The 70,246-nt window shown below is 45.3% G+C and overlaps 3 protein-coding genes and 1 long non-coding RNA gene across 7 annotated transcripts; 3 read left to right on the plus strand and 1 right to left on the minus strand.

Moving 5' to 3' along the window:
* Positions 1-13,996: 13,996 nt before the first annotated feature.
* Positions 13,997-33,843, plus strand: LOC101155076 (neuronal acetylcholine receptor subunit alpha-2). Of its 2 annotated transcripts, XM_011491375.3 has the most exons (7): positions 13,997-14,015; positions 25,512-25,677; positions 28,115-28,266; positions 29,306-29,350; positions 29,431-29,540; positions 31,357-32,494; positions 32,590-33,843. In XM_011491375.3, the coding sequence occupies exons 2-7, from the start codon at positions 25,581-25,583 to the stop codon at positions 32,713-32,715; spliced, it is 1,668 nt and encodes a 555-aa protein (XP_011489677.1). In that variant the 5' UTR covers positions 13,997-14,015; positions 25,512-25,580; the 3' UTR covers positions 32,716-33,843. The 2 variants fall into 2 exon arrangements, with proteins under 2 accessions (XP_011489677.1, XP_004083362.1); XM_004083314.3 differs by lacking the exon at positions 13,997-14,015 and having other exon boundaries at positions 25,037-25,677.
* Positions 15,056-18,929, plus strand: LOC110017691. Its single transcript, XM_020714543.2, has 3 exons — positions 15,056-16,968; positions 17,481-18,660; positions 18,742-18,929. The coding sequence occupies exons 1-2, from the start codon at positions 16,457-16,459 to the stop codon at positions 17,608-17,610; spliced, it is 642 nt and encodes a 213-aa protein (XP_020570202.1). The 5' UTR covers positions 15,056-16,456; the 3' UTR covers positions 17,611-18,660; positions 18,742-18,929.
* Positions 33,844-36,384: 2,541 nt separating the features above from the next.
* On the minus strand, positions 36,385-55,524 carry ptk2b (protein tyrosine kinase 2 beta). 3 transcript variants are annotated; one of them, XM_011491379.2, is made up of 31 exons: positions 55,420-55,524; positions 49,107-49,339; positions 48,838-49,016; positions 48,683-48,770; positions 48,522-48,601; positions 48,384-48,446; positions 48,224-48,278; positions 47,517-47,657; positions 47,360-47,434; positions 47,042-47,143; positions 46,845-46,962; positions 46,727-46,769; positions 46,612-46,643; positions 46,098-46,142; positions 45,930-46,027; positions 44,687-44,768; positions 44,512-44,612; positions 44,314-44,429; positions 44,046-44,146; positions 43,882-43,971; positions 43,578-43,782; positions 40,538-40,646; positions 40,393-40,452; positions 40,203-40,325; positions 39,979-40,131; positions 39,851-39,886; positions 38,471-38,495; positions 38,370-38,404; positions 38,160-38,294; positions 38,005-38,085; positions 36,385-37,345 (listed from the first exon to the last, which is right to left on the minus strand). In XM_011491379.2, the coding sequence occupies exons 2-31, from the start codon at positions 49,302-49,304 to the stop codon at positions 37,127-37,129; spliced, it is 2,988 nt and encodes a 995-aa protein (XP_011489681.1). In that variant the 5' UTR covers positions 49,305-49,339; positions 55,420-55,524; the 3' UTR covers positions 36,385-37,126. The 3 variants fall into 3 exon arrangements, with proteins under 3 accessions (XP_011489681.1, XP_011489678.1, XP_011489680.1); XM_011491376.2 differs by having other exon boundaries at positions 38,370-38,495; XM_011491378.3 differs by lacking the exon at positions 55,420-55,524 and adding an exon at positions 49,670-49,968 and having other exon boundaries at positions 38,370-38,495.
* Positions 54,623-57,207, plus strand: LOC105357127. Its single transcript, XR_911154.3, has 3 exons — positions 54,623-55,364; positions 55,514-55,566; positions 56,598-57,207. It is a non-coding gene; the product is annotated as an uncharacterized LOC105357127 (long non-coding RNA).
* Positions 57,208-70,246: the final 13,039 nt, after the last annotated feature.

The raw sequence follows: 70,246 nt of genomic DNA on the forward strand, positions 1-70,246 counted from the left end.
TACTTCTGACTGGGTTCTGGTTCTGGTTCTGGTTCATTTTTGGCCCAAATCCAAGAACTAAGTGTAATAAAACAGACAAAAAAAGGCAGACTCACATTTTTATCAAACCCTGTTTTCTGTCTCATTAAAGTCCTTTAAAAGTTAAAAATCGGACCTCATTTGGAACATTGTCAGCGGTTTGACCCCCCCTCGGCATTCTTCGGTGACCATGGATGGCTTTATGACCTCTGCAACCAACCCAGCTGGACAGAGTCTGACCCTGACTGAAGCTGTGTGCTCAGCTCTTTGGCGGCGGTAAGGTGAGAGGGCCGAGGCAGCACTGTTCTAAACGGAGGCCCCGCCCCCAGAGGAGGACCGCCGCTGCCGCCTTTACGATGGTTTTCCGATGTCATAAAAATGATGAGTCTGCTTTTTATTTGAAAATATTTAAAGAATTGAAACGTGAGTCTTGGAAAGCTGTTAGGTTGCAGAAACTGTATTTTTGAAACTCTGCTGATTGCATTTGATCAAAGATGAACGCCACTTTTGGAGTTTAGCACAACCTGGAGGAAGGAGCTCATCATTCACTCCTAAGAAACGGCAACCGTTCCTGACAGAGACTCCCCCTCCTCCCCCCTCCTCGCAGAACCGCCACGGTCTGAGGCGGGACAGTGGTCCTCCATCAGGGCCTCTAGAGAGACAGTCTGGATGAGCTGGACAAACAATTCTGAATGTCAGCTCAGTGGCCTCTTGGTAGAGTGTCCCCTCTGAGGCTGGAAGGTCATCGGTTCAAATCCATGGATGGGTCGTACCTGAAAACATGGCCTAAAGCCTCCATCCTTGACACTCAGTATGAAGGGGCTGGATTTAGGGGTTAAACCACCAAACACCAAAGTGAGCGACAGCTGACGGGACTTCAACCTTCTCCCAGACCGGGGGGGCCGACTTTTTTACCCTCGGGCCACAAAGGGTTCTAAAATTTGTCACGGGAGCGGAACCAGAGGTGTGGTGTGTTTGGTTGTCCACCTCATAAGAGACAGACATGACTTAGGATCTGGATGAAAACATGCTTTAACTTGGACTGAAAAATGATATTTATTAACGGATAAATACTAAATCAGAACAGTTTGGAGTTTTTATTTCAAAGCCGTGGCTTTTGTTCTCATTTTATTGCCAATTGCTTCAACAGGTCTTCACTCTACAAAGAGTATTGGTCTGTAGTTGGAAAGATAAACTTTTTACTTTGATCTAACTTTATTTAGTTTGGTGAAAATAAATCTTTTTTTTAGTTCATTCAACTTAAAAATAACACATAGTTGTCTGACATAGTTATTTTACTTTCAATCAACTTAATGGAATTAAATTGGTGTAACTTTGGTGTCAAGCTGTCAATGCGTAATGACGTCATAACGTAAGGCAGCACAAGGAATTGTGGGATACCATTTATTGTGCCTATCTGAGCAGATTGGGGTCTAAGTGTGAGTTTTTGTCCATGTGTTTTGTTGTTTAACGGTTTTACTCTGTTTTAACTAGTAATTTAAAATGTTGTGTTTATTTCTTTCCATGAGTTAGAGTTTGGGAGAGGATGATAAGAAACCCCCTTGTGTGGTAAAACACCTTATGTCCCAATATCAAAGACAGAGTTCACGACACGTGAGACAAAACCTGCCTTGTGTTTAAAGAGAGCAAAGCTTCAAGTACCTTGGTGTGCACATTGATGAAGACCTCCAATGGAGCTCAAACACCAGAGCAGCGTCTTCACTCCCTGAGGATCCTCGGGAGGGTCAACCTGCAGAGAGAGCTGCTGGTTGCCTTCTACCGTTGCTCCATTGAGAGTGTACTAACATACTGCGTCTCCGTGTGGTTTTCAAGCTGCCCCATGGCACACAAGAAGGTTCTACAGAGGGTCATAAACACTGCCCAAAAGATCCTTGGCTACCCTCTTCCCTCACTGAAGGACCTCTACAGCACCCGCTGTCTTGGTAGGGCACGCAACATCATGAAAGACTGCACACACCCAGGACACCGGGTGTTTAAATGGTTGCCCTCTGACGAAGGGTGTTGAGGTCACGGACAAACAGACTCAGAGACAGTTTTTACAGCAGAGCAATAGTCCTCATGAACACACAGATGGTTCAGTCTCTCTAGGAGAAGGAGGAATGGAGATTCTGTATGTACACCTGTGTGCATGTGTACATTGGTATATATATGTGCATGTAGGAGCCATGAATGTGATTGTAGTTCACCTTACTGCCAGCAGGGAGATTCTGTATGTAAGGGAAGACGTCACAGTGTTTGTCAGGTGTTTTGGCCCGGAAGGGCAAAGGGTTTTGACCGCAGTACCGCACGAGCGTAAGAACGCAGGCTGGTCACTGTCACACGCAAGTATGTATGTAAACGACAGCAAATAAAGGTCAATGTATCGCCATACAAAATGGGAGTGGACATTTAATGACTGGACCAAACAGATGCGCGTCAACCTCACCTGGGTCAAAACAATCTCAGTAGCTGAGTTGTAGGCTTAGCTCCTTCAGTGTACAATATACATATATATTTATATAAATGTATATAAATATACATTTATATAAATGTATATTTATATAAATGTATATGTATATACATATTTATTTATATATGTATGTATTTTTAGATACTTTTTGTATGAAAGATAATTTTAAGCTGTTTTAGTATTATAATGTTGTTTTCTTCTTTCTCCTTGCACCAATGTGGGACATTTCACAATTTCATCGTACTGTTGTACATGAAATACTGTTGTTATAGAAATTACAAGACCCACTGGTTGAAAGTTCAGATAAATGTTGAATGAACAAAATAAAAATAAAAAAAGGTTTTTTTAAGTTAGATTAACAAATTAATTTGAGTTGGATAAACTTAATTCAATTATGTTTTACCAACTGAAGTGATTCAATTAAGTTGGATCAACTTTTTTCTTTTTAGAGTGTATGTCCGTCAGGAAAATGTGTGAATTTAGAGAAATGCTGCGTTCATGTGTTGTTGGAATGATGGGAAAAATGGTTTTCCAACTCGGAAAACGCACATGAACACAGAAAAACAATAATTGTTCCAACACCCCATGAATGATCTTTCTGCACCCAAAGGTCAGTTTATTTGTAGAGCCACATCTATGGGTGGACACATACAGGGAAAAGAAAACGTTAATAAGGATTATCAATGTGATTTATTGCAGTTTGGCGGGCCGCATATGGCCCCCGGGCCGTAGTTTGCCCACCCCTGTCCTAGACAGAGATGGGATTCACTCAGCAGTTGCCATGGTAGGGGGCTCCTTTTGACCTCAGCTCTGACATCAGAACCTGAAGAAGATGTGGACGTCTCCAGGACATAGAGATGAGCGTCTGTGATGAAGAATGCTTTCCCGTGACAACATCAACTCGGCAAAGGAAAAGAAACCTTTTTGTCCTTGAGTTGAAGTATCTTTGGGCTTCATTAACTCGTGATAAATTCAGTAAATTAGCTGGATGGTCAAGTTTTCTGTAGTTTTTGTTCTAGGTAGTTAACATAAACTTTAGCTTGTAGAAAGCAAAGTTACCTGAAGCAGGAAAACAAACGTCGGCTCTGATCCAAAGACAGAGGAGGCTGCAGGACACTCGCTGCGTCTCCTTCACAAACATCTTGCAGCTTCAACCATAACCAACGCATCTGAAATAAAACATGAAGGAAAAATGAATAAATGAGAAGTGAGGAGCAGAAACACCTTCAGCCGCTTCACAGAACATCAAAATAAGAGCTCAGCTTCCAGAATAAAAGGGGTTCAGGCTGCATTAAGTTCACAGCAGGCTCATGCAAAGCCACTGCTCATTAAGATGCAACACATCACTTAGATGCAACATCCTTTACAGACAGGTGATACAGCAGGCATCATTAATGTAGTCTCTGCAGTGTGAACTCATCCGCTGTGAGAGCATGTTAACCAGCAGCTGCTGACAGCCTGTGAAATGAATCAAAAAATGAAGATTCAGACCCAAAACTCAGATATTAGCAGCATCAAGTGAGCAGAGCGACTGAAACCAGTTTAAAATTTAAAGGCGGTTCCAACGTGTGGAGAATCCCGAACGGCACCACCATCTAAACCTCCGCCTGGCCCTCGGATGCTCGCTGGAGCAAAGCATCATTTCCCGGGTATTACACTGGGCTCAGTCTTCTTCTCTGAGTCAGAGCAACTTTTCAAATTCAATTTTGGACTTCTTCCTGAAGATATTCTTCTCCTATATTAGTCCCAGCAGGTTTGGATGGAATGTGTTGAAACCTGTTATTGGGGTCAACTTGTGAACATGACGGACAGCCTGACTCCTTCAGAGCGCCATCGAGGGCCTCCGGACCGCCATGTTAACCTGAGAACACACAAGGATTAAGGATCCGACCTGAAACCAGTGTTTGTGTGAGCGTGCATGTGACAAATGCACAACCTTTACCTCTCTTTGTATTGCTGTTATTGGTGTAAATCCTCTTGGGTTTGTCCCAGCACAACAAAAGCATCTGACAGCAAAAACTAGCGGGAAAGAGGCAGCTGCAGCTTTCTGGCCTCTTGGGGGCGCTCCACCAAGAATGGGGGAAACTGTGATTACTACCATTGGAATGAAGCGGAGGTTGGTGGTCCAAATCCTCTGTGGACGCTTCGGCGGAACCTTTTCACAAATTCAAACAAGAATTCCTCCCTTTCACCTCCTAAGTTTGACCATTTTCACCGGAATTTGGAGTTCATTTCTAGGATGTTTTAGCATCAAACGAACATTTAATTTACTACACTTTGAGATTTATGAGATCATTATAGGTTACGCTATTTCAAAGGCTTCAAATCATTTTAAGCAGCTTTAAAACAAACACATTATAAAATCCAGAACTCCTGAACGTTTCCAACATTTTCCAAAATCACTCAGGATCCAAGTCAAAGAGCAGCTGGTCATTGGTTCAATTTCTGTCCTCACAGACTTCCTGGCTCAAGAAAGCTAATAACCCCATCATGAAACTTCTGGAAGTGAGTCTCAAACGTTTTCCTGCAGTTTGACAGTCTTTGTTCTCCACTTTCTATGCTGCCCATAAGGTTTGTCATCACTGAACTCCATAGATGTTTCCACACAGGAGTGAAGGGAACTGCAGATTAAAGAAGAAGAAAGAAAGTGGACAGAAGAAAAGGTAAGTTTGGTTATTATTGTCTTCGTCCTTCTCCTCCGAGGTGAAGGATTGTCAGAGGGATGTTTGTCAAACAGACGATGGTTGAATCCAAAATCCCTGTCAGCGTCTCTGAAAGTCATCCTTGAATCTTTCACCTCACAGCTTTCATCAAACTGCTGTCCTGTCAGAGCTTTCATAGTTTGGGTTGAAGTTTTACAAACAGGTTTGTCTTTTCATTTGATCATGTGACAAAAGATGTTAAATAAAGAGACAGTGCTGTCCAGCCAATGACAGCAGAGGAAAAAGATCACGCCCTCTGATGAGAGGACCAATCAGAAATCAGCAATGCCTTAGTTGTTTTTATTCATTTCATTATCTAAAGATGGACTACATCTGCTGAAGGAAATAACTGAATTCCATCCGTTATTTTCCTGTGAGCTGCCGGAAGCAAACACAGCAGATAATCATGTTTGGTTGATTACATTTGGGCTGGCCGTCCAACCCTTTCTCTCAGATTTAATCAGAGAATAATGACATGACAGCGTCGTCCGAGGGAGGAGGGAGGAGCCTCTGTGTGCGTTTGATGGCAGAGCTGATACCGCCTCAATCTTCTACTGAGATGAAGGTTTACATGTGAAGGTGGCATCCGCTAAGTTTCAGGTGATTTTATAGGCTTGATTTAATACTTTTTCACAGAACCAGATCCAGCATGTGACCTTTCAGTCTGACGAACCCGTCGGACCCGAGAAAGTCCTAAAATCCTGAACACAGGTCGACTGACGATGATTAACTGTATTTCTGTTGTCTTCACATTTTGAGAACCGTATCTCGGCAGCAGATTAAATAAAATGTAGTTGTGTAGCTCCCTCCTTTGAGGCCGTCTGTGACGGGAAGTCAGAGGGATCAGAGTCGAGCTGGAAAACTCAATTTTTTCTCTGTGTCCATGTGACCCCGTCCCATCCTCAGGTTTTGACCCAGTCAGTGGTTCTGAACCTTCAGCTGCTCCTCCATTCGTCCTGCTCTCCAGAGGTTTTCTGAGGTCTTAGTGGAGACAGACAGAGCGGGTCTGAGGACGCTGAGGTTCAAACCGTCCATCCCTGCAGACCCCCAGACTTAAAGTGGTCTGGTCTTGAATTTGGTGGGGGAAGTATTGTGGTGTGGGCTTGTTTTTGGGAGGTAGACTTGGCCTTTGAGTTCCAGCATAAAGAACTCTTTTTTTTTTTTTTTTTTTTTACTTGTCCTGTCCAACAGCTAGGCAGACAGATGAGAGCTGAGGGCCTCTTGTGTTGGACATATTTTACTTTAACAAGAGGGGTTATTCATCTTCAGACAAACCAAAGGTATGTCTGAATAAACCCCTTTTGTAATTGAGGCCAAACTTTATTAATTTCAATCATGTCTGAAGATCTTTGGTGTTGGACCGGACGGAAAAGGAAAGAGGGGAAGAAGAGAGAGGGACGTTAGAGAGAGGGGGGGGTAGGAGGTGATAATAGGAGGGGAAGGGGGATAAGACCATGAAGCAGCATAAAGCAACAAGTTTACTGGTTGTTAATCATTATGGTAAGGTTCAAATGTAGTACAAAAAGGCGGGGCCTGTTCACACACACTCAAATGTTATAAACACACCTGCTAGCTGCAAAAATGTCCACCTGTCGACATGTACACAAAACAGATAGTGTTCACACGCATACTTATGCCTTAAAACCAACTAGTGTGAAATATTTCAGTCATTCAGTCATGCAAACTGTTAGTGCAAAGGTGAGCTAACACCTGTGCTCAGGTGAGTGTTTATGTTCTTCTAAAATGGATGGTGGAACGTGAAAAGAAGGAGGGAGAGTGCCCAGCCATCCCCACCCCAAGACCCCCACCACAGCAGCAGCGGCAGCCGGAATCCCCCCAACGCCACATGGGAACCGGCAGGGAACAACCGCCGCCCGGGCGACCAAGCCCGCCACCCAGGCCAGGGCCACCAGGGCCGCCGCAAGGCCCCCAGAGCCAGAGAGCAGGGAGGCACGGAGGGAAAGAGAGCGCCGCCCCAGCCCAACCAGGAGAGCAGCCTCCCCACCGCGCCGGGAGAACCCAACGCAGGGCCCCACCGGAGAAGGACGCCCACAGCCCCAAACGAGCACCCCACCACCACCCAGGAGTTCCGGGCATCCCCCCGCCCCCACCCCAGGTACGAGCCAGGACCCCCCAAGGGAGACCCGCCCCGCACTCCAGGCAGCCACCCGCCCGGCCCACGGTTGGTCCAGGGAGGAGCGAGGCAGGGGGCCCGCCGCCCCCGCCCAGGAGCGGGGAACCCCGGGGAAAAAAGGAGGGCCCACAAGGGGTGTTGTAAATATGGCCCGACCAGGCTCGGCCACAGTCGGAAATTTGGCGGGGCCCAGCACCCAGGAGCAAGGACCAGAACCCACCCCCCAGGGACACCCCCGGCTCAGATGTAATGTGAACCCCCCCACCGCGCGGAGAGAGCACCGCCGGGCCCAGGAAGCTGGCACCCCGGGGACACGGCCGCCGTTGCAAAGGGGCCCGTACCCCCCACCAGGGAAGAGGCAGGGGACAGATGGACCCAGGTCCCACCTTCCTTGCAACATGTGTATGTGTGTATGTATGTATGTATGTATGTATGTATGTATGTATGTATGTATGTATGTATGTATGTATGTATGTATGTATGTATGTATGTATGTATGTATGTATGTATGTATGTATGTGTGTTTATGTGTGTTTAAATAAAGAACTCTGAATGCTTCTGCATGCCAGCAGATCTTTCCATGATCTTAACTTTGTTGGAACAGTTTGGGAGGGGCAATTCCTGCACACAGGAGCACAGGAACAGTCTAAACTGAGACCTGAAAACCTCCAATCAACCAAACAAAAATGAGCAAAGCCAAAAAAAAAACTGAGGAAGCTAAAATATTTAGACAAATGAATCCCAGACAAACTGCAAAAGACATCAGGCAAAATGTGGGATTTGATGGAGGATAGAGACCATTACATACTATGAAAGACCTTATTTTATTGAAATGGTTCCTTGTGTGATTATAATTTTATGTATACTCTTTAAATAAAAAATGTCTCTAAATTTGAATCATTTTAAAGAACTTTTCCGGGACAGACAAACCCTGAATTTCTTTCTCAGTCTTTGATGGTTGAAGCAGATCTGAGAAGTTAAAAAGATTCCAAAAATACATCTGTGGCTCTATCTTACATTTTACAGATGTTCACTTGCTGTTTTCCTAATTGCTGCATTTATTTTGAAAGTGTCTTATCTCGGTTTCCTGCCTGTTAGCTGCAGCTCTGCTGCCTCTGCTGAGCACAAAGTGTCAGAGCGATGACAAAAGCCTGAAGAGCGTTTGGGCTCCAGAGTGGATTAGCAGAGTTTATCATCTTCAGCACAGTCTGCCTGCAAACGGGGCTGTGGAGCAGCGGCTGCAGGCTGAGCAGAGGCTTGGCTCCAGTCGATTTTCCCCCTAGGAGGGCAAAAGTGCTGGTCAATTACAAAACGCTGGAACAGTTTGTGAGTCGCTGCATTCACTGCATTTGCACAAAAAGCTGAAGCTCATAAAGAAAATGTAGATGACATGAAGGAATCAATGATCAAAGAGGAATTTGGGACGTGGAATTAAAAGAACCAAAAGAAAAACACGTGTAACTTCAGGAAAATCAGTAAATAATCAAACTGCTTCCCCTAAAAAGTCTTTTCTGAGTCCACTGCCCCTCATGAAATTTAACCAGCTGCTGCTGAAATCCTTCCCAGCAGATATTGACCCGTCATGAAACATTTATTCAGTTTCAAGGATTTTGGCTCAGCTATGAGACCTGCTGGGCATCAGGGAGGAAAACTGGCTTCCATCTGGTGCAGCGGGGAAACGGAGCATCTTGACCATGTTCTAAACACGTCCAAACTCGGACCAGGCCGTTTACCTCACAGGTTTCTGACAGAGACCAGTTGGTCCGGAGCAGAGAGAGGAGAACCTGTTCAGCTGCCAGAGTCACTTTTCCCCAACAGCTTTAGGAAGAATGAACCGTTTTCTTTTTTCTGAAACTTTATTGCATTTTAAATTTGTACTTTTAACAAATCAATATCAATATCATAACAGCTTTATAATACAGATAAAACAAGCTTGTTTGGTCTTTGCAGGCTCACCTGTTTGTACCCAAAGGAGCCAAAATGTCTCATTTACTTTGTAGTTTTTTTAAATTTCACCTTTTGAATTTGTTAAGTAGCAACACCAGGGTGATGGCTTGATAACCTCCTGCTCACCTGCTCTTGGGCAAGAGGAGGAGAGCAGAGTTTGGGCATTTTTTTTTTTTTTTTGTTGACTATTTTTTGCTATAGTCGCTACAGATTTCTTTGCCGTCACCTTTTTTTCTGCGCTCATCCGGTTCTTCATCTCACACAAAGCAAACTCATCATTTTCTCCAGCTGCCTTTATGAAAACAAACATGGAATGGACAGTGGCGTGTTCATCAGAGGCGTGTCGCCTCTGCATAACCCAGACTTCTAACCTGATGATCGTTCTCTCTACAGGATAAACACAGGATTTCATTTCTGTATGTTGTCATGAATTAAATCATTTATATTCTTTGCGTTCATATTAAAGTATTAAACCGTTTTTAAAATCGTTCACAGACACAAAATCTTTGTGGTGTAAAAAATGCTTAAAAAAATAAACCTTTCTACTCAAATGTCAGTGTTAAAAGCAGAAAACACACAGCTAAAACTGCTAGAACACTGTTGGAGTTGCATAAATCTGAATCCTAAGAAAGTAAAAAAGAAAAATAATCTTAGTTTGAGAAAACATGTTTTAGTGACTATATTTTTTTCCTAAATCGTAATTCTTGGTGAGAACATTTTTCTGACTATTGGCAGATTTTTCTTTCATTAAATGTTTATTTAAAGAGGGTCGGAATTCTTAAACTTTTTCTGAGGGGCCTGATTTTGCAGAGTAAAAATGAAAATCCATCAGAAAGGCTGAAATGGAAATCTCTGATGTCTGCAGCAGACGTTTCATGCCCGGTCATCAGTTCGTCCTCTCTTTGTTCTCTTACTCATACATCTGTGGTTTTTTTCTTTTTTATCAAACCAGAAACAGTCTGGATGGAGGGTTTCCTGCAGATGTGGGGTTTTGTTCGTGTCTGCAGGGCCTCATTCTCTTTTCCGCTGCTTGTTGTGTGTCTTTGACAGCTTCTTGGAGACCAGATTCTCCTGTTGGGAGAAGCAAAGCGTATTAAAGCATCTCATTTACAGCTGGTATTAAAACGCACTCAGAGGATGAGTTGCTGCCAAAACAATTAAGACGGAGGAGCGCGGTTGCTTCACCAAAACCCCAGAAAGGAAATCATTAACATCATCGAGTCAGACTAAAGCGACGCCGGAAGAAGCTGCTGACGCATGTTTCAGCGGAAGAAAAACAATCAGGGCAGACTCCTAAACGCCGGAGATGAAGGGTTTTCAGCTTCAGGAATGGCTTATGTCCTCCTGAGGTCTCTACTGTCAAGAAAAGTTTAATTCTCTCCTGGATCTGATTCTAACTTGAAAGTTTGAAGAGTTTTCCTGTAATCCTGCAGAGAGGAAAGATGGATCTGTGTAAATCAGATCAGTGTGCTCTTATTTACAGTCTGTGTTCTTCTGGAAATAATGGTTCTCACTCACTAGAGTTAGATCAACCCTGTCATGTTAAAGTCACGGTGTTCCTCAGGGCTCTGTGCTTGCTCCAAGCCTGCTCAGCCTCTCACATGTTTCTTTTAAACCAGGAGACATCTCCAAGTTTGGAAGACCTCCAGCATGTCTGACAGATCTAAAGACTTTTATGACTTTGGGCCTGTTTTTCCATAAACTTGGACCAAACATTTGATATTCTTGGACCTTCAGAGCTTTACTTGGCATCAGTGGATTCACACTGGATGAAATCACTTTGGTCACTGTCAGAAACCTCATAATCCCTTTTGATCCAAACTTGACATTCAACTTTTACATTAATCAAGTTTCTGGGAGGTCCTTCTTTCCTCTCTGCAGTTTTTCTAAAATTATGAACATCTTGTCTCAGAAAGACCCAGAGAAATGAGTGAACTCAGCATTAAACTGCTGTCATTTGGAACCAAGAGGCTGTTCTGAAAAGCTTCAGAAGTTCCAAAAGGCTGCAGAGTTTGAACGAGTTTAAAATCTTTTTTTTAATCAGATTTAGCTTCCCATCACCATCTGCTGGGGAAAAACCAGAAAAGATTTGGAATTTCTTTCACTCACAAATAAAGCTTTGAACAAAAGCTGCATCTGATCTCAAAAAGCTGCCAGTTCTTTCAAACAGAACATGTTCTTAGTCTGCAGGCTTACTAGACATTCCTAGAATTTCCAGTAACGCTTTATATTAAGAGTCCTTCATAAACTATTTATGAAAAGTTAACAAGCACTAGTAATGTTTCAGTAAGCTGCTAATAAGTACATTAAATATCATTTGTAAATGTCTTACAACTGACTTACAAGTTTAAATAAGCTGTTTATAAATACATGAACATATTCCTTAATAAAATATTTATAAGACATTAACAAGCATGAGTAATGTGGTATTAAGATGCTTATAAAGACATTTATTAGCATTTGTTCATCCTATTCACAAGCTATTTATAAATTGCTTGTATGGGATTAATAAATATATTAACAGTGTTCTTAGTAACAGTTTATTGACGTGCTTTTGCTGAGTTTTTCCTTGTTTCTCTGACCAATGATGCTGACTGTCCCTCGTCTGATGCCGTCTCATCTTTGTCTTCCTCCTTATCTTCTGTCATTCATGCTGCTCTGTCTCATCCTCCTCCTCACTACTCCTCTGTTGCCCCCTTCCATCTATTTCCCTCCTTCTGCTGCACTTTTCTTCTTGAAATAAGAATATTTGTAGACTTTTCTTCATTCTCTGAAAATTGACATACACAAGCATCAACTACTGACTTTGGTTAACTCTGTGCAAACAGGACAAAAACACATCAAAATGCTGCGGTAACACAACAACCAGTCCTCCAATAGTGCCATGAAATGCGATGCGCGTGTGACGGAGGACATCCTTTTTATGTACAATTAAAAAGTCATAGAACATCCACCACCGCTGATGCTGTGGTGTATTAGCTCACAATACAGAGGAAGTTAAGGAGTTAAGGGAAAAAATAATCAAGAAAGTTCCTCTTGAAGAACTGAGACTGGTTCTTTGGTTTAACCCGCTCTGGAGGCTCTTAGGGTTCGAACGCGGAAGTGAACCCCGAAGGAAGATCAGCCTCACCGTCTTATTCGTGTTCTGCATCCAGCGGCTCGTCTTTGGCTGTAGATGTCTGCGCACGCAAAGGCAGCAGGGAGGGGAGGGGGTGTGGGCCGGTTTAGGTTATCAGAGTGACTTGGGGCCTGCAGGCTATGCATATGAAATGCACAATAGATGCTACCACAGTTTGTAGTGGCTAGTGGGGTGCCCCCCCCCCCCCCCCCCCCCCCCCGGTGGCGCCACTGGTTAATATTCCATAAATAATTTATTAAGGACTCTCATAATAAAGCGTTACCACATTTCTTGTACTAGAATGGAGGGGGAGCTATCAGAATCCTCTTTTTGGCGGCAAACATCTCTGAACAGTTTCTGTTCTGATGAAGCTCACAGGTGGTTTGGATGAGTTGCATCTTCAGTTCATGGCTCAGACCGCTGAAAGTCAGTTCAAGATCATGATCCGTCTTTAAACTCCTCCCACCTTGCCTTGAATGTAGATAAAGGTCATAAATATCCTGGTAAGGTTGTGGGTGTAGATGTTGACTCATGTCTCACTTCCTCTGCCTTCCATCTGATCTTTTCAAAATAAAAGAAAAACCCAGAAGGCCTTCTTGACATCCTTTTCAGATCACTGGGCGTTTCCCCAAATTTCCTGTACTGTAAACTTTTCTTGTGTCTGTATCTCTGTCATGTCTTGTCTCCTAACAGATGCTCTGGTGTTTTTGGCTTTGTCTATCTTCATCTTGTTTTCTTGTTGACAAATCTAGTTTGTCCTGTAACAGATGTTCCAGCGGTTTCATATTTCTTCTGCTCTCTTTTTGCTCTTTTCTGTTCTAAAACCAAAGATCATGATGGTTCTCTCTTTGCTGCATTTGCTCACACATCTCCTTTGTTCTGGAACAGATGTTCTGACATTTACTGAGTCCGGTTCTGTGGGGGAATTCTTCTTGACAATGGGGTTCCGTGGTTGGATGCGTGTGAGCTTGTGATCTAAAAATTCTAAGAAATTTTGGGGGCATATTGGATTTACTGGATGATCAAGTGTCCTTTGATCTGCTTTTACTTTAACCCTTGTGCTATCCTAGGCACTTTAACGTTGGGAGTTGGGTCATCCAGACCCACCAGACAGTGCTCTGAACCTTTTTTCTTCAATGATTTGTGATCTTCACTGGTGTCATTGGATTACATGAAATCTTTCCACCTTGATCCACCTTTGTCATGGTAGGGAGAACACCTCAATGGTCAACTTGACCCCCATAGGATAGAAAAGGGTTAAGCTCCTGACGTTCATCTGTGACTCTCAAGTCTTTGGGAAATAAAACTTCAAACATAAACTTTTCAGGAAGAAGGAATAATTTAAACAACACACCTCCCTCTGTTCAGCAAGCCTCATATGTAAAATCAATTGCAGCTCTTTCTTTCCACTCCTTGCTCCTTCGTAGAGAGTGAAATCATTCAGTTTTAGCGTTTTCCCTCCAAACCCCTCCCAGCGGCAGACGGGGGCCACAGACCCAGCTTTCTCCAACCAAACCCTCATTGTGTGTCTGCATTTCTGCTGTTCCTGACGTGAAGAAGGAAACTCTCTGACTTCTGCTCTTATCGTCTCCAGACGTTCTACTTGGACTAAAACCCCCAAAACAGGTATGTAACTTCTTGTGAGTCCAGACAGGAATGAGACAAAACAGGAGTGAGACAAAACAGGAGTGAAACAAAACAGGAGAGAGGCCGACAGGAGTGAGAGCTGACCGGAGTGAGAGTTGACTGGGGTGAGTGATGACAGGAGTGAGAGCTGACAAGAGTGAGACAAAACAAGAGTGAGACAAACAAGAGTGAGACAAACAAGAGTGAGACAAAACACGAGTTAGATAAAACAAGAGTGAGAGCATACAGGGGTGAGAGCTGACAGGAGTGAGATCTGACAGGAATGAGACAAAACAGGAGTGAGAGCCAACAGGAGTGAGAGTTGTCTGGGGGTGAGTGATGACAGGAGTGAGAGCTGACATGAGGGAGACAAAACAAGAGTGAGACAAACCAGAGTGAGACAAAACATGAGTTAGATAAAACAGGAGTGAGACAAAACAGGAGTGAGAGTCAACAGGAGTGAGAGTTGACATGGGGTGAGTGATGACAGGAGTGAGAGCTGACATGAGGGAGACAAAACAAGAGTGAGACAAACAAGAGTGAGACAAAACACGAGTTAGATAAAACAAGAGTGAGAGCATACAGGGGTGAGAGCTGACAGGAGTGAGACATGACAGGAGTGAGATCTGACAGGAATGAGACAAAACAGGAGTGAGAGCCAACAGGAGTGAGAGTTGTCTGGGGGTGAGTGATGACAGGAGTGAGAGCTGACATGAGGGAGACAAAACAAGAGTGAGACAAACAAGAGTGAGACAAAACACAAGTTAGATAAAACAGGAGTGAGACAAAACAGGAGTGAGACAAAACAGGAGTGAGAGGCCGCAGGCCACAAGGCAAAACAAAACATCTGGAAGATGAAGAAAATTTTCAGTTCAAAGTTAGAGACTTTTTCGTTCATCTCTGGAATTGTGAGCGTTTTTTTTTTCATCAAAGTCCAATTATGAGAAAAGTTTGATCCTGAACTCTGCAGAGGAACATGCACTTTGAGGACTCGCTTTTTTGGACAAATGAAGTTAAAATGGACTGTTTTGGCAGCAGCGATCGTCTCCTTTGTGAAGACATTAAAAGATCAATAATGTCCTTTGGCTTGAGCTCCAGGGATTTAGCAGTAAATGGACAGAAAATATTAAAATAGTCTCTGTGTCTGTTCGCCCTCTTTGCTTTTATGAAGGACATGAGAGGAAGATGAAGGAAGAATTCGGACTGGTGTAGCTTCAGGAACTGCCTCTGAAGCAAATCCATCAGATGATCTCGTTTACAAAAGGTGAACCATTTCTCTCAGACTCACATTGGAGGTTTGGAGGGCTGTGAAGCTCCTCCCTTTTCTCCAACACCTCCAACTTCAGACAGAATATTGATGGACCAAAAGAAAAGCTAAAAAGGACACAAGGAAGAGAAGAGAGGCTTTGCTTTATTTAGAAAAGTAGAAATATCTGTTTTCTGTGACTTTCTGGATCCACTTTTGGAACAATTGGCTCTAAAAACATCAGAATCGACTCTCAGAGTGGGTTTTTGTGCGCCGGCGCTGGTGTTTTCCGTCTCAGAGACAGTGTGAACGTGTAGCGACAGCCGTGAAACCGGCCTCTTCAGGCTTTGACAGGATCCTGGATGGAAGCCAAACTTCACATCAGCTCCGACTCACAACCCTTCGCCAGAAATGGTCCGATCTGCCGGGTTCACAGAAAACCACACTGCATCAGACAGCGGGGATGTTTTCTGCACCACAGAGCCGGAAAAACAAATCTAACGAAATGAGTTTGTGAAGTCATTCTCAAATTACTTGAGATTATTTTTTGTGCGTAATTCCAGCTTTTGTTCGAGTTCTTCCATGTGGATTTTTTAAAACTTTTATGTTGTCTTTAAATCCTTCAGAATCTTCATCAAACTCCTGGTGTCCTGCACTCAGGTCCACCACAAATCCTGATAAAAAAATGATTTAGATCAATGTTCTTTGGAGTTTTCAAAAACAACACTTTAAGGCGGCCGTGAAGATGAAAGAATACGACTCAAACACCATCATGGAGGTCATGGGACATCAGGGAGGAAGCTCTGCAGACGTTTACCAAGACGAGCTGCTGCTTCCACACTGAGGTGTTCAGCTGAGAGGACTTTAAGGTTCTGCTCCGTCTGTCAGTGATCCATCAAAAGACGTCTGCTCTGCAGCTTTTCTTGTTTTATTCTGTCAGGAATTAGAGTTGAGACATCAGGAGAGTACATTCTCTACAGAAAGAGCTCTAAGTTTACTGCAAAAACAGTTCAAAATATTGAAAATGTTCTAATTCAGATGGAAAACCTACCAATAGTCTGTGGAGATCCTCGTGGATCTGAAGTGTCTGAAGGCCACTTTGGTTTTTGTCTAAACTGTTGAAGAGTTTGAAGAACTTTCAGATTTGAACTGAAATCTTCTTCAGACTTTGACCTTAGAGCCCTCCCAGGAAACCATGGAGCAGTCCTGGATGCTCCTCGTCCTTTTCTTGGTGTCCATGGCGCTGCAGACTATTGGCCAAAGTGGAGATGATAAAGGAGGGTCAGGCTTTGACCTCCTCTCAGGAAATTCCTCGCTGCGTGCTGTCGGCGATGAGCCTGGCGGCGTGGAAAACGGCCTGGTTGGAGCAGCATCTCTACCCTCCTCGTCTCTCAGCACTGAGGCTCTGCAGGAACGGTGCTTCATTCGCTTCAGCACTCGGGCTGCGGCGCCGGCCCAAACGGTTCAGCGAGAGGAGATGGCCGTCCTGCAGGCCATTCAGCTCCAAAACAAGGAAGTGATGGAGCGGTTGGATCACTTTGTGAAGGCGGAGCTGAGTGATCAGAGTTATGAAGACGCGATAAAGCGAAACATTGTCGGCATCCAAGACGACCTCAAAGTCTGCAGCAAAGCGGTGGAGAAGGCTGAGGAGGATCTGGAGAGGCAGCTAGGAGGAGAAACGCCGGAATCCATCACAGTGATGCAGAAGTGAGTATGAGGGGATGAAGAAAAGTCTTCCTGCTGGTGCCGAGGAATCCTGGTTACATGAAACTGAAAGAAAAGGGAATTACGCTGAATTGCAACATATCGTTTGTTCCAGGACAATACAAGATGTATTGTATAGTTGAAATGAATTCAGGCATGGAGGGGTTAAATATTTTTATCCGTAAATTAAGAAAGAAAAAAAAAAGGAAAATATCAAGGATAAGCCCGTATCATCATGAGGCCACCACCATGTTTCTCAATGCCATATAGATTCTTTTTTTTAATTTAATTTGATTTTAATCTAAATCTCTATTTTAAATGCAAGATAAAAAAGGAAAGAAAATTGCAACTTAAACATCATAAATTAAATTAAAGATTTAAAATCTAAAAGCACGAAAGCTGAAAATCAGGAAATCTGAACGTCTAAAGAAAAGTTTTGTATTTTATGATTTTGTTTTCATGGATTCTTTCCGTGTCCGTCCTCGTCTTAACGCTGAGACCTGCTGTCTGTTCAGAATCAGAAAAGGCTCTGCGGCCTTGGAAAGTTTGCTTCAGACTGCAGAGGACGTGGCCAGCAGGTTGGAGGGCTCATGGCAGAACCTGGAAGCTTCCTTCACCAGGACGAACATCAGACTCCACCGCTGAAGATCCGTACCGTGTGTCCACACGGACGTGAACCTTCCCTCAGTCACCTGATCTTCACAGCAGTGAAACGTTCCAGGCTGAGCTCCTCATCAGCTGTGATGTTCAACAGAAACGCTCAGTGGGCAGAAAAAGGCATTTCCTCTGAACTGTTTCAAAGCCACAACTTCCTACTTTCCATTCAGGCCTCATTTGTAGACTCAGGGAGGCCAAACATGAGCCAGATGAATATTTATGAATCCTGGAGGAGGAAATGGACCGGTACACCGGTTCCAGGGTGAGAATGGAGGTCAGGAGAGACTCAACAACATGGAGGGGGGAAGAGCTGCTGCTGGATTTTTTCCAAACCAAGAAGTTTAATTAGAAACACAACACCTTGCTGGTTTCAAACAGGAGAAAGTTGTGTGTAAGCATTTCAGGCTCATGTTCTGTTTGTCTAGAATTCAGATTTTCTGTAACGTTCATACAAATAAAGACGTCAAATGTCGTGTATGTGTCAGCTTATCTCTGGGGAAATATCCCTTAACAAAAAGTACTACATCTGAGGTTTATTTTTAGCAAGTATACCTGGGTATGCGCATACCAAGTGTACTTTGAACCATACACAGATAGTGTAAGAAATATACTAACTGAATACTTCTTCAGGCTAAACTGAAACATTTCAAGTTTACAGAAAGTAGATAGTTGGCTACATAAAAAATAAGCTTCAAGCCTCTTAATTTTATTATAGTCTATATACTTAAAGACTTTTTGTAATAAAAGAATAGATATTTTTGGTGGGGGGTTGAAATATCTGTTCTTGATGGTCACTTTGGGCAAAACACACCACAGAAGTCAAAAATTCTGACCCCACTGGCAACAATTCTATAAAATAGTTTTTTTTTAAAAAGTCTGTCAGTGGGGACAGAAAATGGCTGTCATGGCACCTCTGTCATCCCCGCCCCTCTGCTCTGCTCCTGACTCCACCAGCTGTGACCAATTCACCCTCATCAACTCTGCCCTTCTTAAGGAGACCCAGCTCCACAACTCATCGCCAGATCGTTACCCCTTATGGTGACTAACCTGGTCTCAGTCTCGCTCATGTTTATGCATCCTATGCTGATCTTGCAACTAACCTTACTATTCCTGTCCCAGGATTCCTGCTCGCCAGTGTCACCTGTGTGGAAGTCAGTTCGAGCCCCCCTGCTGTTCTGGAAATACCACCCTCTGCTAGCCGCGCTACTACCTCCAGCCACGCCTCAAGCTTCGCTCCTCTCTGGATCACATTCACGCCAGCAACATCTTCCTGGAAGGAAAGAATAAAAACCCTTTCTTACCTCTCATCTACCTGCGTCTTCATTCTGGGTTCCAGCATCTGGGTCTGCCGCTCCTCCGAATCATGACAGAACGATCTGGCCAAACCTCCGACCCAGCTGACCCAGAGGGACTCCGCTACTCCGTTCGTCAGCAAGGGATCACCCTGGGACGCCAAGCGGATGCCTTATCCCAAATGGCAACAGCTCAACAGGAACTTTTCAGACGCTTGGACGGTATGACGCAAACATTAATGGAATTATCCGGGCAAATGTCTAACCCTGTCACCACAGCAACGCTTCCGTCTTCCGGCAACACATCCGCTTCCGCCGCGCCCCCGGAAAACTTCCGCCTGCAACCCGAGCCTTTCTTCGGTGACGTAGAAGCCTGCAGCGGGTTTCTCCTTCAATGCCAACTACTGTTCCAGCAGGCCCCGAGGTATTATTTTTCGGACCTCAGTAAAATTACATTAATCGTGAACTCACTGAGAAATAAAGCCTTGCAATGGGCTCAAGCCTTCCTAGCAGCTAATCCTATATCCCACTTATCATTCGACCGCTTCATTGGGGAATTTCAACTTGTTTTTGATCAACCCAAAAAACAAGAAGAAGCCACCAGAAAACTCCTCGCACTCAGACAACGAAATCGCCCCATAAATGACCACGTCATTGACTTTAGGATTCTCGCCGTGGAAGCTGGTTGGTCCGACCCGGCCCTTCGGGGCATTTTCTATCAATCCCTCAATGAATCCATTAAAGATCATTTGTGTACGCAACCAGAGGCCCATAACTTTGAAGATCTCGTTTCTGCAGCCCTGCGCTCGGATGCTCGCCTAAGGGAGCGCCACCAGGAAAGATCGCTCCTGCACGTAAGATGTCCAACAAAGCCATGCAAATTATTAACCCTCCTTTTCCTCCCGCCAGTGCTTTAGAAATTCCACACGGCCCTCCCGAGGAACCTATGCAGGTTGGACTCTCTAAAATTTCTGCTGAAGAACGTCTGAGACGTCGGAACGAAGGCGCATGCTTTTACTGTGGACTTCAAGGACATCAAGTAAACCAGTGTGAGTTACGTTTAAACTCCAGAACCCCCCGCTAGAAGGCAGGCCGCGGGCGGGTGAGTCCACCTCTCTTTCCGAGGATTTTTTACTTCTCCCTGTCAAGCTATGTCACCAGTCCAAAGTAGCCGACCTCCAAGCTCTCGTTGATTCAGGTGCTGAACAGAGTCTCATCGATCATAGTCTTGTTTCTAGTCTCTCACTTCCCCTCGAAAAACTCGACACCCCAGTCAAAGCGGCCGGGTTGGGTGGGCAACCCCTCTCTCTTATTACTCACCGTACTAAACCTATTATGCTTGTCACCTCCGGTAATCATAGAGAAAACATCCAGTTTTTCATCACCCGCACTCCCCAGACTCCCATAGTTTTAGGCTTCTCGTGGCTCAGGAAGCATAACCCCCAGCTCGATTGGGTTAACCACCGCGTTATTAACTGGAGTGAATTTTGTTTGGCCAATTGTCTCCGATCTGCTATTTCCCCCGTCGTTGGTCCCACTACCAGCCGTCCGGAGGACATTGATCTTAGTAACGTTCCCGTCTGTTATCATGACCTCGCCGCAGTCTTTAGCAAAACCAAAGCAGGGTCATTACCTCCACATAGGCCCTATGATTGTTCCATCCGCCTCTTGGATGGTGCTACATTACCTAAAGGAAGGTTGTTTAATCTCTCTGGTCCCGAGAAGGTTGCCATGGAAAAATACATCCATGAGGTGCTATCTTCGGGACACATTCGCCCTTCCTCTTCTCCTGCAGGGGCTGGTTTTTTCTTTGTAGAGAAAAAAGACAAGTCCTTAAGACCCTGCATTGATTATCGTGAGTTAAATCAGATTACAGTTAAAGACAAATACTCCCTGCCTCTCATCAGTTCCGTGTTCGACTCCATTCAGGAAGCTCGCATATTTTCCAAGCTCGACCTCCGCAACGCATACCATCTCGTTCGCATTAAAGAAGGAGATGAATGGAAAACTGCTTTCAAGACTCCATTAGGTCACTACGAATATCTGGTCATGCCCTTCGGTTTAACTAACGCGCCTGCTGTTTTTCAACGTCTTGTCAATGACGTCCTCCGTGATTTCATAGACCGCTTCGTTTTTGTCTACCTGGATGATATCCTGATTTATTCCACAGACACCGCTCAACACAAGAATCACGTTCGCACGGTTTTACAGAGACTTTCTGTAAATCATTTATTTGTTAAGGCTGAGAAGTGCGCTTTTCATACGTCCGTTATTCCGTTTCTCGGATACATTTTCGAGGCAGGTAGCATCCGCCCTGACCCCGCAAAAATCGAAGCCGTTTCTCAGTGGGAACCACCCAAAACTCGTAAAAAGTTGCAGCAGTTTTTAGGTTTCGCCAACTTCTATCGCCGTTTTATCAGGAATTACAGCTCCATCGCCGCGCCTCTTACTCAACTCACTTCCACCTCTAAGACCTTTGAATGGAGCTCTGCTGCTCAGAATGCCTTCGATACCCTTAAAAGAATGTTCGTCTCAGCCCCCATCCTGATCCAACCTGACACCAACCGGCAATTTGTTGTGGAGGTTGACGCCTCGGATTCTGGGGTTGGGGCAGTCCTGTCACAGAGAGAGGAAGCATCTGGAAAATTAAAACCCTGTGCCTTCTTCTCAAAGAAGCTCTCCCCGGCTGAAAAAAATTACGATGTGGGCAATCGTGAACTGTTAGCCATAAAACTTGCCCTCGAGGAATGGCGTCATTGGCTGGAGGGAGCGGCTCTTCCTTTCATAGTATGGACAGACACTAAGAATCTTTCCTATCTCCGTTCTGCAAAAAGACTCAACTCACGTCAAGCCCGTTGGTGCTTGTTCTTCGATCGATTCAAGTTCACAATCACCTACAGACCCGGATCCCGGAACGCAAAACCTGACTCTCTGTCTCGAAAATTCTGCTCCTCTGAGTCCACCACCACCTCCAACATTCTCCCTCCTACCTGTGTTATTGGTAACCTCACCTGGGACATCGAAACCAGGGTCGCCCAAGCTCAAGGTGAGGAGCCGAATCACCCTACTCCACCTAATGGCACTCTATATGTCCCCAGCTCCCTAAGGTCGGACGTGCTAACCTGGGCCCATACCTCCCGCATCGCCTGTCATGGAGGGGTTCACCGGACCCTCCATCTCCTCCGCAGACGATTCTACTGGCCCTCCATGACCAGAGACGTCCGGGAGTATATAGCCGCCTGCACCACTTGTGCTCGGTCCAAGACATCCCACTCTCCTCCCTCTGGTCTGTTGCATCCTCTGCCCACTCCCAGTCGGCCCTGGTCCCACATTGCGGTAGACTTTGTCACCGGTCTTCCTCCATCCCATGGTCACTCAATTATTTTCACTGTCATAGACCGGTTTTCTAAATTTGTTCATTTCATTCCTCTACCCCAGTTACCTACCGCCACCGAGACCGCCGACATCCTGGTTCATCACGTTTTCCGTCATCATGGCATTCCGTCCGACATAGTGTCTGATCGAGGCCCTCAATTCTGTTCTCAAGTCTGGAAGGCATTTTGCTCCGCCCTGGGTGCCACAGTCAGTTTAACTTCGGGCTACCATCCCCAGTCCAACGGCCAAGCCGAACGGGCTAATCAGGAGCTGGAAGCATCCCTCCGTTGCCTAGCTGCCGACAATCCTTCGGACTGGTCCAAATATTTGGTATGGATAGAATACGCCCATAACTCTCATCCCTCTTCTGCTACAGGGGTGTCTCCCTTCGAAGCCTCCCTCGGGTTCCCACCACCACTGTTTCCGTCTCACAAACTGGACTTGGCAGTGCCCTCAATACAGGAACATCTCCAGCGCTGTCAACGCGTCTGGCAACAAACCAGGGCAGCTCTCCTCCGGACAAAGGAAAGCAACTGCCATACGGCCAACCGTCACAGGGTGGTGGGGCCCAGTTATCAACCCGGACAGAGGGTATGGCTGTCATCCCGGAACATCCCCATCCAGGCCACGTCACGCAAACTTGCTCCCAGGTACATCGGTCCATATACTATCGACAAAATCATTAATCCCTCCTGTGTCCGTCTTCACCTCCCAGCCGCTCTCAAGATCCACCCGTCCTTCCACGTCTCCCAGATCAAGCCGGTCTCTGACAGCAGTTTATGCCCGCCTTCCGCTTCCCCACCACCCGCCCGGCTCATCGATGGCGCTCCGGCGTACACCGTTAGCCGCATCTTGGACGTCCGGCGCCGGGGTCGCGGCCATCAGTTCTTGGTCGATTGGGAGGGGTATGGTCCTGAGGAACGCTCCTGGGTCTCCCGTTCGCTCATTTTGGACCCCACCCTTATCTCCGACTTCTACCGTGCCAACCCGGATCGTCGTCCTGGACCGCCTAGAGGCGGTCGTTAGGGGGGGGGTACTGTCATGGCACCTCTGTCATCCCCGCCCCTCTGCTCTGCTCCTGACTCCACCAGCTGTGACCAATTCACCCTCATCAACTCTGCCCTTCTTAAGGAGACCCAGCTCCACAACTCATCGCCAGATCGTTACCCCTTATGGTGACTAACCTGGTCTCAGTCTCGCTCATGTTTATGCATCCTATGCTGATCTTGCAACTAACCTTACTATTCCTGTCCCAGGATTCCTGCTCGCCAGTGTCACCTGTGTGGAAGTCAGTTCGAGCCCCCCTGCTGTTCTGGAAATACCACCCTCTGCTAGCCGCGCTACTACCTCCAGCCACGCCTCAAGCTTCGCTCCTCTCTGGATCACATTCACGCCAGCAACATCTTCCTGGAAGGAAAGAATAAAAACCCTTTCTTACCTCTCATCTACCTGCGTCTTCATTCTGGGTTCCAGCATCTGGGTCTGCCGCTCCTCCGAATCATGACAATGGCCTTACTAAATTCTTATTTAAGAAAAAAATTCTAGTCCCCAAGACATGTTTTCTTTAAAACTAAGATTATTTTTCTGTTGAAAAACCTTTTTGATAAGATTTTTTTTCTTGCAAGCGGAGGACGGTTGCTTCCACGAAGTACGTTAAAAAGTAATAACGCACACTTCGAAGGCCATTAAACCGCTTATACCATGGTCACTTACAAAAGCAATAAATTTCGACTTTGTGTCCTGACAGACCCGTGTCTGTGAGGGTTTCCTCCGAGTGTTTCGGTTCCTCCACCTATCCAAATTGAATCCAAATGAATGTACCCCTGGAGCAATGAGGTCAAGGTGCATTAGCCCTGCACTTATAGGGACATGGCAAATACATCATGACCGTGTGCTATAGCTCCTGGAGGACTTCAGGCAGGACTAAGGGCGATTCAAAAAAAACATCATTCTTACAGAAACTGCAAAGATCCAGTTCCCAAACTGGATCTTTCTTCTGTTACTTCTGTAACAGAGTTACCAGTAGTTTGGAAGTACTTGTAAAGGAGAATGCAAGTCAGGTAGCTGCTGGAGTGTGCTGCAGTGTCCTCTGTCAGAAGGAGACAGATCCAACAATTTGAATCCAACCACTTTCTGGGAGGTGGTTGGAATCAGTGGATGTGAGTCTCCTTCTAACAGAGGTTGCTCCATTCTGTAGAAGTTGCTTATCCATCAGTGGAGTAAGCTGTTCTCATTTAACCTCTGAAGACCCGAGCTAATATTTGAGCTAACCCTCAACACACATATAGTCAAAGGGCCCAGTTAAGCAGAATTAACTGGGAATTAGAGCCGCTGCTCCTCCATATCCATGAGGAGCCAGTTAAGGTGGCTCAGGCATCTGGCCTGGATGCCTCACCGAGGTGTTCTGGGCATGTCCCACTGGGCAGAGACCCTGGGGGAAGCCCAGGTCCCACTGGAGAGTCTACATCTTTCTGTTGGCCTGGGAATGCCTCTGGGTCAATGTAGAAATTGTACAAAATCTCCATCAAATACATATATCAGTTGGTACTTTTGCACAATCCTCTTAAGAAAATTAAATAAAAGAGCAGAAAATAGAATAGGCAAATCAACCAAAACATTGTGCGTTTGTGTGTGTATGTGTGTGTGTGTGTGTGTGTGTGTGTGTGTGTGTGTGTGTGTGTGTAAGAGGGAGACAGGGAGGCGGGAGGAGGAGTCACAGAGCAGCGTATCATAAATGATATCGGCTCTTCGTCTTTGTTGGTCGGATGCTGCTTAGCTGCAGGAGGTATCTGACCCCCACCCTCACCCCCCAGGACTGGTTCAGGACCAACTATGTCATGAAAAATAATGATCTGTAACTTAAATCGTCAAAACTAGGGTCTGCTCCGAAGTTTGCCGTCTGCGTAAAAGTGCGAGCTTGGATTTTACGCACACCGGACCTGGTACGGTGAATTCTCACACTCTATGTGTGAACATTTGTGACGCGGATCGTAAATGAGTTCATCAGAGGGGAGGCTTTCTCCGTGATTCTCCCTCCGTGAAACTGTCCACCTCCTGCGCCAGCCCTCCGGCTCGCGCGCGCGCGCACAGGTCTGCGCTTGCTCTGCTTCCCTGCTGATCCATGAGGCACTGGTTGCGAAGCCGAGCTTCAGGCTGCGCGCTGACACCCCCACCCCACGCGTGGCAGCGTTAACCGTAAAGTTATGCTGAAATGTGTTTCAGCCGAATAGATGAAACATGCACTTCTGGATCTGACTGCGGACGGAACCGGCTCCTCCACGCTTCCCCCTGATGAAGTTGGGCAAGCCTGTGGACCGAGAGATGGAGATGAACCCTCTGTTCTTCACGGGGGCTCACGTGGTGTGGGCGCTTCTTCTCACTCCGGCAGGTGAGCATCTCATTTCATGCAAGTCTTAGATAAACTGAGACCTGAGCAGAAAACCGCACCCGCTGCGGGTTTCAAAAACATACGTTTCAGTTTGTTCACGCAAATTTCCCTTTCATCTTCATCTTCATCTTCATCTTCTTTAGTTCATGGAAAGCAAAGCTCTGAAGATTTAAATTCGCACATTTTCCGGGAGCATTTCCTTATAACAAAATAATTTTAAAGATCAAACATCTTTCGGTGGCAAAACAAAACCTTAGGAAGATTTTCATCGAGACATTTGGACTCATAAGGAGAAAAAAAACTCAAATTAATGAACCTGCAGGATCATCATGCAGGACACAGTATCTGATCAGAAATACTTTTGAAGTGTTTTTAACCAAACTGCTGCTGCTTCACAGAAGAGCCAGTTTTCATGTATCTGAGGCTCAAATCATTTTCTGCTTGACAAACCTCAGACGTTTAATTTGTCAGCTTGTATTAGCTTACTTTGAAGCTCCGGGCAGAAGGGATGGAGAGAAAAGACAAAAGAAGAAAAGACGAGTGGACATGACGTGAAGAAACCACTTTGTGGAAAAGTTCCTTTTTTGATTGCAGCCTCAATCCTTGAGTAAAGAATCAATTCTCCGCAGAAAATGGTGTCAGAAGAAACTCCGGCTGCTGAATTTGGATGATTCTCTTTCAGAAAAGTCATTTCATGAGAGCGCAGCTGGATCTCGTGTCATTTTGCCTTCAATGCAAAATCAATCATGGCAGTGACCTTCACCTGTGTGTGAGTGATGCTCTGAAACAGGAATAGCCAGCAAACGCTGCTCTCCGGTTTCTGACTGTTCTGAGGTGGGTTCCTTTCCGTCCAGAGTCTGTTATGAGTCTAGCTGATGGCCGATCAGCTGAAAGATGTGGAAACTGGATGAGGGTTTGTTCAGGCTGTCCCATGACTCCACCCCTCCATCAGCGATTCTGTCTTAAGTCACTGGCTGAATTATGACAGCCCAATCTCAGCAAGAGCGCCTCTGGCCTGAGAAGCTGCTGACTCCATCATCCAAAGCGGACAGTGTTTTACACTCCTCGCCAGGATGCTTGGCTGCCGTCCAGCGTTCTCCGAGCTGGATGGAGGAGGAGGTGTCATATCGTTTCAGGAGCACTGGCAGCAAACTTTGATCTGAGTGTCCCAGGAGTCTCTTTTCTAACCACACATCTGCTCCAGGACGCACAAACACACCAGCGGGACTGTCTGGATCACAAGTCAAGCTTCTGCGCTTCTCTGCAGGATTACAGTTGGATCCTGATGAAAGGAGAGAAGCTGGACTTTATAAGTGTACGGAACGCAAAAGAACCTCGTCCTTTTGGTAGTTTCCTAACCCAAATGTTTTAAATGGTTAAATCAGATACAGCAAATGTGTTAAATAAATACACTTTAAACCCTTTTTTTCACACTTCTCATGTTCTGTAGGTCAATCTTTCAGTTGTTAAGTCTTTTAACTAAATCAACAGTGCAGCTCCTGTGACGGACTGGCGACCTGGCCAGGACATCCCCTGCCTTCGCCCACGAGTGGCGGGGATAGGCTCCAGCAACCCCGTGACTCTGAAAGGGACAAAACGGGTTTAGAAGACGAATGCATGAATGAGCAGTGCAGCTCCCTATTCAGTGAAAAACAATCTTTTTTATCTCCAGATTAAACTATTCTACTATAAACATTTTTTAAACTTATTTTAATCCACAAAAAAGAAGGTATTGAATCTGAACGAATGGCAAGACGTTTTGAAGAAACATCCAGAATGTTCAAAGTTGTTTCCAACTGTCTGGCATGGTGGAGGAGGGATGATGGTTTGTGCCACAAAGCTGGAGTCTGCAGAAAACTGATTTTTTTCACGTCTGAAGCCAGGACATGAAAGAAAGCAGAAACTTTGGAGATGCAGATCCGATCTGCATCTGGAAAAGTGCTTAAGACCATTTTTGCCTCAGAAATGTTAAAAGAAACTAAAACAAAGATTGAAGGTTTTTGTGTACTGTAGGTTTCTGCAGCTTAAGAAAACAGATCAGACCACATTTTCCTTTACATGCCTATTAGAAACTGAATATAAAAACGGGATTTCCTGATGGAGCTGATGCCTCCTGCACCTTCTCCCTGACTGCTGATGAAGATTTCTTAGGATGTTGTAAATCTGATGAGACTCCCACGCTGTGCTCGGCTCTTGTGATGAAGGAGACGACAAATCTGCTGCTGTTTGTCCAAAAGGGATCAGGCGTTTGACCCCAGCACGAGCAGAAATTCATCTCCACCAAACGGATCACAGATGTTCTATAAAAGATCCGACTGTCATGGGATTCAGGATAGATTCTGGGAACACGTAAAACGTTAACGTGACGGTTGATTGAAATATTTTCTAAACTGATTTGTTGATGATGTCATGAGTTAAAGAAGTTGTGTCTCTGCAGTCTTTTGCTACGATAAGAGCCACGCCCATGCAGAGGAGGAGCTCTTCCAGACTCTGTTCACCGGCTACAACAAGTGGTCCAGACCCGTCCCCAACATCTCTGATGTGGTCATCGTCAAGTTTGGACTCTCCATCGCGCAGCTCATTGATGTGGTCAGTCTGGTGCCGTGTTTAAAGTCCAGAAATACGGGAAGTTTTCTGATTTAAATAAAACCCAAACTGAGACTTTATGATTTAAAAGAACGATTTAAAAAGTTTAAAGCTTTTATTCAGTAAATGAGCTCATTTCAAATGTGACACAGATTCTAAATAGAGCTCGGTTACCATGGTTACTGTGGTGTAGCATCTGTTCCCTTAGAACTTAGTTTGAAGATGTCTGGACTTGGATGTTCTCCTCTTCTGGAGTTTTGGGGTTGAGTTTCTTGAAAGGATTCTGGGTCCAAATGACACCTCAGTTCTTCAGAACCACGTTTAAAGATGGCCTCCTCTCTGATGCCTCAGCCTTGAACCTTTTGCAGACGCTCAGGATGAGGTTTTTCACAGAGGTTTCTGGAATTATCCAGGATCCTTTCTGAAAGATGCTGAGTGGCTTTTCCTGACGCACAGAGATTTTTCTAGTTTCTCTAACTCTTTTCATGTTTTGCTCTGTAGATTTTCCTCAACCTTTATATGCATTCATTCACAGAGCCGGGTATCGAACCAGCGAGCTTCTGCTCCAAGGATTCCCCATGTATTTTGATGGAGTCAAAAATCCTGGAATATTTTGAAAAGTACAAGGATTTGAAGGAGCAAAAGTCACAGCTGGAAAAAGCTGAAAGAGCTGAACATTTGAATAGTTGAATGGTTGAAATAGATGAAACATTGTAGGAGGAGTTAAGTGGTAAAAAAATGGTGAAAGATACTAGAAAAAAGAAACAGAAACAGGAAAACACTGGGTTGGATGCTTAAACGCATTCAACCAATTAAAATAAATAAATTCCGGCTTCTCCTCCAGCTGAATCTTTTCAAAGTTTCTCTGACTGCTCTGAGATGTTTGAAATGAGCTCATGTGTGGTGTCACATGTAGCAGTTAAACGCTCATTTCCTAGAATTAAAACTCTGTTTTTGTCTGTATTCTATACATTTCTCCAAGCTGGAACTGCAGTGTCTGTCTTTGATCCGTTTCCCCTCCTTCCCTCCGTCTCTCTGTCAGGATGAGAAGAACCAAATGATGACCACAAATGTTTGGCTGAAACAGGTGAGAATCTTTAGGGTTTTGTCTCATACAGAAACTTTTCTGATCCATGAGTGGCTGAGATGTTCTCACACGCTGGACAGGAGTGGAACGACTACAAACTCCGCTGGAAACCGTCCGACTACGACAACGTGACGTCCATCAGAGTCCCGTCAGAACTGATCTGGGTTCCAGACATAGTCCTCTACAACAAGTGAGTGGTGTGAGTGAGGAGGAGCGTGAAGGCAGACGCGTGGTGAGGTTTGTTTCTGTGATCCATCCTGGAAACGTCTGCTTCACATCAGCAAATACAAGTTTGAACTTCCGTTTTTCTGCTGATGCACTAATATACACATGTAGATCTGCAGACTCTGTGTGTTTTTCTGTCTCTGAAGGATTTCATTTTCATTTACAACAAAGATTAGAAACAACAACAAGTTTGTCTGTTTTTTATGATAAAAAACATTTGACATTTATTTTGTTTTTGTGTCAGAATTATCAGATTCTTCAACCTTAAAATAATAATAATAATAACAACAATGATAATAATAATAATGATAATAAATCCCTGCTTTGAATTGGATGTTCCATAACAATGATAGAAATGAATGACATAAAAATACAGTTTTAAGTTAAAGAAGGCTTGATGAACAACACTAAATGTGTGAATTAATAAAAATTGTTTGGGAAAATGATCCAAATTGAAATCAAATAAAATTAAAACTGTAATAGTATATAATACTTATGTAGGAGCTATAGGTTTATAATAGTTTTATTAGATCTATATTCACAGATTTTCTGGATGAAGATGCTGCCATCTACTGTTCACTGACTGTTACTACTCCAAACTTCATCAATTCTTTTCTTCTTCATAATTTCTAGTCAAAATATTAAATAAATATTTATAATTGATTTAAAAGTAATACAATTTATTGACAAAGAACCTTCATCTGGGCCTTTTTTTAAGAGGAAGAAAAGAAAAGAAATAAAAATGAACAGGTTTTGGGTGGAATGAACTAAAAGCATCAAAGAAACACTTAAAAGTTGGTGGCAGAAATTTAAAACATTTCAAAATGTTTTATCAAATGAAATGAAACACGAGAGCAACACAAGCGTGATAAAACAGAGCAGATGAGTCGAAACTGGAAAACCAGACGCTTACATAGACTGAGGGTGATGAACTAAATGAAGCCAGCTGTGGACCATCAACCTGAACCTGCTGAGACTGAATCCTCACACTATCAGGATCCTCCACACTGTCAGCATCTTCTTCAAAGAAAACTTTGACATCCACCTCCTACCTAAATGATGGGGTGGAAGTCCTCTCCGGTTTTACTTTCGGACCATTGAACGGTCAGAGGATGAAGCATACTCCAGATGTTTTTGCAGAAAACCCCATCAGGAGGCGCCCCTGGAGGTTGGGGTGGAGATGGTTAGGCGTGTCTCCACCTCTGCCTCACAGGATTGTCCATGACTCCTCGTAGGTCCAGATATGTTTGCTTCCCCAAAAGGGGAGACGCTTCATCCTGACAGCTGAAGAGTGGTCCTCCATGGACACAAAGAATCACCTCCTGGTTGAAATGCAGTCAATGCAAACAATGATTTATTTGATTGAAGGAAGTTTGGATGAGGAGGTCTGCAGTGGTAGAGGAGAACGATGGAGGAGACGTTCTGTGGGTGGGGCAGAGGAGCTGAAGGAGGGACAGGGACCTCCATGGATGGAGGGGAAGGTGTAGCAGGAGGTGGTGAGTCCAGCCGTTATATGGGGTTAGAGACTCCGAGGCAGCAGAGATGAAGATGTGGAGGTTCCACGATGGATAGGATCCTCAGAGGAGCAAATCATGGTCGAAGTTCTGGAGAAAAATGAAGGAAGAGGCGATGGAGTTCTGCTCTCTAGAGCTTCTACTGTCAGCTTTTGGTGCAGTGAAAAGAGAGGAGGTGAATGAAATGATGATGAAGTGAAACCTGGAGTCTGTCACACTGTGAACGGAGATGAAGAGGCGGAGCTTCAATCTGTGTTTTTTCTGCAGCGCTGACGGGGAGTTTGCTGTGACCCACATGACCAAAGCTCACCTGTTCCACACGGGGAAAGTCCGCTGGGTTCCTCCTGCCATCTACAAGAGCTCCTGCAGCATCGATGTGACCTTCTTCCCCTTCGACCAGCAGAACTGTAAGATGAAGTTCGGCTCTTGGACCTACGACAAAGCCAAGATCGACCTGGAGCGGATCGAGAACACCGTGGACCTCAACAACTACTGGGAGAGCGGCGAGTGGGCCATCATCAACGCCGTGGGAACCTACAACACCAAGAAATACGACTGCTGCCACGAGATCTACCCGGACATCACCTACTTCTTCATCATCCGGAGGCTTCCTTTGTTCTACACGATCAACCTCATCATCCCCTGCCTGCTGATCTCCTGCCTGACTGTTCTGGTCTTTTATCTGCCCTCAGACTGTGGCGAGAAGATCACGCTGTGCATCTCTGTGCTGCTGTCGCTGACCGTCTTCCTCCTGCTCATCACCGAGATCATACCATCCACCTCGCTGGTCATTCCTCTCATCGGCGAGTACCTCCTCTTCACCATGATCTTCGTCACGCTGTCCATCGTCATCACCGTGTTCGTGCTGAACGTGCACCATCGCTCCCCCAGCACCCACAAGATGCCGCGCTGGGTCCACACCGTCTTTCTGGACCTGATCCCGCGCTGGCTGTTCATGCGCCGGCCCGCCCCCAACGGCAGGCGCCGCAGGCTGCTGCTCCTCCAGCAGGATGGGGCGCTGGGGCGTCTGCAGCCCCGGGTGTCCGCACTGGATATCAGCACCTCCTCCACCTGGCTGAGGGAGGGGGCCGTGCTGGAAAAGACTGAGAGGAGCTGCTATGAGGATCTGGAGCTCGGGACTCTTCAGTCCTACTTCTCCTTCCGTCCTCCTTCACCCAGACCTCCGGGGCAGACCCCCCCACAGCAGCTGAAAACCCCCCAGAACAGCCAGAGCTGGCGTGAGGGGGGCGGAGGCCCCAACAGACAGATGGGCGGAGCCAGAGTGGATTCCCCTAAAGTGCAGTGTGCCGAGTCGGGGTCTCTTCTTTCCCCCTGCGTCATGCGTGCGTTGGAGGGGGTGCACTACATCGCAGACCACCTGAGGGCTGAGGACGCCGACTTCAGTGTGAGTCCCCCCCCACCACACACACACACTTTACTTTTCACTGCAGTTAAAACGTAAAATCTCAACTCATGAAGCGTTTTTTTCTCCTCCTGCAGGTGAAGGAGGACTGGAAGTATGTTGCCATGGTGATCGACCGCATCTTCCTGTGGATGTTCATCATCGTGTGTCTGCTCGGGACAATCGGCCTCTTCCTGCCGCCGTGGCTCGCCGGCATGATTTAAGGTTTTTGGGAAACTGTCAAAGGAAAACTAAAATTCGGATTCAGTTTGTCATCATTAAAGAGGATGCTGCAGTTTATTCTAAATTTTAAGATGCTTTAGTCTGATGGGCTTCTTCCCATCAGAAATAAACATTTGAGGAGAGAGTCTCTAACTGCAACGGACTCTTTTCTGGATTTGATCCTTTTCTTCCATTTTCATTGACATGCTTCATGTCTCAAACTCTGTCAAGTTTTCTTTCATCATGTCTTCCCGGCTTTGCCACGACCTCCTTACATGTTGTTTATCTGATGCGATACATTTGGCGTCCCAAGCAGAAATCTTCCAATAAATATTTATGTCTCTGAATCCTGAGAGCCGAGACAAATCACCTTCAGAAAAACGTTTTTACTCCATATTGATGACTTAAATATTAAAGTAGATAAAGAGTAGTGCTGTTTAACCATGTAAAGGTGCAGGTAGAACCATTTTAAATACATTAACATGTTTATGGTGATGCCTTAATTCAAGTAAACTCCATCAGACACTCAAAAGACATAATTATATTAACATTTATTTTTTTTTGCAAAATGGAACGAAGCCTGCTGGAGTCTTAAAGTTCACATAATTGGTGTCAGCTATAAAAATAAAATGTATGTAATCAATGTTTTGTTGTTTTCCATAGCTTGATTGCATTTTCTAGGTTTCTAGCTGAAGTTATGTACAGAAAATCTGAATAAAGACGCTTCAGAGGATCCGTTCCCGCTCATTTCAGTGAAGCAGCCACTTCTGACCTCTATAGACTCTGTTTTATCTCCCAACAAAACCAGACCTCCAATTATCCCATCCAAACACAGGAGACAGCACTGGGAAGGCCAGGATGTCCTTATCTAAACGCCTCAGGTCTCAGTTTCAAATGAGTCAAAGGACACAAACAGAAGACACAAAAGAAGGGTCTGGTTCAGTCAGGAGGATAAACAGCTGTTAGGTTGGAGTGTTTGCTGCTGCTTCTGCTTTGCAGGGAGTCTGAGCTTATTTTTAAGCTTCCAGCTGCTCTTCATCGGGTTTGGAACAAACCCTTTCTGTTCAATTGTTGGTTTGAAAAAGCCTTAATTTAAGATTTTATTATTAAATACATGTGAAGTTTAACTCCAACACATTTGTGCTTTAATGTTCACCTTCTGTTGATTGAAAAAAATGACCCCCCCCCCCCCCCCCTCACTGGCAGATGCTCCAACCTCTCCTTAAATGTGAACATTGTTTTAAAATAGAAGGAGCCGCAATTCCAGAAGAAACTGCAGGTTTGATGCTGTGTTGCTGAATGAATATGAAACTTAAAGGCTAATCATTGGCAAAATAAAGAAAGACAGAAATGATCAAAGTTGAGCATAAATAAAGTAAAAACAGCACAATAACAAAAAATATTTGTTTGTGAAAAATGCCAGAGCCGGGTATGGAACCAGCGAGCTTCTGCACCAAGGATTCCCCATGGATTTCAATGGAGGCAGAAATCCTGGAATATCTGGAAAGGTTCAAGGATTTGAAGGAGCAAAAGTCAAAGCTGGAAAAAGCTGAAAGAGCTGAACATTTGAATAGTTGAATGGTTAAAATAGATGACAGAGAAACTGGAAAACAATGGTTGAAGGATTTAGAGCATTTAACCAATAAAACGAGAACGTGTTTTGGGTAAAGTCTTTTACAAAACAGTCTACCAGCTGTCCCCAACTTACCCCCTTCCTCATATAACCTCATAATAGGGTGAGGGGGTGGGGGGATTAGCCTGCGATGAGCCTTGGGGGGGGGGGTTTACTAGGCAGTGGCCCCCCCTCCTATGGTTGCCGTATGGAGTGGGCCCCCCCTCTTTCGGTTTTATTTGCACCTTAGACATGTAGGGCCCTTGGTAGGGGGGGTGCTTGGACATCACTGCCAGCAAGCAGCAGATGTCCTCCTAGCACCCTACCCGCCAATTTTAACCGCACCTTAGACATTTAGGGCCCCTTGGTGGGGAGGGTGAGGGGACATCACTGTGAGTAATCAGGAGATGTCCCCTTAGTGCCCTACCCGCCAATTTTAACTGCACCCCCCTTAGTACACACACCCCTCCCCCCTCAATATATACATCCCAACATAAACACACACACATGCACACACACACCCTCTTAAACACACATATACGCACACACACATTTTGCAAGGAAGGTGGGACCTAGGACCATCTGTCCCCTGCCTCTTCCCTGGTGGGGGGTACGGGCCCCTTTGCAGCGGCGGCCGTGTCCCCGGGGTGCCGGCTTCCTGGGCCCGGCGGTGCTCTCTCCGCGCGGTGGGGGGGTTCACATTACATCTGAGCCGGGGGTGTTGGTGTCCCTGGGGGGTGGGTTCTGGTCCTTGCTCCTGAGCGCTGGGCCCCGCCTAACTTCCAACTGTGGCCGAGCCTGGTCGGGCCATATTTACAACACCCCTTGTGGGCCCTCTTTTTTCCCCGGGGTTCCCCCTCCTGGGCGGGGGCGGCGGGCCCCTGCCTTGCTCCTCCCTGGACCAACCGTGGGCCGGGCGGGTGGCTGCCTGGAGTGCGGGGCGGGTCTCCCTTGGGGGGTCCTGGCTCGTACCTGGGGTTGGGGCGGGGGGATGCCCGGAACTCCTGGGTGGTGGTGGGGTGCTCATCTGGGGCTGTGGGCGTCCCTCTCCGGTGGGGCCCTGCGTTGGGCTCTCCCGGCGCGGCGGGGGGGCTGTTCTCCTGGTTGGGCTGGGGCGGCCCTCTCTTTCCCTCTGTGCCTCCCTGCTCTCTGGCTCTGGGGGGCCTTGCGGCGGTCCTGCTGGCCCTGGCCTGGGTGGCGGGCTTGGTCGCCCGGGCGGCGGTTGTTCCCTGCCGGTTTCCGTGTGGCGTGGGGGGGATTCCGGCTGCCGCTGCTGCTGCGGTGGGGGTCTTGGGGTGGGGATGGCTGGGCGCTCTCCTTCCTTCTTTACACATTCCACCATCCATATTAGAAGAACATGAGCACTCACCTGAGCACGGGTGTTGGCTCACCTTTGCACTGGCGGTTTGCGTGACTGAATGACTGAAATGTTTCACACTAGCTGGTTTTAAGGCATAAGTATGCGTGTGAGCACTATCTGTTTTGTGTACATGTCGACAGATGGACATTTTTGCAACTAGCAGGTGTGTTTGACACTTGGGTGTGTGTGTGGACAGGCTCCGCCCTTTTTGTACTGCATTTGAGCCTTACCATGGTGATTAACAACCAGTAAACTTGTTGCTCTATGCTGCTTCATGGTCTTATCCCCCTTCCCCTCCTACTATCACCCTCCTTCCCCCCCTCTTTCTAACGTCCCTCTCTCTTCTTCCCCTCTTTCCTTTTCCGTCCGGTCCAACACCAAAGATCTTCAAACATGTTTGAAATTAATAAAGTTTGGCCTCAATTACAAAAGGGGTTTATTCAGACATACCTTTGGTTTGTCTGAAGATTAATAACCCCTCTTGTTAAAGTAAAATATGTCCAACACAAGAGGCCCTCAGCTCTCATCTGTTTGCCCAGCTGTTGGACAGGACAAGGTAAAAAAAAAAAAAAAAAAAAAAAAAAAAAAAAAAAAAAAAAAAGTCTTTTACAAATGTATGAATCCACAAAAAAAGACGAGAAGAAAAAGCTGCTGACCTGAATGAATATAATGACATCATCAGTTTGCATGTAATATATATAATATTAAAAGTCGTTTTATTTAAAGCTTTAAAAAATGCAAGAAAAAAACAGCTTTTAAATCCTGAAAAGTACCTGGATCATTTATTTCCACATTTTATATTAAATGAAACGTTTGAGAGAAAACAGTAAAAATGAACAAAACATCAACTCAGTCTTTCATGGAACCAAAGCGGTTGATCTTTTGTTGAATTGCATCGTTTTTAGCTATTATAATGATCAAAAATTACATATTTACAGTTGTTTCTGAAGCAAATGAAGGTTGTAAAGTTTATAACAAGTGAGGCTTTGTTGTCAATACAATAAGAGCCAGCAGAGACTCTAACGGAAGACGACAACCGCCGCGTCTGCTGATCCTCCATGTGTAGAATTTAGGAGCTGTTGGCTTGATGTCATAAAAGAAAATAGCAGTTTTCTCGAGAAAACAGAACAAATAGATTTTTACTGGAGATGTCTGAATGATGCTAATCGTCGTCTCAAATAACAATTTGAAAGTTGTTCCTGATCCACAAACTTACCACTTGAGTTACACCACAACTAAAGTAATCAATCACAAGTTAATCAATCAGTGAAGACACAGGTATGTCAGAAAAACGAGCTATCGTTTTATTCTGCAATCTCGAGAAAACTGTTTCAAAAAGCAGACTTGGGCGTTCTGGTTTTCCGTAGAGTCGCTCACATTTCAGACTAAAATCTTTCACTTTGTGCAAAAACAAGAGGAGAGAACGAAGAGTGTCCGTGGTTCAGTCGTCAGTAGCGGGTTTGGCCAGGTTGGCCCTGACCCTGGCCTGGTCCACGGCGTCCAGCATGTTCTTGCTGTCCACCGCCAGCGTGTGCGCGGCCGCCAGCATCTGCTTCTTGCAGTCCTCCTTCAGACTGGTGATGGCGTTCTGCTGGGCCAGCCGCATTTTACTGATCAGCTCGGCCATGTCGTGGTTCAGTCGCTTCTGGGTTCCTTCAATCTGAAGAAGAGAACATTAGAGAGAAATCTGATGGGACACATTTTGTCTGTGTTCCATTAAAGAGACTAGATCACGCAAAATCAAATGTTTTTAGCTTTTGAGTGTATTTTAATGTTCATTTGACATTAAAAACAACCCTAAGTGGTATTTTGATCCGTTCACGCATTTAGAGTATTCCTCTAAAAACCTCCTCTCTGAGCACCAGCCCCTCCCAATCCACAAAAACGAGTGGGTCCTCACATTGTGACATCACAAAGTGTGGACCCGCCCCTTCCAGGAAGAGTCTGCACTGCCAGCCCCGCCCCCAAGCTAACGCACACACACTTACTTCATGGACTTAGCGGTGTTCGCTTTCATTTTCTATGCACAATATGCACATCCATTCGGATGTTATTTGTTTTTGTGGCAGAAACACAGACACGCTGCCATGAAATGGGCGGCACCCACAAGGAGTGAAAGGCGGAGCCTCAGAGATCCAGTTGTCTTACTTGTTGGTAGGAAATAGGTTAAACTAATATTTCATAAAACATCTTTCTTCAGTGTGCCGAGGCACCCGTACAGGTTTGTGTGACTAAAGCTTTAGACGTGGACTTAATACGTTACAATAACAAATGTTTAACATAAATGCTTAAAGCTTACAGGTGTTTGAAGCTTCTCACCTCGGTTCGGACAGACCCGTGTAAGGTGGGCAGAATCTCGTCCACATTTTGAAGCAGATCTCTTAGGACCATCCCGACAGACTGGAAGACATCAGGAAGTTCTGAGATGATTGTTGAAAATGTCCCGATGAAGCGGCAGCAGCCTCTGGGCGTACCTTGACGATGGTGATGTAATGTTCTGGCTGCAAATCAGGAATGTCGTTCTTCAGCTGGACAACAACTTTGACCAGATCCATGACAGACTGGTACACCTTGTCCTCAGAGCGGTCCAGCTCTGCTGTGGGAGCAGGCTGAACAGGAAGGAAGCTCCAGTCACTCAAGGACTGACGGGAAACCTACAAACAAGAAGGAACTCATCTGCTTACCTGCACCTTTTGCCGGGGGGGCTTCTCAGGGGGTCCTGTGGAACAGAAAAATGTCGACTTTGACAGGAAACAGGAGTGTGTCGTTGTGTTTGAGTACGTACCGTTCTCTGTGTCTGCTTCAGGAGCCTGCAGAGAACAGAGACAGAATGAGGAGCTTCATCCATGAAAAACCTTTCTCACTTTGATCCAAAGGCCTTGAAATTTGTTCTGACCCCCATAATTAAACAAATGTCTTTCCACATGACAACAGTTTGTTTCTAGCTGTTCAAATGTCAGCAATTTTCTTAAATCTCTAAACGAGATGAAGAGTTCATTTTCTTCTTCCGATGTGGGTTTTTAGTTGTCCGGGTCTGCAGAGGGTTGTGTAGAAGAGAAGCTACATGTGTGTCTTGCAGTTCCCTTGAGGCTTACAGCCACCTTGAGAATGGAACATACCATTGTCGTGCGTGTGGTAAATGTCTCAACAAGTAATCGTAATGCTAAAGAAAGTTACACGCACTTATGACGGACGGGTGATTCTGTCATACGGTGCCCTACTCCAGTGTTTTTCAACCTTTTTTGAGCCACGGCACACTTTAACCCTGACAAAAATCCCGCGGCACACCAGCATCCAAAAAAAAAATCAGAAATTCACGGTCTGTATTGATCGACAGCCCCCCCCCCCCCCCCGCGCGCAATCTCACGTGGTTTTTTGTGATAATTGTGGCAGAAAAAGCAGGAAGTTGCGGCTGTTTTTTTCTAAGAGATGAACCACCAGCTAAAGAAGAGCTTTAGCTGGTATTTTTGTTAGAACTGAGCGACTTTATCAGCAGAATTAAGAACAAGGCAGTGAAGACTTTAACCACTTCTGATTGGTCAGACTGATGACATGTGATTAAGCCTTCAAGAATGATTGGCAGAGACAGTTAAAGGGGCGGGACTTTTCCTTACACAGTTATAGCTGCAGCTAAATCGCGGTACCGTGATTCTTATCAAAATGTCTTTAATAGAATTAAATAAACACGAAGAAAAAGTAATTTTAAGATCTTTTATATTCCTAACTACTCAGTGTTATCAGGGCCTGTTTGGATGAACAAAGAGCTGATTTCCTGGAGATGGAAAATGTTTTTAGATCAGTTAATGAGGGCAATTTCTCCACGGCGCACTTGACCATCTCCCACGGCACACTAGTGTGCCGCGGCACACTGGTTGAAAAACACTGCCCTAGTCGTTGGTAAGGTACACGTTACTGACCGCGCAAGTGCTGCACGCACAGGGTTGTGCACATGATACGCAAGTAGGACGTCCACACAAACGACACTCTGATTGTCTGATTTCCTCATTTCTAACAGCCAGGCTGCAGCAGGGAGCGTGCACGTATCACGTGAACAGCACTAACGGACTCCTTGTGGAGTCTGCAGACACCCGTGTGGACAGTTGAGACCAAGACTTCAGAAAACAACTGCAGCTTTAAATGTCAGACTTCAGCAGATTGCACCTACCGGCTGAGTGGGCGGGGCCTCTGGTCCTTTGGGGTCCTGCAAGAGAACAGACAGTTTTGTTTGACTTATCACTGACACGGATCTTTGTTTGGAACATCACGTTCCAGACGGGCAGGATTGTAACCTACCAGGAGTTTCTCCTCCTTTTCCAGCCACTTCTTATCCTCCCTCATTTCCTCTTTCTGCCTCTGCAGGGTCTCCTGCATGCTCTCCCGCTCGGCGCTCCACATGCGCTGTGCGTCCTCCCGGCTGTTCAGGCTCAGCCTGGAAAACTCGCCCTCCTGTGGGTCCAGAGCAAACTGGTGAGTGCAGGACGCGGTACTTCTCTAGAATGTGACCAATGCAGACTTACGCCCACACTGCGGCGGCGGGGAGACATGACCGGGACGGCGAGGCTGTTCGTGGAGTCCACGGGGGACTGATACTCAGATGGGCTGGCCAGGTCGGGCGAGCTGGCGCACAGAGCCTCGTTCACCTGCACAGACATGTGGAGCGGTCAGACTGAAGAACCGGACCCACAAGCTCCTGTGGTAGATACACACCTGAATGTGCAGACCGATGCTGACCGTGTTTCTGAAGCGGCTCGGCTGCATTCTGGAGGGCTTGAACAGACGAAATGCCAGCGATGAAAAACAAACAAAATCAACAAAATCAGAATAGAAACCATCAGGAAGCGTCGGGCCGTACCTTCGGAGGAGGCTCTGTGACGAAGAACTTGGGTTCAAATATTTTAGTGGCTCGCGCTCGGTCTCTCTCCTTCTCTGCCTCTTGCTCCTTCTCCATCTTATGGACGTCACTGACAGAGTTCAGACATGGACCACAATAAGATTCTCACAGTTAAAACCGAAAACAGGTAGAACCTGCGATGCAAAAGTATTTGTTTTCCCAGTGTGATGCTCTGTTCATACGGGGCTCCGAAACCTCGTTCAAGTGACCACTTCCAATGAAAGGTCATAGTATACCTGAGTATTTGCGCGTTTCAGGCCACCGCGTTCAAAACTCCCACGATCAGGCGTCGCCAAGCACGTTTTTAAGTTCATTTTCAGGCTCTACGCACAAAATGCCAATAAAGGAGTCCCAAACACGGACTATTGATGTATGGATGACGGCCTTATTTAATTCACAGATGTATGAACTGTTTGAAAATTAATCATGAAGAAGAAATTTGTGCCCGGCCAGATTTCTATGACACCAAGACTTTCATTTATTAGAATAGAGCTGAGAAAGAAAAAGTCTGCAGTGAGATTCACCAGATTGACACCATTTATTGTCAAATAATTCTGTTTAATTTGAATTTTTTGACAATATATGGTTTCACCCAACAATCTCTTTAAATCTAATGACAACAGAAACTTCCCAAATGACCCTGTTCATAGGTTTACACCTCCTGATGACTTTCCGGATGGACAACAAGGAGGCACCTGAAGAAAAATGGGCTGCATGGTTGAGTCGCCTAAAGAAAGCCTTTTTTGGAGCAAATGCCACAAAATAGCTCGCTTACAAAACACCAAACAGCACAGAGATGCCCCCCCCAAACTTCTGGACCAAAGTCATTTGGAGTGATGAGACTTTTGGCCCAAACCATAAACATTTGGGGCCTCATTTATAAAACTTTGCGTAGGATTTGCGTCAGAAGTGGCGTACGGATGAAACATAGGATGTGCGTACGCACAGAAATATTCGGATTTATAAAACCGTGCGCACGCACATCCTACGCATCTTTCCCTTAATAAATCACAACCAATTCTAAATGCTGCGCAGCTTTTGCGGCTTCATGACACGCCCATAGTTGCCCATAAATAGTCCGTGAAACGCCCACAAATGAATATTCATTGATTGCGAAACCATGGCAAACACAGAGAGGAAATCAAAAAAAAGTAACTTCACTCAATGTGAAGTAGAAGTTATCGTTGGCGAGGTGGAAAAGAGGATAATAATGTTGTTTGGAGGGCACAGTGTGGGCATTACTAATGCCAAAAAGGCACGTGAGTGGCAGACGGTGGCAGACGCCGTAAATGCTGTAGCCTCACAACCTCGGACCGTCGGACATCAAAGTCAAGGCAAAAAAACGTCTAGCGCTGACCCCCCCCCCCCCCCCCCCTCCACACACACACACCCGTGTCTGCCATGGGTGGGGGGGGGGGGGGGGGGACACCGGAGCTGACCCCTCCTGATGAGAGACTGGCGGCAATAATTGGGGAATCCCTTTTAAGTGGAGTGGTGACTGAGGCGCAGGGGGACACCGACGCGCCAGATGCACGGGGTGACACCCCCCCAAAAGCCCGCAGAGGAAGTCAGAACCGGCTCATAAGCCACTCGTCCTCGTTTGCCAACAAGTCTCCTTGCTGTCTAAAGATGCGTTCACTCCGAATTCTTCCATTTGCCACATCTTCTAAGAGCGCAAGATCAGCCATTGTGCGTCATTACGCATTGTGATGGGGCATTTTATTTCCCTCCATTTAATTACATCTGACAAGCTGCAGATGTCGGTAATAATCCACGTGGAAATGGGAAATTGTTCAGCGCAAATGTAATTTCTTGTTGCTTTCTGAATGGTTGAGACATACGCCATACATGGTTTGATCAAAAATAAAACAAACTAAAGGCATATGCATGAATACCATAATTCTGTAGCTTATGAAGAAATGTTTTACTATGAAAACAACTTTCCCCAGTGGACAATTAATGCATCTCTCTCTATCTATCCATCTGTCTGTCTGATTGCACCTATATCTGCTCCACCAGACGGACACATTGACGGGAATGTCAGTTTTGTACATTATTTCGTTCTGTTAAATATATTATTTATGAGGATGAATTGCACAACATGCCAATATTACAGAAAATATTTCACTTTTCTTTTTGCAAATATGTGTTCATTTGAATTTCTGTTGTAATTTTCGTTTGATTTTTTTGTTTGTTTCACTGCTGATCGGTCCAACGGGTGTTGGTGTAGCTGTTAATTGTAAGACTTGCTTTGTGAAGTCTTCATGTTATTTCTGAGAGGCAGTATTGTCATTTTCACTTTCACGTGTTTCTTCCATCTGCTGACGGCGTCGCCGTTTCTCATTTCACCCGTTTTTGTGCGTACGCCTGGGTCAGAGCGTGAAGGACCGCACATTTTCCCGTCAAGTTTGCTTTTTATAAATCTCAACTATTGCGTAGAGAGTGGCGTACGCCTTCTTTTGTGCGTACGCAACGTTTATAAATGAGGCCCTTGGTGAGGAGTAAACAAGGCCTTTGATGAAAAGAACACTGTTCCCACTGTGAAACACGGAGGCGGACGGCTGATGGTTTGGGGATGTCACCATCAGGAAACTTGATGGTATCAGAAGATCCGGGAGGAAAACTGTCTCTCTACAGCTCGGGGGCTGCACAAGGCCCAAAACACAAGGCCAAGCCGGCTCATTGGTTCCACCAGAATAAGGTGGAGGTTCTGGAGCGGCCGTCTCCGTCTCCTGACCTCAGTGTTATTGAGCTGCTCTGGGGAGATCTCAAACAGGCCGTTCAAGCAAGACAGTCCGAGAATTGAAAGGAACTGGTAGCTGGAAGCTGCTATTGATGTACAAATACAAGGGATGTCAACATTTCAACAGAGTCATTTGGGGAGGTTCTGTTGCCATTATGATGTAACTGTAGCCCCGCCCCCACTGCTTCTAATTGACTCAGGTAATCCTCAGCTAAACTCTATCAGGACAATGAGGAGGAACAACCCCGGGGAGCCCACCTGATTTTGACCACCAGCTCCGTGAAGCTGGGTCTCTCTTGGGGGTCGTAGGACCAGCAGCGGGTCATGAGTGAGTAGAGAGCCGGGGGGCAGTTGTCGGGTTTGGGGAGTCGGATGCCCTGCTCCAGCTGGTTGATCACGTCTCGATTCTCCAGCCAGAAGAACGGCTGCTGGCCTCGGCTCAAGATCTCCCACACGCACACGGCTGCGGCAGAAACGCAAGAAACCGTCAGCAGGAGCTGGAAGCTGCTCCTCAGTCACTCCTCCCTAAAACCCGACCGTGATGTCAGGGACCGGAGCTCACCGAACATCCACACGTCGCTGGCCTGAGTGAAACGCCTGAAGTTGATGGACTCCGGGGCCATCCACTTGATCGGTAACCGACAAACAGAAGCTGCAACGGAACCACAGACGTCACACGGCAGAACCGGAAGGGTTTCCAAATGGATAATCCGCCGTTTATCTAACCTTTGTAGTATTCTTGGTCCTCGATGTATCTGGACAGACCAAAGTCTCCGAGCTTCACACAGTCTGGACTCGCAACCAACACATTCCGAACCGCAATGTCCCTGAAAGGAGGCGGGTGGGGGTATCCAACAAGAAGTTTGGTTTGGTTAAACGTTTTGCTAATCTTTGATATGACACAATTAAACAGAACTGAAATCTCTTAGTAGTTGAATGTTTTTCCGGTATTTGTTCACATGTTTTCAGAACTCATAAAGAGGGAAGTCCACACCTGTGCACCACGTTGACCCCTCCCAGGTAAACCAGGGCCTTGCAGATCTGCAGACTGAACAGCACCAGGGTTGTGTTTGTCAGTTTGTTTTGGTTCTGGCACAGGTAGTTTCCCAGCTGCAGGAACACGAGAAAGCGAGACCTGGTCAGACGGAACCGGAACACAAACCAGCGCTGTCTGAGGGGCAGACGCTCCGACCTCTCCGTGTGGATACAGCTCCATGATGATCCAAACCGGATCCTCCTCTATGATTCCGATGAGCTTGACGATGTGAGGATGCTCCAGGTTCTTCATTATGACTGAAGAAAGGGCGTTAGTCGTCTGTGCAGACTGAAAACAAAGAGCACAGGCGGTGCTGAGCTGCTGAGCGTACCTGCTTCACTCATGAACTTCTCCATCACATCTGGGGAACAGTCCTTGCAGGTCTTGACCGCCACGTTGACCCTTTGGCCGTTCTGGTTAAAAACAGAGAGCAGGATGCAGACTTTCAGGATGGACCACGATAACTCAGTTCTGGTTTATCTGAACATTTTCTGGTAGTGATGGGTAGATGAGGCCTCGTGAAGCGTTTCAGCACACTGCCCAAACTGTATTGACACTGTGGCGATACTGTGTCACGAAAACGTCATTGCAGGCAGCCAAGTTAAGAAACTCAGCTGATATACTGATTCAATCTAAACACAATATTTGCTATTGTAGTTCCTCATTCCCATGTCTGTCTCTATGATGCGCCAGCATTGAGGAGAGGCTTTTAAATGTGACAGTTCTGCTGAACAAATGCCACATTTAGCCTCCGAAACATAAAAGGATTCACTTCAAAAAAGAGTCCGTGTGAAATGGAATTGTATTCTGCCAGATCAAGCTGAAACTGAGAGGGACGGGGGAACAAAAGCCCAAAACACTGTTAAAATTATTAAATAAACCTCAATAAAACACCACATTCAACCCATTTAGAAAAAGCCTCAGTAAAATAAACGAATCAACGAATCAAAAACAGGTGGGCGGGGAAAAAGCGGGCGCCAGAATCGCTCAGCTCAAAGCTGGGCACGCATCCGAGGCATCAAAACAGTTTTGTTTTTTTCCTAAACTGTTAAACTCACCGCTGGAGTGATTTAATAATGTTTATCGGTTAATTTATCAGGAATTCAAGACGTTATACCACATTTTTTAACTAAATAAATGATAAAACAATTCAGAAAATAATCTAAATATGGGATGACCTAAACCACTGAACACCTTAAATGTCATTATTGGTGTAGATGTGAATGTCTCCCAGCTGCCTGACCGTCCTCCTCCTCATCACGCTCACACTCGCCTGATGAAGGGTTTTTCTCTGAAAGTCCTGTTCAGTTCAGAGCTCCAGTTCCATCTTTCCCTTCTCTTCTTGAATCTGATCCGTTTCTACCTTTCTTTTGTTGCCATTCCCTCATCATTTCCCTATTTATCATCGCCTTCATTTCAGTAAAACGGTGTGAAACTTCCCTAACATCTGCTGTTTTCCGGATTCTTCTCATGTCCCTCCGTCCTCTGTGAGCCGGAACCCACAGGAACCTGACTTGATCCGTCTGGAATGTGGGGAAGGACTGTTTCAGCTGTGGAAGCAGAGACAGACTCACATCTTTCTTGTAGACTCCTTTGTAGACTTCCCCAAAAAAACCTTCCCCCAGGATTCGCCCGAGGACGATGTCGTCTCGATCAACGCCAAATTTCACAGCTGGAGAAAGCAAAGACAGGAGTGAAACCCCGGGAGTCTCTCTGAAGGAGCTGGTGACCTTTAGACAAACCTGATTTTGGCCTCTCGTCCAGAATCTCACAGTAGATATCAGAGCCTGGAAACCATCAAAGGAGCCGCTATTTGTATTGATTAGCTTGGAATTGATCGTTTAAAGCAGGGGTGGGCAAACCATGGCCCGGGGGCCACATGTGGCCCACCAAACTGGAATAAATGATATTGATCCTTATTGTTTTCTTTTCCCTGTAAGCAACCTTTGTCTGGGTGCAGAAAGATCATTCATGGGGTGCTGGAAGAGTTGTTGTTTTTTTATGTCCATGTGCGTTTTCTGAGTTGGAAATTCCAACACCACATGAACGCAGCATTTCTCTAAATTTGTATTTTTTATACACGGTTTTAAAAGAGAAACTCCAAAAATGTAGTATATATCTGTTAATAAATGTCACCAAACACACCACACCTCTGGTTCGACCCTTGTGAAAAATTTTAGGACCCTTTGTGGCCCACCAGTCGCACAGTTTGCCCCCCCCCCCGGTTTAAAGTGAGAAGAGGGAAGTGAAGCTCACCCATACTGTTCCTGACCGCACTGTTGCTTCTGCTGCTTACGGGGAAGGAAGGACAGAGAAGTCAGTCACCAACATTCAGATGATGCTAAGGAGAGGCGGGAGCTGCCACACTCACTCAGTGGGGATGTCGGGTAAGGTGCTTCTGGCGCTTTTAGCATCTGAAAACAGAACCCGTCAGACCCGTCAGCCTCTCCCTCAGCACTGCCTCTGTTGGCGCTGACGCCTCGCCTCACCTTTGTTTGGTTTGTGGATCAGACTGTCCTCCGTTCCACGTTCCAGTCGGCAGTATCCGTCGATCAGATCCATCATGTTCTCTGCCACGGACACGGCAGCTACGCTGACGGACAGAGGCTGTGGAGCAGCGGGAGACACGTGAGCGCGCGTTCAGGTGCAGGTCTGGCCGCTGCAGCAGCTCGTCGCCTCTGCTTACTTGGTTGGCGTTCTCTATGTTGATGTTGAGGTGAGCCTTGCCGTCGGCCTGAGGTAAACACTGTATCTTCCGGATCTGTTTGAAGTCCGCTAGAAAGACAGCCTGAGGCAGAAAAACACGCACATTGTGCCCTTAAAGACCCACTCTGAGGATGATGGAGGACATTTACAAAGCTAAAAACGGAATTTATACATGTTTCCTCATTCAGATTGTTGTGAATCAGGAGTAGACAAAAAAAAGACACTGTTGGACGATGATCAGAGTTGCTCCACGCCAACAGTCGGAGTGAGACTTTAAAGATGGCAGCCAGAGACTCACCGCTGCGTCCTTCTGCGTGCGCTGCCGGATGCCCCTCCCACCGATGACCAGCTCCACAGAAATACGCCACCCTTGCTGTTGGAAGAAGCATTTCCAGAGGAGAGTTGGTGGAGGATCTGCCGTCGGGTGAGACAGCGACGGCGCGGCCAACACTTACGATGAGGTCGCAGGGGAAGGCCTCTTCAGTGTAGTTCACAAAATCCTTGAGGGTCTCGAAGAACTTGATCATGCAGTCATCCTCCCGGAGGCCGGCGTACTGCTGGAAGGTTTGCTGGATCAACTTCCGCAGCTGCCTAGGCTGGGACAGAAAAAAAAAGAACAATTTGGAATTTCTTTTCCTCGCTCCGATCCTCTTCTGATCTACCGTCACACCGTTCCCAGAGGTCTTTTCATTATGATGATGCTGTTTTTAGCCAAAATCTAAAAAACCTTCATCGTTTCTGCAGAGCGGCAGGAATTCCTCAGAAATTCACGTCTGAGTAGTGGGCAATTTTTTGATTCATTTAAATAAAAAAATATTCTGTTTTATGTTTGATTTTCTTTATATGCCCTTTATCTTCAAAGAAATGCTACAAGAAGATGTTAAAAACTCCCAAAACACCATGAAGGTGGATCCTTAAAGATGTGCTGAAATAGACTTAGATTCTTAGGAAAATAGTTTCATCTTTGGCCCAAATCAAAAGCAAACATCACAAAACCTTAAAGAAAAAATGTAAACACATTTATTGAAGCTTTTGTCATATTTTACTTTCTTCTTGAGAAACGTCTCTGTCAGGACCAAAAAAAGACGTATTTATTTTGGACCAGACGTTTTCTGAAGATCTAGTTTTGCAGTGACATGTAAAGAAAACCATAAACATTTACCTTCATGGTGGTCAGAAGATTCGGGGGAAAGAAAAGGTCCAAACCCACCTCTTTCCTACACAAATCAAGCAAAACCCAAAGAACGACATTAGAACCAAAGTCAGTTTTGTGCTTTTCGTCTGATTTATCATCATCTCGGTTGTCACAGGGGAAAACTTACTCCAGCAGCTCAAAGTTGGATTTCTTTTCCAGCCCTTTAGCGTTCATGTCTTTATAGAACCTCCTGTCAAACACATTTCTGTCACAAATGGCTCTTTAGCGCCCTCTTGTGGACACTCGTTCACACTCGTTTACTCACCTGATCTCCAAGCAGCCCAGCTGCAGCGCCATCCCTTCGCTCACCTTTGTGGCATAATGCTGCATGTAGTCGCTGCGCACCTGTCAGGACAGGTGAGACACCACAAACATCAACGGACGTCAGAGAAAGTCTTCAGTCTGAGAGGTTTGGAACAAACGTACCTGCTGGTAGAAAAACAGGAAGGTAGATCTGTCTTCTCTGAACTTTTCCAGGAAGTTCACTGGGATGTATCTGATGCGCAGGTCATACCTGAAGAGGAGACAAAGGATCGTCCGTCTCTTCTGTCAGCTCCAGCGTGAGCGTCTCCGGGACTCACCTCCACTCGGCCTCCACGTGATGGCTCTCGTAGCGCTTCTCCACCTCTCCCACCGTCAGGTCCGGGTGGAGCCAGTGGAGTTCTTCAGACTTCAGGTGCTTCAGCATGAGGCCGTAGCATCCGGCCAGAGCCACGTCCGGGCCCAGACGCCCGCTGACCAGGATTGTGCGGATGATAACCTGGAGGCAGATGAAAACGATGAAACGTTTTTTCTCCTTCTCTGAACCTGGATCAGTGGTTCCCATCATGCATTAAGTTAATGCCCTCACCTTAACTTGCCAGGCATTGTCGCATTTGACCAAGGTGAAGTTCTTGCCCAGGTTGTTGTTGGTGCAGAAGCACACTTTAAGGATTTTGGAAGGACCTCCCTCTCCGGAGAAGTGAGCTTCAGGGGCGGAGTCTGTGCTGCTTTGCTTTGGATTGGGGACCTTCCAGGACAGGGTGTCCCCGGACATCACCTCATACATGGTCACGCCTGAGTCAGGGTTATCATAGATGCATTCTGTTCAGACAAAAGAAAAAAACCACCTTGGTTTGAATGCAGTAAGCAGCAACAATCCTATTCTTTTCAGAAGGAGACACAGCATCCTGACCTGATGCAACCCAAAGCTGAGGCATTTCTGGAATTTAAAGACTCAACAAAAACAATAAAAATAGTAGTCCAAATGTTTTAGCCAACCAAAACTAAACGTCATAAAAATGGTGTAAAAAGATCAGTTTGACCCTTTTATCCACTAAATGAGCTCATTCCAGATGTGATGCGGCTGCAGGTCTCACATTAGCTCAGACACGGTCAACAAACTGTTAAAGAAAACCTAAAAGAAATTCAAACCTCTAAGTTAACGGACATCAGGAAGCAGATCCAAAAGGAGCAGAAGCTCTTCAACTTGTAAAAGTGTCTAAAAAAATGTAGAAATCAGAGTGTTGGACATTAAAAGCAGAAATTCAAAGCAGAACATCGTTAAAGTTTCCCTCTGATCATCTTCTCCTCAGTTTTCAATGCGTTCCCGGCGCTCGTTTCACTGTGATGATGCCGTTTTTAGCCACAATCTGTGGCTACCTGTGTCGTTTTCTAGTGTCTGCCAAGCAGAGATACACCTCTGAGTTGTTGGCACAGAGCAACCCCGCCCCCCCTTTCCCCACCGAGAGCTCAGAGCGGGGACCTTGTGACCCGCCCAGCGTAGTTTCTACATCACACATAGGACCTTTTTCAAACTGCCTTTTTTCCATCTGCTCCTGATTCATCTGAATGAAGACAAACCCAGAAATGCAATTTTAATCTTTATTTTCTTTATAAATATTCTCCATGGTCAGAAAAATGCCACAAGAACGTGTTAAAAACACTAGAAACACCATTTTCATCGGAGCGGGTCTTTAACGGTGAGAAGAAACTGCGTCAGGAAGATGTCATTGTAAAAGAGGAGGTGATGATGCTCCGTGGTAACCATGGTAACCAAGCACACGAATTGAGACCCGCATTTCGTGGAAAAACGTTAGAGATTCTTCCGTTCAAACCTTTTCATTGCGTTTAAAAAATCTTCTCATCTGGTGTGAAGCTCCTTTGATGAATCGCAGCTCCTGATTTCGAGTCGATCACATTCTTTCCTAACGTGCAACATCATGTGAGGACCTGCATGACTGATGCTGCAAAGCCGCAGCCAAGTCCTGGCTGTAAGGCATTGTTGCCACATTAAGGGCCATAGTAAAGTTGGGGGGGGGGGGGGGGGGGGGGGGGTACGGAAGAGGATGAGGGCCAAAGAAAAGGGAAGAGAAAATTCTGTTTTAATCTCAGAATTCTGAGATTCAAATCAGAATTTTCTGTGCTCTTTTTTTCTTCTTTCTCCATGGCCCTAGTCATCTTCTGTGGGGGTGGGGTGGGGGTGGGGGGCTGCATTTCTGCACATTTTTAGGAAGTGCAGCTTCTAAACAACGTCCACCAACACAACTTTACGCTAAGAAGCCGCGCTTTCCCCTGCAGTCATGCTAACGCAGCTCTTTGACTCAACAAGAACTTGTTTGGACCTGAGACGATTCCTAAAACCCAACGTGGCTCATGAAATATGAAGCAAAGAGATAAAATAAGTCTATATTACTTCTTTTAGAAATACAGCTGCATCTGCTTAAAACAGGCAAAATTGTCAAATTTCATAAAGTTCTTTTTTTTTTTAGATCTAAAAGTCAAGAAAAAAGGACAAAAGTTGGAATTTTTGACCTAAACGTCCAGAACCGTGACAGAGGAGGGATTATTTGGACACATTCTGAGTGTCCTCTAGTTTGTGTGTCCACAAAAACTCAATTCATGAAAAAAACACACATTTAAAACCACAAAGTAAATGTTTAGTATTTTCTATTTAAATACCAAAGTGCTTTAAATCTTTTTTTTTATTCTGCCACAAAACTCTGTTTCGTCCTTAATATTCCCATCAAGTTCAAACTTTTTTTTTTTTTTTTTTTAACTTGTCCTGTCCAACAGCTAGGCAAACAGATGAGAGCTGAGGGCCTCTTGTGTTGGACATATTTTATTTTAACAAGAGGGGTTATTCATCTTCAGACAAACCAAAGGTATGTCTGAATAAACCCCTTTTGTAATTGAGGCCAAAATTTATTAATTTCAATCATGTTTGAAAATCTTTGGTGTTGGACCGGACGGAAAAGGAAAGAGGGGAAGAAGAGAGAGGGACGTTAGAGAGAGGGGGGGGTAGGAGGGTGATAATAGGAGGGGAAGGGGGATAAGACCATGAAGCAGCATAGAGCAGACAGGTTTACTGGTTGTTTATCGTTACGGTACGGTTCAAATGTAGTACAAAAAGGGCGGGGCCTGTTCACACACACTCAAATATTATCAACACACCTGCTAGCTGCAAAAAAATGTCCACATGTCAACATGTACACAAAACAGATAGTGTTCACGAACGCATACCTATGCCTTTAAACCAACTAGTGTGAAATCTTTCATTCATTCAATCATGCAAACTATTAGTGCAAAGGTGAGCTAACACCTGTGCTCAGGTGAGTGTTTATGTCAGAGGTGGGCACTGAGGGCCGCATTCCTGCATGTTTTCCAGCATACCCTGCTCTGGCATGTTCTGATTGGCTGGACACACCTGAACCAGGTAATCAGCCATGAGTAGGGCAAGATTATTGGCTGGACACACCTGAACTAGGTAATCAGCCATGAGTAGGGCAAGACTATCTGGAAATCATGCAGACACACCGGCCCTCAAGGCCTGGAATTGCCCACCCCTGGTTTATGTTCTTCTAAAATGGATGGTGGAATGTGAAAAGAAGGAGGAGGAGCGCCCAGCCACCCCCACACCCATACCCCCGCCGCAGCAGCAGCGGCAGCCGGAATTCCCCCAACGCCACACGGGAACAGGCAGGGAACAACCGCCCCCCGGGCGACCAAGACCGCCACCCAGGCCAGGGCCAGCAGGACCGCCGCGAGGCCGCCCGGGGCCAGAGAGCAGGGAGGCGCAGAGGGAAAGAGAGCGCCGCCCCAGCCCAGCCAGCGCCGGAAGAGCCCAACGCAGGGCCCCACCGGAGAGGGACGCCCACAGCCCCAGACGAGCACCCCACCACCACCCAGGAGTTCCGGGCATCCCCCCGCTCCGACCCCAGGTACGAGCCAGGACCCCCCAAGGGAGACCCGCTCCGCACTCCAGGCAGCCACCCACCCGGCCCACGGTTGGTCCAGGTAGGAGCAAGGCAGGGGCCCGCCGCCCCCGCCCAGGAGGGGGGAACCCCGGGGAAAAAAGGGCGGCCCACAAGGGATGTTATAAATATGGCCCGACCAGGCTCGGCCATGTTGGAAGTTTGGCGGGGCCCAGCGCCCAGGGGCAAGGACCAGGACCCACCCCCCAGGGACACGAACACCCCCGGCTCAGGTGTAATATGAACCCCCCCACCGTGCGGAGAGAGCACCGCCGGGCCCAGGGAGCAGGCACCCAAGGGACACGGCCGCCATCGCCAAGGGGCCCGCACCCCCCACCAGGGAAGGGGTAGGGGACAGATAGACCCAGGTCCCACCTTCCTTGTAAAATGTGTGTGCGTGTATGGGTGTTTGAGAGGGTGTTTGTGTGCATGTGTGTGTGTTTATGTTTGAATGTATATATTGAAGGGGGAGGGGTGTGTGTACTAAGGGGGATGCAGTTAAAATTGGCGAGTAGGGCACTTGGCGAGTAGGGCACCAAGTTCAAACTTAAACATCTGCTGAACATTTTACTCCAAAAAATATAATCTTTTTTCAGTGTTTTTTTCCTCAAGGGGAGTTTTTCAGCTTGAAAGATCTTTGAAACAACTTTTTCAGATGGAAATGTGCAAACCAAAACCTCCCAGAAGCCTCTGGGGTTTTTCTAGAGCGCCTGCGGCAGCCGTACCTGCTGTCAGGTAAAAGGTTGTAAAAGCTTTATCACGCAGCTGCGACACGGCACAAACCGCCACTAGAGTTTCTTCAGAGGCGGGAAGCACCCTGACCACTCTGAGGATCTAACAAAGACAAAAAAGAGCTGACTCAGCACATCATGAATGTTGGATTTGGGTCAGTTTCTCGTGTCTCTGACAGTCTGCTGCTTTTCCCGTGTTTTCCTGGCCTGAGGTCATGGATTCCTGAGCGGCTGTGAAGAGAGGAAGACGACACACCTGGGAACAAGGTGTCCTGACAGGCGGCTTTAAGGGAGACGGACGACAGAAACCTCCGTCCTCGTGTGGTCGAAACAACCAGTAAACAGACTTTGAGTCACTCCAGAATTGCACAAACTTCAGCGTAAGCGTAACCGGCGTGTCTCCAGGCGAAACAGAAGCCAAGAAGCCACAGTAGAAACTAAACATCCTCTTTCTAATCACCTCTAAATGTTTAAAACAAACCAAATAAGCAGTTTGGAAGGTTCTGATATGTAATTGATATACCGTAATAGAACCAACAAATGTGTTTGGTTGTTTTGATTTTTTCTTTATTACCTTGGAATAAATGCACTATCCTTTGGAATATTAAAGATGCTCTTTGTCATTTTTGAACTCGTTCCCATCAAACATTTGACATTCCTCTGGAATTTATCAAAACGGAAAATCCAACATTTGAAATATTAATTTGTTGTTCTAAAACAAATCAAAGAAAAGTGTAGAATTCCCTGGATAAATATGGTTTGGTGAGGTTTCATTCCCTGATTTGGTAACAAACTAGAAATGACAGAGGAGGAATTGGGAAACATGTGGATCTTCTGAACTTTTGCACAACTTTACATTCCAAACCTGCAGGCGGTTTACAAACAAAGAGATCACAGACGTTTCCTTCAAGGCCATGTTTGTCCACACTGGAGAACATGGGAATATTTGGGATAAATGCAGGACCATTTTCAGACATTCGTATACCAAACAAGCTGTTTAAAAGGAGGAAAGGTTTCTTGAAAGACTGCTGACAGAGAACGGATTTAACCGATACTGAAGAATCCAAATCACCATTTGGATTTGGAGGGAGGAGCCTCCGTCAGCCACACCGCTGAGTTATGTTCCGAAAACACAAATGTGTCAAGACATGCACATGTGACAGCACAAGTATCCATTCCACACAAAGCTGCTATCAGATGGGATTTCTACGTATTCTCTCTACCCAGAAACTGCTGGATCTTTCTGTTCTCCTGAATGCAGAAGCAGCTCAGACACAAATCCACAAACTGTCACTTATCTGAAGAAAACTGCAGGAAAATCTCATTAGTGTTATGAAAAAAGACAAAGTATACGCTCAAAATATGGCACAAAAAGAATTGAAAAAATCAAATGAAAACTCTCTAGTTTAACTTTTTTTGTGGCAAAAATGAGGATTTTGTTACAAATATAAAAATGTTTGAAGTAGAAGAACAAAGCCCGCTTTGGAGAGGTAGTGGTCCAAAACTACTATGTAATACAGGTTTTACCAAGTAGTACTAAAGTAAATAATATGACGTTTTTGCGTCCTCCTCTGTCTGTGTAAAAAGCTTTTGAAAAGTATTTTTTGTATAGAAACGCGAATGAGGTCAAAATGAGCTGTTTACTCTCAGCTTCTTCAAAAGCAGGTCAGATATTGTCAAACATGCCATAAATAGTTAACTGTTAACATTGTTTTTAACTCTTCCCTATAGTCAGACATTTTTTTAAGTTTTACTGCCCAAAAATTAAACTTCTTTTTCCCCCCGAACTAAGACATTAGTTATTGATTTAAGTTCGATTTTCTTTGGATAAGCTATAAACACTTGTGAAAACATGGTTGACGTTCAAGACGCCTGCATTCCTGCATGCGAGGGACGCGCGCAGCGGCTAGAGGTTCAGTTCGGAGCCGCATTTCCTGTCCGGGTCTGCAGCGCAGCCGTGGGACCCCGCGCGCAGGAATGCGGCTGTCTGCCCGCGCGCCCGCACAGACTTGCGTCGTGAAGTTGAGCTCCGGTTTGTGTCAGAAAGCGTCTGACCCCTGAAAAGATCCAGTCTGGCTCCGTCGGTCAGCTGCGCCTTGGCTTTACGCAGCTCTTTTGCGCGTAAACATCCAGGTGCGCGTTCAGGTGAGCTCGACAGAAGCTGTAGATTTCTAATCAGACAAGAAAGTGGACTTTTTACCTGTGTCTGGAGGAATTCCAGCGGGAATAGGAGGTCGAGGAACGTCCGGAATTCCTTCTGGAAAACTAACAGAACGTCTTTCACGCCTTTTTAGCCGAGCAGAAGGTGGCAGGTGGCCACGCCCTCCCTCACCTCTGCAGTTCTGAGGTAAGGTGGGTTCACTTCCTCATTTCAGGAATCTGGAAGAGATGCAGATTACATCTTTATCCTCCACATTCATTCTGGTCACTTCTCTCTACTTGCGCAACTTGTCCTCTTATAAATGCACGGACAAAATCCACAATAGATATTTTCATATTAGTTCATATTTCAATAAAAATATTTATAATTAGAAAAACTTTAATATCAAGTGTGGATAAAAGCTTGTTTCCCCCCCACGAGTTTCATGTTTTAAACTTTTTTTCTGACCTTTTCAGTGATGTAATTTCACCTTTTGAACACTGAGCGGCGCTGTAGCAACACTTTTAAATGATATGGGTTTGAGGTCGTTTTGATAAAAACAATGTAAAAAAGAAAAAAACTTTATTAACAAATGTTGCAAATACAAAATACCAAACATATATAATACTAAGTGCAAAAGACAACATTTTCACGTTTGCCAGGGAAATTCATAAAAATGTCAAAAATACATAATAATAGCAATATAAAACTGATTTAAAAATTAAAACAGAACTAAAAATAAAGGTAAATGAATCTGTTTGAGCTTTTTTATTAGTGCAGGTTTTAATTTTAGTTACACACAGAATCATTTCTTTCATAAAATCATAAAAAAATCCTTTTTTGTTGGCATCTTTACACTTGAGAATGAAATATTTAGCCATTATTATAAGTAAGTTAACTATATAAATTTTCTCTGCATTAAATCTTCCCAGAAACAACATGTTCATAGAATAATTTCTTAGTCTCACATAGACGGGTTGTTCTGAAACGAGTCAAATCTTTCCAAAAATATTTGAGTGAAAGAGCAAAACCAAAAAAGACGAGACACAGCTTCTGGTGAGGAACAGCAAAATGATAAACAATGACAGAAATGTGGTAAAATAAAAACACAAAACCAAACATCTGAATGTATAGTTTACATAAATAGCTGCCTTCTGTATCAGCTCACTGTGATCTTTATAAATGTAGATGTGGGAACACAATGAATAGATAAAATGACGCTGTTTTGTCTACACTAGGTGATGGAATCGGCAACAGTGATGAAGCTGCAGGAGGGAAACCAGCAGCTGCTCTCAACTGTGGAACGAGGAAGAACCGCTAAAGTCATTCCTGCACAGGAAGTCCACGCAGATGCTGAGATTTTCACAATAAAAGAGCCACATGTGGAGGGTGCAACATTCATCTGTGCCCACACAAAAAACACCAACAACTGCTTTACTGCATTTCACAGTTAGACTGAAGCGAAGCACACTTTCTGCCTTCACAGAGACAAAAACACAGAGCTTTGTGTTTTTAGTGCATTATTTATTAGTTCTGTCTGTCATTGGAGTGAAAATACTAGAAATCACTGTTGCATGAATCAAAATCTCTTCATCCTGGAGATGGAAGCAGGTGTTTTTTAATCATAAGGTAAATGCTGCCTTAACCTCAAATTACATCTATTTTATATGCTCTTGTCAAATCAACTAACTTAACTTTAATAGAAAAACGTTTATATTTCATAATTGGAGATAAATTCAGGTGTTAAGTGGTTCAGAAATCCTCATTACAAGCTTCTTTAAGCATTAGAGACGGCACAAGAACTGCTGTTTTCTCATTAATCACAATAATAAAACGGTTTGAAATGTGTGCTTTTGATCCTTCTTTAATTTGTAGTGGCTGTTGCTGTTTGCCACCCCTCCAAAGACTTCTGCCCCCCTCCCACCACCCCGTAAAAAACCTTCCAGCTCCGCCGCTGACAGAATGAAAAACAAACACTGAAACACTGTTCCAACAGATTTGTTTGAGACTAAATACATCAAACAGAAATGTCATGGCCTGGGAGCAAATTACTGGTATCATTTCTGTATAGATAGATGCTGGGGGGGGGTTTAGAACCCCCTCTCCAGCTCCAGCCAGAGCTGCATGAGGGAACAAACACCTGCTGCAGATTCCTGTTCTGGAAGCAGCTGAACCGAGGGTGGGGTCCGGACTCGCTCCGGCCCAGACATGAACCGCCCCTCAGCTGTTGCTGCTCCATCCACACGGGTATTCCCAGCGTTCCGGCCTCCAGATCACAGGATGGGAAATTCAGAAAGTTGATGCCTTTAGTGTCACCGTCTCTATTCAGAAACAGAAAAGGAAAGTTCTGCTTTGTTTCATGGGAACCATGGGCAGTTTTAGTGACAAGAGGACTCTCATTGGTCCACTTCTGCCTTTTGCTTCGATGATAGTCCACTTTGTGGTGAACCGCAACTGGGTCAGACGCTGTTCCACGGCCCCATCTAGAAATGGTTTGATATGATGAAGAAAGTTTCTGAAGAAAGATTGGCAAACACCCCAACACGCCCCCCTAAACAACCCCCAAAAATCCCCAGATCCACAAACCTCCTCCAAACCTGACCTCCTTTTGCTGCACAAAGGCCCAAAACTCCACAGTTTTCTTGAGAGTTCAGGTGAGAACGTTACGAAAACTTTGTCTATTGACGTTTTATAAAGATGACATTGTTTTTTGACATTTTCTGAGATTTTAGAAATGAAAACGGGATTTAAAAAAATGCTATTTTCAGACACGAACCCAGACGTGTAAATTTACTGGAAGTAAAGTGTAGAACATGACCTTTAATGACCTTTATAACCTAAAACCACTATGTGTGACACCAAGGACTTTTTTAATGAGGATTTGAGGAAGAGCATCTCAGAGGACAGTGGTGTTATTTTCCCTCTTAGTCACCTTCAAAGGATTCAGAGATCCTGTTGACCTGAATGTCCCCCCCCCCCCCCCCCACACACACACACTCTCCAGGAGGTGTTTCCCCACTGAATCGTGTTTTTTGAAGGCAGAGAGAGTCTCAAACACCGTTGAAGGCTTATCAGGCCGGACTTTGAGCTGTCCTTTGTGGCGTATGACGGCAGCTGTGAGTCATGAGCCTCGGCGGCGTTGCTCATGTACGCCCTCAGCGCCCAGCGTTGTATTCCTGTGAAGGTCGCTGCCTGCTGGGTGCTGCTCCGTGCAGCCGGCCCCCCCAGCCCTGTGGCTGTTTGTGAGAGCAGAACCTTCCCGGCGTTCCTGGAAAATGCCATTTCAGGACGACGTGAGGAGCACGTTTCTCCGGTTGAAACAGCTGGACCTGCTCTCTGCTATTTTTAGAGGCTTCTCCTTCTTTTAAGGGATGTGTTAATGACTCCCACTCCAGACCCCACCCAAACCCCTTCCTTGCAAAGGGATAACAGGCAATGCTTTGATCTGGCCCCCACCACCTTCGAGAGGAGCCCAGACTCCATTGGTGTCTTCTCTGATGTGAGGAGTGTTTTTCTCTCCTCCTGCGGCCTCGAACCCACCGCCCAGCCGATGAGTAATGACCGTCCTCCACCCTCCACCTTTGTTGGTTCACCTTTTGACTCCGGGACGGGACACCTGTGACCAAAGGCGCTGGTGGTGGTGGTGGGGGGGGGGGTGTTTGCTTTGGGTGCAGGGTGTGCGGGTGTTTATGTGTCCTGTAAAAAAAAAAAGCGGTCATTGAATCCCATCCAGGCTCAGTGGGGGGGCCGAGTGCTCGCTGAGGTGTGAAGTGGTCTGGATTATAAACCTGGTCCTGCATTACAATGAAGTGTGTGTGTGTGGGGGGGGGGGGGGGGGGGGACACGACGGCTTCAGCAAACAAGCTGAATGTGCAGGAATTTCCCATCATTCCACAGATTTCGGCTGAAAAGATTCCTGCTGTTTGGAGAAAAACGACAGCGTTCAGAGAAAAAAACCTGCACGGTTATGACGTCACAGAAGCTGCTCGCGTGTTTGAATCCGCAAACACGGATTTGATCCCGTTAGAAAACGGTGTTTTTCAGGAACATGCCGGACGTCAGGGGAGGAGAGCGTGCTGCACCCCGGACGGAAACAGAGAAACACCAGCAGTAGTACAAGTAATTTTATTCTCAACATGAAACCTAATTTAAAATGAGGAGGTTCATAAAAGCACTTACAAAAGGGAAAAACAAGCTAAAATAAACTAAATGTTAGAATGAGTTACAACTGAATGATTTAAAGCCCATTAATAAGTACATTTTTGCTTCAGTCTGGATTCACCCAAGCAGACCCGGTCCGCTTGGGTGAATCCAGACTGAAGGTTTGTTCCTGGTTATCCGGGAAAACGAGCTCTGGTTCAGTTTGAACAAGTGTCACCAGCCTAAAACCAGGTTTTCTTCCTAGAACATGAATCTACATCAAGAATTTATCCCTTTTGTTCTTAACAAACCAGTTAGAGGCAGTTCATCAATAGCAATGAGTGCCTCATCACTTCATGTTGACCTTATTAGCCTTGATCTTCAGAACAGCTGTGTTTAGTATTAAAACAGACATTTTTTGCTGCTTCTCTGAGTTATGAATTAATGCTGCTTCATAACAGGATTTTTTGAGGTTTTTTGAGTCTTAAATTGTTAAAGATTTTGACTCAACTTAATAATATTTTCCTTATTTTTTAAGATCCCAGGCTCTTACTGAGTCAATAAAGAGTCACTCTGTGATCGACAGTCTGATAGATTTATAATCCTGTTTGAAAAGTTGCTCAGTCTAAACGCGTTCAGACAAAGAAACCTGAACTTAGATCCACTTCAGGCAGAAATCCAACCATCAGATTTTCCTCCTGGTTCACTGTGGTTCTCATTAAGTTGCTCCAAAAGAAAAAAAACATAATTTCTCCTCTTAAAAAACTTTCTGACGTGTTTCAGGTGTTTGTCTGTTTTGAATTTAAATCTTGCAGCTTTTTCAGGCGGTGAACAAAAATAAAAACTCTACAGCTTTCAGGTTTTCTCTCAGTTGGATGTTTGTTTTTTTATTTAAAAAAAAAGCTTTACTTTTTTTAAAATTAATGATGATTAATTAATCTTTTTATTGAACAATTGTAAAAATAACATTATGACATTACAATTTAACATAACTGCAAGACTTAATTATTGTATTAACTGTTGAAAATTGAAGCATAAGTAATAATATTTTAAAAAATTGATTAACACAAACAAAGAAAACCATAAAGAGTTGATTTCTATAATTAGCTCTAAAGAGTTAAAGATATTAATCATTTTTTTAACCTTGATGTTTTTAAAAAGAATATTAATAAAGTTCTATTTTCAGTAAGAAAAGTGCATTTTTATTTGCAAATTTACGTTTGTGAATGTAAAATATAGCCATAAATAAAAACATGTTTTTAAAAAAAATGTTTAAGCCCAACTGTTGTGAATTCAGGTTATCCAAATAAAATTGAATAGAATTAAATTGAAATCATAATAAAGGTGTAAATCAGCAAAAACAGAGTCAGTGATGAAGTTGTGGAGGTTTTTCCAGAATGTGAACGTACATTTACAGGACTGAGAGAAATGAGAGTTTCAGGCAGAAAACTCAGCTTTAAATCTAAAGTTTGTGTTTTAGTTGGAAGAATTTTGTGGAAAAAAAAAACTGACTCTTTTACATTTCAAACTCGGGGACAAATTTGGCCCAAAAATAAATATTTACAATGTCATTACTTCGCCTGATCTTTAAACCAATCAGAAAAGACCTGGTATAAAAGGGGCGGGGCTTCGCAGTGAACCTTCTTTTGTTAAAAGGATAAAAAAGCAGTTTAGACTGTAGAAATGGACCCACAAACAAACACAATGCTGTGACAAAGTGGGGCTGAGAGTTTTTCTCTTTCACATGTCAAACATCTTCGGCTCCTGATGGGACTGAAGTCTTCTGCTGCAGGATTTCATGCGGAAACCAGAGCATCCCTCTGGAATAAGTGCATCCAAACAAACGCCGCTTCTCTTCCTGTTTACTTCCTGTTTCTCCGGCTTTGTTTCGCCAACAGATTCCCGATAAGGTCGTTTTTTTTCTGATTTAATATTCTGGATTTCTGTCATAGAAAATCCAAAATGGATGAAAATGCAGGAAGGACTCTCTCTCACAGGAGCCTTCCTCTGAGGCTTTCTGTCACAGACCAACACACAGGTGAGGATTTCGCCGCCGCTCATTTGAGTGGCTGACATGTTTATTGACACATTTCTGTTGGAGGGGAACAAAAGAGAACCTCCCTCCCCAGCAGAGACACATTTTCAGCTCCCAGTCTGAAGATCTGCTGTGGAAAAACATCCACTCCAGCCTTTGAAAAAGCTTTCGGTGCTCCCGCCTTCATGCACACAAACAACCCCCCCCCCCTTCATCCACCGCTCAGGCTCAGAGAGAACACAGCAGGGGGGGGGGGGCAGCAGAGGATGATGTCACCCCCCAGACAGCTAAGCTGAAGCCTGAGATAATGGTGACATTTCAGACAAAGGTGATGTCATCCCCCCCTCCTCCTTCCTCCCGTCTCCTCCCCTCTCCTCATCCTCGGTGCAGGTGGCCGTCCAGCTCCGTGTCCCGCCGGCTTTTCAGACGGCTCCCATCATTCCCACATTTCCAGCATTCCGACTGAACGCGTGGCTCAGATGTGGACAAACCTCCAGGTCCTCACAGCAGGAGGGGGACCTGATTCCTGCCCCCTTCAGCCCCCCCCCCCCCCCCCCCCCCCCCCCCCCCCCCCCCCCCCCCCCCCCCCCCCCCCCCCCCCACTGACACCAGACCACAGATCTGCTCATTTCAGGCGGTTCTGTCTGTGTTTGAGCTTCTATCCCGTCCAAAGGCTTCTTCCAGCTGGGAAAATGATGTCGGGAGTTTCATTTCTGGAGCTGAGATCCCCTAAAACACACAGTTATGTCACCATCATTAGATCATGGACCAGACTTTCTACAGACTTCATTACCAAGAATTTATTTGCATTTTATGGAGATCTGGTTGACCTACTTCTCCGTGGCTTCACCGCCTGAAGGCAGTTGCACCTGCAGCCTGAGCGCCGGCGCATTATTTTTAGCTAGAAACTCTCTGCTGGTGCACAGCACTTTAACTCTGCCAAGTTCTGCCTTTTTTTTTCCCCGTCGAAGACTCAAAAGCAGCGTGTGTGAGCCGTAAACAAGTTCCCACCCCCCACCCACACCGCCGCCTCTTCCACACGCTGTATCCGGGCAAAAAGGGCTTTCTGGAACCATAACCATCTTATCACATGAGTGCCTCTTGTGTGTCACACTCTCGTGAGTCACGCGGTTACAAAAGGCTTCCCTTCACACCTCAGAGGAAGTGGACCAGCAACCGGAGCAGCAGCGGCTACTGGGCGTCCTCTCCGCTCGGCAAACAAACCGCCGCTGTTGTTTGGAGCATTAGCAGGACCACAAGTCTGAACGTGTTCTCTGAAACCATGAGGATCACAGAAGTAATCGTCTTCAGCCTTCAGGGCTGTGTGTAGAGAAAAACGGACCCAATTCAGACATGAAACCAGCGTTTGGCTCGATTTAGACGTTTACCTGCAGAGAGAAGAGCATCCAACACCATCTAAGAGACGATGAGATGGTTTCTTTTTTCTTTTTTCATTCTAGAACCATAAACAAACAAAAAAAGGCTACAATAAAGGAAAAATTGAAAGAAAAGTAAGCTTTTTAGAGAAGCAAAACCATTCAGTGGAGGAAATCAATGTGAGGAATCCGAGTTTGCTCACTTCCACCTCGCTGCTCAGGAGCCGAGTCAGCACAGGTCATTTTAGTGGAGTGAAGGTCTGACGAAACCGGGACCTGCTGCAGAAATGTGTGCAGGCACAAACACACACATGCATGAACAGGAGGTGACGAGCAGGCCGGGATGACGTCGTGCCTGCAGCTTTTTCTGCGGTGACCTGCGACCTTCGTCCGGAGGGGAGACCCTGTCCAGTGCTCAGGCCCCTGCAGGCGTCGCTGAAGAAAGGAGGGGTCTGAGTGCATCCTTCAGCTGCTGAACGCTCAATAGCTCTAACAGAGACTTTGTCACCTAGGTCAGTGCATCCTTCATTAAACAACAGAGAGCAATGACCGTATTTTCTGGACCATAGAACGCACCTGTATATAAGCTGCATTTGCTTTATTAAAAAAAAAAGAAAGACATAAAAGCTGCAGATATCTGTTGAAAAATTAGATATTTACTGCATGCACAGAACAATTTTGTACTGTCAATGTACATGTATGCACCTTCTTTCAGAACTGTGCCTTTTAACACGGCAGCAACTTTGCTGATTAAAATGGAACAGAACCAAGAAAGAATAACAACGATTTCTTTACCTTCATTTCTCCGCAGGTCACTTTAATTAGTTAGTCATTTGTCACGCGCGTTCCATCTGCTAAAGAAATAGTAGCATGGTTTATTCTTCTTTGCATTGACATTTCATCAGTCTTGTTTTTGATTCCAATTCCCGTTAGAGCGCCCCTAGTGGTGGAAAAAAAATCTACAGAATAGCTGCACCTTTGCATGACACGCATGGTTCAAAACCTAGAAAAAAAAGTAGCAGCTTATAGTCCAGAAAATGCAGTAAGTTGCAAATAATAAACAGTATTTTTTCTTTTGGTCGTTTCATAACATTAGATAAAAAGTTCATCATTTGGTCATTAAACAAATCACACCTAGTTTAAAGCTACCATTGTTACCAATGCGTCCATTGTTACAATCAAGAATTTATTATTAAAATCAAGTGATTAAATTGTTAAAACAAGCGATAGAACAATAATAAATATACAAGATCACAACATTTTTAAAACATCCAATCTTTCACAGTTTGAGTAGCAGCAGTTTTGAACTGAAGGCACTTTTCCATCTCTTTTCCCTGATCTGGATCAGTTCTAGTCCCGATCCGGATCCTGGCTTTCAGCGGCAGCTCTTTGCTGGCTCAGGGTGAAGAAGGACCGGACCTCTGCTCCGTCAGCAGCAGGCGGGGCGGATCAGCTGGACAAAGCTGAGACTTCTGCAGAGACACGAGCTGTCCGGTTAAATAAAGTCTGTTTTTCTGCAGCTTAAAAATGTAGAATTGAATCAGTGTAAAATGACATTTATTTATCATAACTGTGGAAAACTTGGTTATTAATAATTCTAGTGATGGAAAATCATCATCAGTCTGAATTTTGGATTTTTAATATCTGCTTTCCTTTCATTTTTTTAAATTACCGGTAGGTCTTTTTTTGCCTTTTAGACCTAGATGAGAAGTTTGTAATTCAAGCATCCATCCATCCATCATCCATCCATCCATCCATCCATCCATCCATCCATCCAACCATCCATCCATCCATCCATCCATCCATCCATCCATCCATCCAACCATCCATCCATCCATCATCCATCCATCCATCCATCCATCCATCCATCCATCCATCCATCCATCCATCCATCCATCCAACCATCCATCCTTCCATCCATCCATCCATCCATCCATCCATCCATCCATCCATCCATCCATCCGTCCGTCCGTCCGTCCGTCCATCCATCCAACCGTCCGTCCGTCCGTCCGTCCGTCCGTCCGTCCATCCATCCATCCATCCATCCATCCATCCATCCATCCATCCATCCATCCATCCATCCATCCATCGTCCGTCTGTCCGTCCGTCCAACCATCCATCCATCCATCCATCCAACCATCCATCCATCCATCCATCCATCCATCCATCCAACCATCCATCCATCCGTCCATCCATCCATCCAACCATCCATCCATCCATCCATCCATCCATCCATCCATCCATCCATCCATCGTCCGTCTGTCCGTCCGTCCGTCCGTCCATCCAACCATCCATCCATCCATCCATCCGTCCATCCATCCAACCATCCATCATCCATCGTCCATCCATCCAACCATCCATCCATCCATCCATCCATCCATCCATCCAACCATCCATCCATCCATCCGTCCATCCATCCATCCATCCATCCATCCAACCATCCATCCATCCATCCAACCATCCATCCATCCATCCATCCATCCATCCATCGATCCATCCATCCATCGTCCATCCATCCAACCATCGAACCAACCATCCATCCAACCATCGAACCAACCATCCATCCATCCAACCATCCATCCATCCATCCATCCATCCATCCATCCATCCATCCAACCATCCATCCATCCATCCATCCATCATCCGTCCGTCCATCGTCCATCCATCAAACCATCCAACCATCCATCCATCCATCCATCCAACCATCCATCCATCCATCCATCCATCCAACCATCGCACCAACCATCCAGCCAATCACAGGATAGCTGTGATTGGCTGTAGGATAGCGTGATGCTGTAGTATCGCGAGACCCAGCGAGACGAGTGTGGTGAGTCGACTTGGCGGCGCGTAAGCATTTGAACAAACATTTTCGATCTTGTTTCATTTTTCCGCCATATTAAAACATTTCCTGCTAACTAACATAACCTGTTAAGAGTATTAAGCTTCTGTCAGCCTGGAGGACCTGGAGAATTTCATCGACGAGTGTTTTAATACCTGCAACATGGTGAAGCCCAGAACCGCCACCACCACCCCCTCCGCCAAGCGTGAACGGCCTGAGGACTCTCCCGGGGCTGTGTCCTCTCCAGGCAGCGGAATGAGCGATATCCTGGATTCGATTGACAAAAAGCTCTCCAGCTTTGATGGCCGCCTCAATCTGCTGGAGATCCTCCATAGAGAATTTCAAGGTCTGCGGGAGTCTCTGGAATTCAGCCAGCAGCAGGTGCGGGAGCTCGCAGCGGAGAACCAGGCCCTCAGAGAGACCGTGAAGACCCTGAGCAGTGACACCGCCCGTCTCTCCGAGGAGAACCGATCCATCAAGGAAACCCTCCTGGATCTTCAGTCGAGGAGCATGAGGGACAATCTAGTGGTCGCGGGGGTTCCAGAGGAGGCAGGAGAAGACCCCGAGGCCACCGTTAGATCCTTTTTACAGGTCCACCTGAAGCTCCCCAAGGAGGAGGTGCAGAAGATCTCCTTCCACAGGGTTCACCGCCTCGGAGGAAGAAGGTCCGACCACCAGCGCCCGCGTCCTATTGTGGCTAAATTCGAACATTTCAAACAGAAGGAGTTGGTGAAGGGCCGCGGACGGGAACTGAAAGGAACGCATTACAGCGTTAATGACCAGTTCCCGGCAGAAATCCTCCGTAGAAGGAAGATCCTGTTCCCGCTGAGGAGGAAGCATCTTGCTGCTGGTTCGAGAGCGATTGTGGCTGTTGACAAACTTTACGTGGACGGCCGGCTGTTCCGGGACCCGGAGATCACCCCCTGGCTGTGCTGAAGGCTTTCAGATCCGCGCTGAGAACATCTGCGCTGCTCAGAAGAAACCCGCTAAACTTACTTCAATGAATGGAAAACCGGATCATCAATAATCCACACCTCGATCGCAGGAAAACAGTCTTTTTTTTTTTCTTCGTCACCTCAGTCCCACTGATGTTTCTATTGTTGTTTTGTTGTTGTTTTCGTTTTCCCTTCTATCTCTTTTTTTCTTTCCTTTACTCTCCCCCCCCCCTCTCCCCCCTCATTATATGTAAATCACCTGGAAGCAACTCATCCTCGGTAAGTATTTATTTATGCACGGAACGGGCGCGCGCACACACAAGCGCACACAGGGGCGTGCACATGCGATCCCGCACACACACGCCGACATACTGCAAACACCTCACACAGGCTCTCATAGGACGCACGCGACACGCAGCTCACATAGCCAGAAAACGTTCACGCGCACAGCGCTTCTCAATGCGGGCACGCGCACACGGACTGGTACACAAGCACTACTTAGCTTTACACCTTTTCAGTCAGAGCAGTTATGAACAGTCTTAACATCGTTAGCTGGAATGTGCGTGGACTTGGCTCTGAGCCAAAGAGACTGAAAGTGTTAAATCACCTGGATGGTCTAAAAGCAGATATAGCTCTACTGCAGGAGACCCATTTATCGGATTCTTTGAATCACCTTATGTGCTGCTTACAATTTCCAGTTATATACTCTGCCAGTTACAACTCCAAACAAAGAGGAGTTGCTGTTTTAATTAATAAAAATCTTAATTTTACTCATAAGGATACAGTTACTGACCCAGAAGGCAGATTTGTAATCGTTAATATATCCATTCAGAATAAGGACTATTGTATAGTGAGTATTTATGGTCCCAATGTTGACGACTCTTCCTTCTTTCACAGATTCTTCACCTCACTCTCAGTTCACTCTGACTCCACAATCATTATAGGAGGAGACTTCAACCTTGTTTTGGACCCTGAACTTGACAGACTCAGCACAGCAGCAAACCAGCGTACATGGCGGTCTGCAAGTATTCTAAAGCAGTACATGAATGATCTGGGTCTCTGCGACGCGTGGCGCTCATGTCACCCAAGCACTAAAGGGTTCACCTTTTTTTCTCCAGTTCACTATTCACACTCCCGTTTAGACTATTTATTAATCAGTAACTCTCTTTTAAAAAATATTCAAAGCTCCAATATCCATCCAATTATTATCAGTGATCATGCACCAGTCTCTGTAAACATTTCTAGGGAAAAATCCACACCCTCTGGTACAACCTGGAGGTTTAATACGTCTCTGTTAAAGGACCAGGAATTTCTTGAATTCTTTAAAAAAGAGTGGGCAACCTTCTTAGACTTCAACAATACTCCAGACATCCCACCGTGCGTTCTTTGGGAAGCAGCAAAGGCAGTCATGAGAGGGAAAATCATTTCTTATTCAACGCACAAAAAACGCAAAGAGAAAGCAGATTTATTAGAATTAGAAAATAAAATCAAAACCCTGGAGACTGCTTATGCTGCTTCTGCACAGGAGCACATTCTGGGAGATCTGAAAAATTTAAAGCTGCAGTTAAATGACATCATTAATAAACAAACACAATTTCAAATACAAAGGCTACGACTTGAAAGATTTGAAAACTCTAATAAATCTGGCAAATTTCTGGCTAATCAGCTTAAAATTAACAGAGAAAAATCATCAATCACCTCTATTATGGACCAAACAGGAAATGTCACCCATGACCCGGTCAAAATTAATAACGAATTTGAAAACTTTTATAAAAACCTGTACACACCGCAGATCAATCCGTCAGAGCAAAGTATTGACTCATTTCTTAATAATGTAAACCTACCCAGGCTAAATGAGGATCAAATCACAAACTTAGATTCTCCGCTCTCGCCGTCTGAACTTCATGAAGCTCTGTTACTTATGCCTAATGGTAAAGCACCAGGGCCTGACGGCTTTCCTGCTGAGTTTTATAAAGAATTCTGGGAACAACTGGCACCAACATTTTATAAAACTGTCACATCTATTAATGAGAGCCAATCAATGCCACATAACATGAACTCAGCCAACATAATTCTTCTTCTAAAACCAGACAAAGATCCCACTAGTCCTTCAAGCTATCGCCCCATTTCTTTAATCAATGCAGATGTAAAAATTATCTGCAAAGCACTAGCACAGAGAATAGAAAAAATCACTCCTCACATAATCCACTTCGACCAGACTGGATTCATCAAAGGCAGACACTCGGATGATAATGTCCGTAGACTAGTTAATATAATAGACTTTGCCACCATTAAAAACCAGGAAATGACGGTACTATCGCTGGATGCTGAAAAAGCCTTTGACAGAGTTAATTGGAAGTTCCTTATTGCTGCCCTCCATAAGTTTGGTTTTGGAGAAGCATTCATCAATTGGATCAAAATATTATATCACAACCCCAATGCATCAGTTAGAACTAATAAACAGACTTCAAACAGGTTTTTTCTTGGAAGAGGAACCAGACAGGGCTGCCCACTCTCTCCTTCTCTTTTTGCTATATTCATTGAGCCTTTAGCTGCAGCAATAAGACAGAATGAGAGCATTATAGGAATAAAAACCAAACACAGCCATCATAAAATTAGTCTTTATGCGGATGACATATTACTGTTTTTAAGGAATTTACATTCTGTAAATGAAACAGCAATGATCATAAATGAATTCTCCTCCATATCAGACTATTCCATTAATTGGAATAAGTCTGTTTTATTACCACTCAACAGGAATATGGAACAAAGACTCACAATTCCAGTTAAAACAGGAAATATCAAATATCTGGGTATCTACTTTTCCCCCAAACTATCAGAACTGGTGCAGCTAAACCACACCCCATTACTGAAAAGCATACAGGACGATCTAACACGCTGGACCAACCTGCCTCTGTCCCTTATGGGCAAGGTAGCCACGGTTAAAATGAAAATCTTACCCAAGGTTAATTATCTCTTCTCAATGATTCCCACACAACCGCCATTAAAATGGTTCAAAACATTAGACTCATCCATATCAAGCTTTCTATGGAACAACAAACCTGCAAGAATTAGTCTAAAAACTTTAAAATCTGCAAAAAGCTGTGGAGGATTAGAACTACCTAATTTCCACAAATACTTTCTTGCAAATAGATTACAATATATCTTAAAATGGTTAAAAAATAATCCAGAAACCAACTCATGGTTAGACTTGGAACAGGTGTTATGTGGAAAGATCAACCTGTCACAGCTACCATTTATTAGCCAAATAGTTAAAAAACAGGATTGTTTCAAAAGCATTAATATAAATGCCACCTTAACAGCCTGGTGGGAATTTCTCAAAATATCAAAATCATCAATTCAACCGTGCAAAATGACACCCATCTGGAACAACCCGGACATCCTTATTAACAAAAAAATGATTCACTTCCCAGCTTGGCAAGCAGGGGGCATAAAACAACTAGAGCACGTAATTATTGATAGAAGATTCATAACCCCCCAGGAACTTCAAGACAAACATGGAATAAATAACTTCTTGGAATATCAGCAACTTAAATCAAGT

The sequence above is a fragment of the Oryzias latipes genome, chromosome 24 (genome assembly GCF_002234675.1).
Source record: "Oryzias latipes chromosome 24, ASM223467v1".
In the NCBI taxonomy this organism is placed as follows: domain Eukaryota; kingdom Metazoa; phylum Chordata; class Actinopteri; order Beloniformes; family Adrianichthyidae; genus Oryzias; species Oryzias latipes.

Excerpts from the sequence above, each read along its gene's own strand:
- ptk2b (XM_011491376.2), bottom strand. The coding sequence starts at position 49,304 with ATGTATGAGGTGATGTCCGGGGACACCCTGTCCTGGAAGGTCCCCAAT. Across the intron at positions 48,771-48,837 it reads CACGTGGAGGCCGAGTGGAG|GTATGACCTGCGCATCAGAT; the intron begins GTGAGTCCCGGA and ends TCTCCTCTTCAG. Across the intron at positions 46,028-46,097 it reads GGACGAGAGGCCAAAATCAG|CTGTGAAATTTGGCGTTGAT; the intron begins GTTTGTCTAAAG and ends TGCTTTCTCCAG.
- LOC101155076 (XM_011491375.3), top strand. The coding sequence starts at position 25,581 with ATGAAGTTGGGCAAGCCTGTGGACCGAGAGATGGAGATGAACCCTCTG. Across the intron at positions 29,541-31,356 it reads GACATAGTCCTCTACAACAA|CGCTGACGGGGAGTTTGCTG; the intron begins GTGAGTGGTGTG and ends TTTTTTCTGCAG. Across the intron at positions 32,495-32,589 it reads CTGAGGACGCCGACTTCAGT|GTGAAGGAGGACTGGAAGTA; the intron begins GTGAGTCCCCCC and ends CTCCTCCTGCAG.
- LOC110017691 (XM_020714543.2), top strand. The coding sequence starts at position 16,457 with ATGGAGCAGTCCTGGATGCTCCTCGTCCTTTTCTTGGTGTCCATGGCG. Across the intron at positions 16,969-17,480 it reads TCCATCACAGTGATGCAGAA|AATCAGAAAAGGCTCTGCGG; the intron begins GTGAGTATGAGG and ends CTGTCTGTTCAG.